The sequence below is a fragment of the Arachis duranensis genome, chromosome 8 (genome assembly GCF_000817695.3).
Source record: "Arachis duranensis cultivar V14167 chromosome 8, aradu.V14167.gnm2.J7QH, whole genome shotgun sequence".
In the NCBI taxonomy this organism is placed as follows: domain Eukaryota; kingdom Viridiplantae; phylum Streptophyta; class Magnoliopsida; order Fabales; family Fabaceae; genus Arachis; species Arachis duranensis.
Window position 1 is genome coordinate 39,021,924 of NC_029779.3, and position 72,089 is coordinate 39,094,012.

Consider the following 72,089-nt stretch of genomic DNA (forward strand, 5'->3'; position numbering starts at 1 on the left):
AGACAAAAAGAAAATATGAAAGAAAAATTATTTAAAAGTGAAAAATTACAATTTATTCTCTAAAATAAAAGTTTAAAATTTGGACAATTTACTAAAATAAATAAAATAGCTTATAATATTACCAGAATACACATTTTGTAAAACGGATACCAAAACCGTAACCGGGATCCACGGTTTACAAATTAACGTAAATCGCTACACTCCTATAGCGGTTTATGTTGATATGTAAAATGGCTAGAAACTGCGACAAAAATCTTGCGGTTTCTGTGTGTATATATTTTTTGTTCTTAGTTGAACATTTTTTCAATCTGGATCTTCAACTTTAGCATAATTTTCACTAGCTTCATTTTTTGTTCTTAGTTGAACATTTTTTCAATTTGGATCTTCAACTTTAGCATAATTTTCACCAGTTTCAGCTTCAGTGCTCTCTACCCATAGTTGACATCTCATCAGTGGAAAGCCCTGATGCTCAACGACAAGGTGTGGTTTGTACTTTTTTATATAAATAAGATAAAATGGTTATTTCTTTAAATATGAAATGGAATTACACATCATTTTAGTCATGATGCCTGCGAACTAGAGATTGAAATCATCTTTTTATATCTACTCATTGATATATGCGAAATGAGACGCCTACAAAATAAAACAGCGGCCATTTTTCTGCTGTGGCAGACGAAATGACTTCTATTAGAATATTAGGACGAATAAGGAATAATCATATTGAATCTTCCTACTTAAACAATAATAAGCTTGAATGTTTCACAAAAGAGAGAAAGAATTGTTAAGAACAGGTTTAGATTTCGTTTTTTATTTTTATTTTTTAAAAATAATTTTTATTTTCAATTTTTACATTAAATTTTTTTAAAAAAATACCTTATTTCTAAATGTTGAAAATAATAAAAATATATTTAGCTGGTCTATTTTTAAAATATATTTTTTAATATTTTAAATTATAAAATTATATTTTTATTAAATATACGTTTTTATTTATTTAATTTTTTATTAAGTTAACAATTTATTTTTATATAATATCAAACATGAAATACATTTGTTGAATTTATAGTCAATTTAGTTTTAAAATTTATAGTCCTAAAATTTAAAATTGAACAAGTATATTTGTTAAATTTTTTTATTTAGTACTGAATACGTACTACCTGAATTAAAAGAGTTATGGTGAATAATATATTAACTTACTAGTCTTATTTTTTAATAGTTAATCTATAAATGTAATTAATTATTTTAAGATTGTAATTTATTTCATATTTAATATTATATAAAAATAAATTATTCTTAAACTTGAAGGAAGAATAAGGATTTGATCAAATGGCAGAGAACTTAGCCAATAAACTTAGCAATGCAGTGGGACTAATGCCAGGGTATAGTGATGCATGGTGATGCAGAACAAGAAGATGGAAATGTAGAAGCGAAAAGGGTCGCGGTTTATGCATATTCTCAACTCATACACAAATCACAACACCCCTACCGCGGATTATGTGTATTTGGGTTTTGAACGTAATTTGCAAGACCCCTGTAGCAGTTCACATTCATTTGTAAATCGTGGTCTCCTGTCGCGGATTACATAGTTTATGAAAAAAAATACATTTTGGTATTTATTTTGCAAAATGTGTAATCTAGTAAAATTGAAAGACACTTATTTATTTTGGTAAATTACCCTTAAAATTTAGAGGATTCAAATTCATTATGCATAACATGACAAAGTAAATATATGTATAAACTTAACCAAAATTCTGAAGACCGGATCGATCATCAAACCTCTTTAGCTACTGATTTATTGATTCATTGGTTCAATCAGTTCAATTATGGTTCAATTAGAATATGATAAAGTATATTTTTTGTCCTTGAAATTTAGCAAAAATTTTAAAAATTCTCCTAAGTTTTATTTTGTTTCAATTTTGTCCCAAAAGTTTTTTATTTGCATCAAATATACTCTCGACGGCTAAATTTTTAAAAAATTTAAGACCAACCTAACAATAATGCATGAAAATTATGTTGATTTGCTTGTGTTGAGGGTTGTTCTTATAAAATTGTTGTTGAATTGGTCTTAAATTTTTTGAAAAATTAGCTGTCATGGATATATTTGTTGCAAATCGAAAACTTCTTGGACAAAATTAAAATAAAATAAAATTTAGCAATATTTTTAAAATTTTTGTCAAAATTTAGAGATAAAAAGTATACTTTACCCATTAGAATAATTATTTTATAATAAAATAATAAATAAAATATAAATAAACATACTAAAATATAATTATAATTTAATATAATCCTTAAAATATCATCCAACTTTAAATATAATATATGAAAGATTAATAATTTACAAACACAACACAATTAAGTCCAAACAAAAATTAATAAGAAGGAACTAAAGTACAAAACAACACAATTTCAACAGCATAGCACCATGCAAAAAAATTAAAAAAAAAAACATAAAACACAGCATAATTAAGCACAAACACAACACAAACCCTAATTCTATAAATTTGTAACGAGGACAAACACAGCACAAACATAACATAATATATGAAAGATTAATCATTTATAAATTTATAATGAGGATGAAGTGATGAATTAAAGCACAAACACAACACAAATACAGCATAATTAAGCACAAACAAAAATTAATGAGGATGAACTAAAGCACAAACATAGCACAATTAAGCATAATTAAACCCAATAAAAACACAAAACATCACAATTTCAACAGCACAACACTAGGTAAAAAGGAAAAACATAAAATACAGAACAGCAACGTAGTAGAACAGCCAAAGCTAATCAATAATCAATTAATCATTTAATAAAAACACAAAATATTCAATAATCAATATGATTTCTAAACACAGCATAAAAAAAGAACAAACACTAGTAGTGACGACCACACCATTGGTGAATGAGAAAACGGGTTTGAGACTTGGAGCAACCCGACTAGACGAGAATGGAAGCTCCTGAGCGCGATTGGACGGCAGAGAAAGCGTGGATGAGAAAACAAAGACGACGGACGCCGAGTTCGAGAAAACAGTTGTATAAGTGACAACAAACAGAAGTTGGGGACTTGGAGCACGAGGGAAGCTAGATGAATGGAGGGATAGACGATGGACTTTGAGTGTGACAGACGACAACATTGTGCCATTGCTTACGATAGTGGTGATGACTAGAATTTTTTGGCTCTGAGTTTCTGTGATTTCTTTCTCAATGAAAGAAATAAAGGGAGAAAGGGTGGGAGAAGAAACAAAGGAATTTGGAATCTGACCCTTTTGTGTAAACCAACCAAGTTCCAGTTCGGTCTAACCGACTAGTTCTTGATCGGTTCAACGGTTCTCTAGTGGTTTCTAAAATGGAGATTTCTCAACATGGACCGAACCTTAAAGTCTCCCAGTTTTCGGCAGGACCAGTTCGACCGACCAGTCTGGTTCGATTTTTTAGAACCATAAAATTAACCATTTGAGTTAGTCTAATAGTTGGCAGATTAAGGAATGTTGTGGGAAACAAAAAAAAAGATGTGCATTATTTGTCTTAACCAAGAATTTCTAGATTTTACTGTCAGCTTGAAATTAAGTTTGTTGGAGTTAATACTTAAATTGATCCTTAAAATTCTTTTCGAGCTTTAAGTTGATCTTTGAGATAGTGTTTGTTTCTAGCAATTGAAACGGAAACTGGAAGACTTAGAATCAGTATTGTGTTTGGTGGTCAAAGACTCGAAATGAGATTTTAGTTCCAGGACCTAAAATTTCAGTCCCTTCAGTACTTCTAGAAAGTGTGGATATAAGGGATTAAAATTTTTTAGGATAGCGACTAAAACTTTAACAATATTTTCTTCAATAACTTGAATGGGGTTAGGGTCAAGGTAGGATTGTATTTGGTCAAGTGGACTAAAATCTGAATCCTTGATTAACCTAAACTTTCCACCTAACTTAAGACAATCCATGTAATCAAAATACAAAATCTAACTACCTATTAACTATGTTTTGCCACATATTCATGCATCCCAAATTTAAATACAACTCATATGCATTGCTATCGCCACTTACTTCGGGGTATTTTGTCCCCTTTTTATTGTTTTCTTTTTCTCTTTTTTTTTCTTCTTTTTATTTTTATTTATTTATTATTTTTTCTTTTTTCTTTTTCTTATTTTTCTCAATGCATATGATTAAGGTATTGAATGTAAGAATATGTGCTCAACTATCTTTTTCACATTTTCACAAGAATATACAACACCCAATTTCCAAACCAAATGTTTTCAAACCCAATTTTTCCACACTTAAATCATGAGCACTCTCACTAGTTTAAACTAACCAAGGATTCAAATTAAGGTCATTCAGTGTTTTTTGTTTAGAGTTAATGATGTGCTAAAGTAAAGAACAAATGGGGTAAAATAGGCTCAACATTGGTTTGCAAAGGATAATGAAAATGATAAGGCCATATGGGTATGTGAGCTATAGTGAAACAAAGGCCTTGATCACATAAGTGTATGCATACATCAAACAATGGAAATATAGAATTAAGCAAGACAAAGATCACAATTTTAGAGAGAACAACACACACCAAAATAAAATATTGGTTAATAAAATGCAACCAATCAAATAGGCTCAAAAGCTTACCATTTTTAGTGACTCACAGGTAGTCACCTCGCAAATAGAAGGGAGCTACCAGGCTAAGGATCCCACCATGAAGAAATATCTAGACAAGCCCAGAGAATAGCCCAGAAAATTCATGGGATGAGATTCGACATATACCTCAGAAAAAAAATGCCCGAGTTGATGCACTCTCGAAACTAGCTAGCACCAAATCCGGGGGCAACAATAGAAGCCTCATCCAAAAAATACTACAAAATCCATCAACCTCGGAAGAAAAGAAAGTCTTAAGCATCTCAGACTAGGACCAAGGGTGGATGAATCCCATAATCAGCTACCTCAAGTCTAAAACTCTCCCCACAGATAAAAAAGGAGGCAAAAAGGCTAGTACGAGAAGCATAGTATTACACCATAGTGCACGACGTCCTATATAGGAAAGGAATCTCTACACCCCTCCTAAAATGCGTCCCGACCTCCGCTACGAGGGAAGTTCTAGAGGAAGTCCACGGTGGCATGTGCGGTAACCACCTCAGGGCTCGAGCTCTTTCCAAAAAGGTACTCCGAGCTGGTTTTTACTGGCCGACCTTACAAAAAGAAGCAATAGAGTTTGTCAAAACATGGCCCCCATGCCAGAAGCACGCCAATTTTCATATCGCACCACCAGAGGAACTCATCTGCGTTACTTCACCCTGGCCATTCGCAAAGTAGGGGCTCGACCTCCTCGGACCATTCCCCCAGGGATCAGGACAAGTCAAGTTCCTCATTGTAGGAATAGACTATTTCACAAAATGGATTGAGGCAGAACCATTAGCTACTGCCACCGCCCAAAGAAGTTGGAAGTTCCTATACAAAAGTATCGTCACAAGATTTGGAGTCCCATGCTCCATCACCACAGATAATGGCACGCAATTCACCGATACGGGCTTCAGAAACCTGGTAGCTGATTTGAAAATCAGGCACCAGTTCACCTCTGTAGAACACCCACAAGCCAACAGACAGGCGAAAGCCGCCAACAAAGTCATATTGGCCCGGCTAAAACGGAGACTGTCGGATGCTAAAGGAGGTTGGGCCGAAGAGTTCCCGCAAGTCCTATGGACATACCGGATAACACCACACTCCACCACTGAGGAATCACCTTTCTGACTTACTTACGGAATGAAGGCAATGATTCCCATAGAAGTAGAAGAAGGATCTCCCAGAGTGATCATCTACAATGAAGATACCAACTCCCAAGCTCAAAGGAAAGAGCTCGACATACTTCCAGAAGTTCGAGAAAGAGTTCGGATTAGAGAGGAAGCGCTAAAGCGTTGAATGACTTTAAGGTATAATCAGAAGGTAATCCAGCGAAGCTTCGCCACCAATGATCTCATCTTAATCCGAAATGATATCGAAGCAGGTCGGTCAGGAGAAGGGAAGCTAGCAGCCAACTGGAAAAGGCCATACCGAGTTACAAAAGTACTAGGGAAAGGTTACAATAGGGTGGCCGACCTTGAAGGGCGAGAGCTACCAAGATCATGGCATGCCTGTAACCTAAGAAGGTACTATAGCTAGAAAATGGTAAAGATCTTAGGTCAAGGTGTACAATTTTTCCTAAAAGGTTTTTTAATGAGGCGTCAGGCCGAGATCTGAAATATTGCCCAACCTAGAAGGATAAGCATTCACATGTACACACTTTTTTATTTATATTTTTATCTTATTATTATTTGAATAAAAATTATCGATTCCCTAAAAAGTTTCCTACCAAGACGTATTACTTTACACTTATAAAACGCAAAATTCATCGCCCAATTAAGAGAGGTCGGCAAGGTGAATCGATAGAAGCTCAAGTTAATGCAAGAAGTTATAAAAAGTAAGCCCAAATAACGAAGGCATATAGGTCGACGTCAGCTAAGAAGGGCCGCAACCCAAAGAGACAAATACAACCTCGAAAAAGGGAACAAAGTAAAGGTCCAAAAGGTTGAAAAGCCTAGGGTCGAAGTGCCTAGCTAAAAGGGGTACGAAACTCCTGAAAAGCTACTCAAAAAAGCAAAAGCATAATTTCAAAACAAGGCTAAAAAAGTCGTCCAAACAAACTAAAAAGGTTTATACCTATAAAGTTATTGGAACTCGACTAAGAAGCCCGGACGGCAAGCCGCGAGAAAGACGTAACCAAAACAAAGGTTATCAACACGATCAGAAAAGGCGTGATCCAAAGGAGGTCGAATCCCGTAAAAAACGAATACTATCTCGAAAGGTGTCAAGTCAGGGAATCCCAAAAACATCTATATCCTAAGGCATAAGAGCTTATAAAAGGATCACATCACAAAACATGCAAGGGCTAAAATTCGAAGGCATCTCAAAAGTTATTTCAGCATATCAAGCAAAACACAAAGGTTAAAAATATTAAAGGCTCGAGGGCTGCCCAAAGGCAACCCAAGAGTTAAGGAGTGTTTTTTATTAAAGGCAAAAAGTTGCTAAGAAGCAACTAAAACAAAGTGTCAGAAAGTCACCCATAAAGACATACAAAGCAAAAAGTTTAAAAGGTCCACAGACCGGACCATATCAACACATAATCAAAACAGAGGTATAAAAAGAACATCATAAAGGATCCAGATTTGCTCCAGAAGCTACATCTTTAGGAGAAGGAGGCATGGTCGAGATCGAGGTGGCATTGATAACTCCATCTGGCTCATTCAGTATCTCCAGATTAGGCTCAGGCACAGGAGGAACCACCTCGGCAGAAGGAGCAACAGTAGTAGAAGTTGAGGAAGCCTTAGCTGGCAGCACAAGAGGAGGACCCTCATCATCATCTGAGGCAGGGACAATCTTGCCATCCTCCACCACATTGTCCATACTGAATAAAGAGAGGTCGACCTCAGGAGCAAGAACCCGAACCTGGGCCTTCAAATTCTCAAACATGTTGGTCATACTGCTCACCATATGGCCTTGAAGCTCGGCATAATCATCCTGGGCAGATTGAAGCCTCTCCCTAGTCTCCAAGAACTCGCCATATGTGTAGGTATAGCTCTCCTTGTACTTTTTAGCCGTCTCCTCGGCCAGATTTGCAGCCGCCTCTGTAGCAGTAGTCCGAGTCTTCTCCCTCTCTACATCAATCTCCAATTTAGCAACCTTGGCATCCAGCTCATCCTTCAGACATTTCACCCTGTCGTACTCAGCCTTGGCCTCCTTCATAAAGGCCTTGGTAGCATGGACTGGGAAATCCCGGACAACCTGAGATAAGGCCGCACCAAGATTGGCCTTCCGAATACTATTGCTCGATATAAAATCAAGATGGTGGAGGATTGACATGTCGTCCAGAGGAACCTTTCCATGAGGAGCAATCAAATCTGTGACAAAGGCTACAACATCGAACTCTTTATCGTTCAGATTATAAGTCCCAACAATCTATTGCTTCTTAGGAGGGGGACTAGCAGAAGTAGGGGAGGAGGCAGCACCAGAGGTCGTCTGAGATGGGTCAAATGAAACTTTCTGAACTCGTGGGATCGGGATAATCTTCCTTGGACCTTGAGACTCAGTTGTCGGCTTCTTCGGAGGCAACTGTTCCGAAGAACCCTCCCCCGAAGTCTTCCTTGACAAGTTCTGGGTGGTCACCGCCTTTTTTGCCTTATGAAACATTTTCATTGAATCGGAAGAACTCACCATTTCTAAAAGAGAAGCCAGGAAAACAATTACACAGTAGAAAAAAATACAAAGACCACGAATAGTGAAAGAAAACCACTTCCAGAAAAAAAGAGATCGGATACTACCTAGTTTCGAACGAAAGAGGGAAGGATCTCCTAGAAACCTCTTAGTATCCAGGTGAGGAGGCTCCCCCCAGTGCTCCTCTAAAATACCCACAAAGGCCTGTTCTACTTCATCTAAACTCTCTCAAATATACTTAAGAACTACGTTATCTTTCTGCCACCATAAGGGAAAGGTCGGCTCGTCATTCTCAACCAGAAAGAAAGGGCAAACACCCTCAACAGCTCGGACTTTAAAATAGAAGTTCTTAAAGTCACGAAAAGAGTCATCAAACATGGAAAAAACCTTTCTCCCCTGGGTAGCTCGAAAGGAGATCCAAGAAACCTTCTTCTTGGTCATTCCCGGTTTGGTCAGTACAAACATGTAAAGAAAAAGGGACTAGGAAGGATAGACGCCTAGTTCTTGACACAACAACTGAAAGATCTTTACAAAGGCCCAAGAGTTCGGATGAAGCTGTGAAGGGGCCACATTACAGTTCCACAAGAGTTCGGTTTCAAAGGCAGTAAAAGGGAGGGTAATACCTAATTGGCTAAAGAAATAGTCATATGCATAAAAGAAAGGATGCTTACGCTCACAAATCCTATGAAATCTCCTAAGCTTCTCACAGTATTTCGGGCCGGCTACGGTAACACACATCAGGACTATGGAATCTAACCAATCGGCCATACCAGCAGGGACCTTTGTGGACATCTCGACAATGTTCTTACAAGAAGACATAAAGCAACTACACCTACAGCAAGAAAATAAAAGGGTCATTACTAAATAACTCGGCCAAAAACAAAAAAGGAAGAAAACAACCGACAAGTAATAAGTATGGCAAAAAAGGGCTCCCCAGAATTCCCCAAAAGGAAAAATCAAGCACCAAAATCTCAGGGGCACCCTTTGGAGGCAACAGAGCAGAATGCAGAAAAAGAAATGACGCAAAAGCCAAAGCCCTAACCCTCTCAAACAAAAGAAAACACAAGGAGGCAAACAAAAACCCAGACACTAACTTTTCTTCACAAAAAACAGCAAAACAAAAAGATTGCAACTTTGAAGAAACAAAGGCATACAGTAATCACCAAGAAAGCTTCGACCTTTTCAAAATAAGGCTCAACAAGATCAAAACTTTGTGCAAAAAGGAAGCATGCAGCAGTAAAGCACAAAGAATGACGACATGTAAAACATGTAAAAACGAGAAAGGATATGAAGCAAGGCACTAACCTGCAACGGAGAACAAGAAATAGCGACGGATGCGTAGCGAAAGCACGAATGGTCCAAATGAAAGCTTCAAAACTTCAAAGAAAGAAGAAAAGCTTGGGGCAACATTTGGGCAAGAAGGTGTTCTTTTAAGAAGAATGAAAACGAAACAAACGAAGAAAGAACTGAAAAATCCAAATCTCTTTGATTTCAAATGAAGGAGGGAACAAAACGACAAAAAGGAATTAAAACCCTATTAAAAGGCTTTAAAAGCACTCACGAAAACCCAAAAGTGATGCACTAGGGAATGATGCCGCATTTAAAGAAAAAAATGCCTTGCGTTCTGAAGACACTAAAGAAATGCGAAAATTTCGCCCGAAGAAGGAGCAAGACCAGGATGCTTGAACACGACTTCCTCAAAGGGGTTGAAGTTTAAAAACACGACCTCAAGGGAAAGATTGAAACTCAAGCAGGGGTGCTGTTCATACCCTAGACTAAGCTATTCAGTCCGGGTTGGACGAAGACAAAACGACCGACCTCTTATAAGGTTGGCTCGTCACCGACCTCTTCCTAAAGAGCTCGGATAAACCGCCATAGAGGCCCAAAGCAGGGGATTACAGCCCACCTGAAAGCAGCTGGCCAAAAGATAAGTGATCTCACCCACAAAAGATAAGATAAGATAACTAACTTATCTCAAGGAAGGTCATTTCACACTACTATAAATACACTGGAGCACCCAAGTATAACATATACTCTAATTCTACAAAAAAACCTGCTCAAAACTCGTGCTAACTTAAGTTTCGGAGTCTCTTACAGGTACCACCATCCTCCGGTGATCAAGGACCAACAGCACGTCAAGGTCCGACAAATCGAACACAGCAGCTCCGATCACGCCAGAAGATCTCGTCCGAGATCGACCTCATCATTTCAGGTAACACTAGGAACAAAAAGATACTGATGTCATATATTATTTTAGTTCTAAAATATCTCTAATATATTTTAGAAAAGTTAAATTGATCAAAGAATATTGATAAAAAAAATTATCAATTAAATTTAAACTAGATCATCATAATAATATCTTTAAAAAGTACATTTTATCTTATATAAATAAAAAATAATATAATTAAATAATATTTTTATTTTTGTCATTTTTTATTTTAGATAGGACTTTGCCCCGTTAAAACAAAACGAATTGTAATTCACAAATTTTGCGAATTTCAATCATAGAAAATTTTAAAAATTATTTTACGAAAAATTAAGTTCTTACAATGATAGTTAGGGATGAGAGTTCGAGTAATGGTGATAAATGATTCAGTATTGATAGGAAAAAAAATGTCAGACAATCTATTAGGAATTACACAACTGATTTGTATTTGGTCTAAACTAATTTGACCTAACAAAAAATAAGTCTAGATATAAGCTATTTAAAAAGTCTAAATTTTTAATAGGGCCAGACTTAGATTTATAAAATAGCCTTAGCTTGAATTTAAAATAACATTATAAGAACTTAAACTTATATATTAGACTACTTATTTCTTTAATTATATATATTTTTTAATAATATTTAATATCTTTAATTTTATTTGATTATTTATTTATTTTATTTTTTTTAATTATTAGACTTTTTAATAAATTTTAAGTCAAACTAGACTAATCAATATGTAAGATTAGTATTCAATAAATAGTCTATAATACATTACATGTCAAGTCCATACCAACATATCTTATTGTAAGTCTAGCCTATCGATGAAGTCTAGTTTGGCCAGGCCTATTTCCATCTTTATGTATTGAAGAGGTTGTGATGAACGACTAGAGATTGGATAGATTAGAATATGAGAAGTAGTTTAAGATTTTTGAATAATCTTTTATGGTTTGTTTAGTTTTGTCAACTAATATTCATCTTTGATACATACAGAATTAATTTTATTAAGTTATCGATAAATTTATTAGCGTTCTGAACATTCATAAATAGAAATAATAATTTTTTCAAAAAAATAGAAATAAAAATAAAATAAATTAGACTTCAAAGATTTTTTTTAAAAAATATTAGATAAAGAAAAAAAGAGACTTTACTAGTAGAAAACTAATTCGTACGTATTCATTAGTAAATTTGAAATACTAGGTGTGTTTAGTTTGCATTTTTATTTTTATTTTTATTTTTATTTTTATTTTTATTTTTATTTTTTAAATTTTGTGAAAAAATAAAAATAATAATTTTTTTTGACAAAATTTAAAAAACAAAAAATATTAAAAATAAAAACAATGAAAACTTGAAAAGTTGAAAACGCAAACTAAATCTACTCTAAATTATAGAAGCTACTCCGTAGTTAGCTAATCGTTCACAGAGGACCATCAATTGGCCTGGCAATTGAATTCCCACTGGATACTGGATAGCCCGGTGGTCAATTATTATGGATAGAATTAAAAAAAAAACTGCAGGATCATTCAGTTCACATACTGACAACCTCAGGGGCCACTTAACGTGAGTGCCAGAGGAGTTGGGCTCCATGCCTACATTTTTTCGCTAGGAAATGAGTGTGCTGAAGTGATGGTATGTCTTTGGTATATTAAACACGCCATATGCATTAATTCATCATCGTGGTGTTGGTGAATTTCGATGGGGCTTCCTCTTTGTGTTGACTATAATTTTCACCGCTTTGATTCTACATGTTACCTTATTTGAAGGGTATAGTAGTAATAAAAGAGTGAAAGAACTTGTTTGTAGTAGTTAATGCATATGGGGAAGGGATGAGATACATATGCATGTGACTCCCTAGTGGTAGTTGCGCTGTAATGTAGCACTTTTATGTCACTTTTTCTTTTCCTTTTTCCTTTTGTTTAATGGGCCAAAAATTGCAATAAAATATTTTATTTACTTCGTCGTGATAAATTATTTTTTACATTTTTTAATTCGATAAATTATGAATTAATTGGCTATAAATTTAAATTTTATTTAAAAATGTATTATTTATTAACATACGCAAAATAAAATACGAATTTCAATACAATAATAAATAGATGTTTCTCTTCTCTTCAATTATATTCATATATATCAAATTAGCAATGCTTATTTATTTCAGTACAATTTTTAATAAACTCAGAAATTCTCATATTTCTTGCTAAAAGCCTTTTAAGGTTGAATTTTCTTATTTAATTTAATATTTTTAAATTTTTGAACCACTAACTTTTTAGTCGAACTAGGATAGTTTTGATAGTCTGAATTAGATTTTAAATGTCTAACAAAAAATAGTTGTCAATGTAATTAGCTATACAACAGTTACACTAATTTTATAAACAAAATTTTGATTAGTACATGCTAACTAAAATTAATTTTTTATATTTATTAAAATAGATTTCACATGTCAGTTAAAAAATTGTAATAAATATAATTAGAGTTGAAAGTGACTTAAGCCCATTTATGAATAAGCTTAAATTCAAGTTATTGACAGTTCAATAAGCTGGCTCATGAACTTATGATATATATATATAACACTTATTGTAATTATTTACATTAATAAATATTTTGTATTTCATAGACACATATGTACATATATGAATAAACTACTATTTCTACATACGAAAGTTAAAATCTAAAAACTCCAAATTACTCTTATCATCATCACATTACACACACACACACACACTCTCTCTCTCTCTTTAACATGCATATTGTTACAACAGAGGTATCATCAACAACAGTAGCAGAATACATCAAATAGAGAAGAACCAGAAACCAATTGAGTCAACACAATCTCATTATTGTAAAAGAAACAGATCCATGACCATAAATTCATTCTGCAAGGTGCAAGTCCACCATTTCGTCTATGCTCCTTTGGACATTCTCCAACAACAACAGCACCATTAACAATGATGAAGTGATAACAAAAAATGAGAGAAGAGATGAAGAATCTGAAGGATACCATTACAAAACTAGGCGTTGAAGTCATCGGTGATGGTTTTCAGCAAACTCTCCGCCCTCTAATTTTTCGGCGACAACAACCACCAATGGATGAAATTCTCCTCTAATCTTCTTGCGAAGCCACGGAATCCAACCTCGTCGAAGACCGTGTCCTCGTGCTCTGCAACGTTTGGCTCGTCGTGGCTAATGGAGGTCGTGCAACGGTGTTGATGGTTGGTGAATTGAAGTCGCTATGGCTGATGGAGATCGCGCGACAGTGCTTCAAGGAGTTGAGCAAGTTCAAGGTTTTTGGAGGTAGAGATAGAGTTTGTTTATTAGCGAAGCAGATTGGGAATGGGAGGACGTTAGAGGCCTTGGAAGATGGAGGGGAAGGTGTACTACTGGAGGTGATTGTGGGTCTCTTGGCCGCTGAGGTAGCATTGGGGGAGACCGGCTACGGAAATCTAATGTAAAAAGGAGTGGAAATGAGAAAAATGGGGAATAAGAAAAAAAAAAAGAGAATGCAAAGAGAAAGAGGGGGGAATGATGGTTGTAGTGGTGAAGAGAATGATAGTTTAGGAATTTTAAGTGATTTTTAGTGTTTAGATAATTTTACTGTGTAAAATCGATGTTTCATGGATACAAATGGTAATTTCCTTTCTCTATGAGTAGATATGTTAGCATTTTCAACTTTTGTAAGTGAAAAAGGTAGTTTACTCTAAGTAGGGGGGCAATGACTTCCCCCAACTATCAAGTTTTTCTTATAAGTTATACATAAATTTTATTTTAGCCCTCTTAAAATTTTTATTCTATTCTTTGTTAATTATAAAGTTTTTTTTGCCCCTCTCTAAAAGTTAATCTAGCTTCGCCCCTGCTCTAAGTTTTATATTTAATTATGATAGGCTATATTTGTTTATAAGTACGAGACACTCAAATAGAAACATATAAATATAAAATTATGTTTGACATATGTATTCAGAAACTGAATTAATGTATTTTGTATTTTTTCCTGACAAAAAAGATACTGAGACACTAATAAAAAACACGATTTAATTTTTTTATTATTCTTATTAATTTTTTATCATTATATTTTTCTTCTTAAAGATTTTGTATAAAAATATGATAAATTAAATTTTTATAATTTATTTTTTTATATTTAATTTATTATTAAACAAAATATAAAAATATTAATTTTTGTGTCTCTATAATTTATGTCTTATTCTCAATATTCTATATTATTCTATTTTCATAACCAAACACATAATATAAATTATAATTAATAAACATAAATTTTTATTTATATATAATATAAATTATGTTCTTTGTTAATTATCTCGTAAATTCAAATCCGCTAATAAATTTTTGAAAAGTTAAACTTCAGCTTTATAAATAAATAAATAAATTAGATTAGGAGTGAAACTCAATTTTTATAAGGTGAATTTAAATTTTGCTTAGTTGGGTTAAATTTGGCTCACTTTGAGCCTATATACCAAATATCATAACCATAAAATCCACTCCGGAAGTAGTTGACCTCAACATGTTATATACTAGGGAAATAGATCATCTCCATTCTTTTTAATAATTGAAGGAGTAAGATATGATTTCTCATCATTAGTTTTATAAGTGGGATTAAAAATAAATAAAAAAAAATAAAAATTAAAAATTACACTTTATATTCTTAATTTTTTTTAACAATTAAAAAATCCATTCTCCATATATTAGTGCTTCATTTTAAACTCATCACTCATCACTGATCAGTCATCACTGATCACTGATCACTCATCAGAATGCATGTCACCATAATTAATTTCTCTCAGAAACTCTTCAAATCCTATTATACGGAAAGCAGTAAAGATATTTTAAAGTGATATTATGCTAATTTATTGTGCTGATTCCTTTATAATTTCTCGCATTGCCTCCATTGTATGATTATCTGTTTTGGTAATTCCGCTACAGGTTATCGATTATCTCCATTGTATAGTAATTTATTATGCTGCCAAGGATAATTGACACAAGTGGTAAAGAATAAACTAATAAAATCCTAAAAGAATATGAGCAAGATTTTTATTATGGATATAAGACTATCTTGAAACGTTGTAGTTTATAATTATTATTTAGGTATTCAAAAAGTAAAAAAAAAACTGCTAACCTTGTTTATTAAAAAAATGATGCAATTTATTGTGCTAATTTGAAGAAATTAAAGAATTACTGCTTTTGAGTATACAACTGAACATACTCGCACCCAAAATATTATTGATTTTCTTTTAGTAATCGTCAGAATACTGACCACAACCGTCATGCATATTAGTTGAATCTTTTTTAACATTAAATAAATCATACACTTAGTTTAATAGCACTTTTAACGTATAGAACACCAATTGAATCATTATCCAAATCTTTCACATGTAATGAAGCTCACATGCACCACAGGAATATTCAAAAATCAAAACTAGCTTGACCCATGTCATGTTGCTTCCTTCAAAGCCATATAAGTTATTCACGTGCATGGTCCCCCACCCATCTCTATCTGGAATCCATTCCACCTTTACTATTAAAATATTCGTGATTATATTATATTTTTTATATTTATATTACATCACTTAAGCCCAAAAATACAAAAGAAACAAACTATAACATCAATAATCACACTTTGGCTTCATTATAATCGTTGTTTAATAAGAATCATCAAAAGAAAACGAGACACTTATTACGGGTCACGTCCATCATCATTACTAACAAGTCTTCAACGGGTTTCCGCACAAACAATCGTTGTTACTAAACGACGACGCTTCAAGGTGATCAAACGGTGAACCCATAGGAATAGTTCCGCACAAGTGGTTATGGCTAAGATCCAAATGCCCAATGTACTTAGCCGAAGATAACGAAGCAGGTACCCGACCCTTCAAGTTATTATAAGACAAATCCAAAACCATGAAATACGATTTTGAACCGAAAACGTCGGGTATGGTACCCTCGAACCCGTTTCGGCTCAAGTTCAAAATACCCATACCCGGGTTGCTTAACAAACTCGAAGGTATTTGACCAGAGAAAGAGTTGCTATCCAAATTCAAAATTGAAAGAACCGGCATTTGTCCTAAACCGGATGGAATTGAACCGGATAGTCGGTTTCCGGACAAGTCCAAGTCAGCGAGGCGGTAAATTGATGCAATCGAACTGGGAATTGGACCAGTGAGTTGGTTTCGGCTCATTAACGCCCGGCTCATCATGGCGAGTTTTCCAATGTCATTGGGAATTTGGCCGGTGAGCTGGTTGTTGCTAAGGTCGAGATGCTTGAGAGAAGCGAGGTTGACGATTGACGCCGGAATCTTGCCGGAGATTGTGTTGTCGGCGAGGTTGAGGACTGTTAGACGCTGCAATTTTCCGATATCGGCGGGAATCTCGCCGGAGATTCTGTTTCCGATGAGGTCGAGAATGCGGAGGTTGGAGAGGGAGGTGATGCAGGGAGGGATCTCGCCGGAGATGGCCTTCCAGTCAGCAACGACGAGGGTGGTGAGGTGGTCCAGCTTGCAGATCTCCGGCGAGATTTTTCCGGTCATGTAGCCGGAGCGACCGGCCTTCTCGAAGATCGGGTCCTCAGACTCGCCGCGGAGGTTGATGTCCGAGACGCGGCCGGCGGTGGCGTCGCAGCTCACGCCGTACCAGTTCAGGCAGCAGTTATCGCCGGACCATGTTTTGAAGATGCCGAGATAGGGCTCGCTCAGGGCTGCCTTGAATGCTAGAAGCGACGCCTTGTCTGACGGTGAGCATCCGTTGACGGTTATGATTGCGGGGGCGAGAATGACGGTTGCTATCAAGAGAAGTGGATGAGCCATTGTTAGAGGGTAACTCTCTCTAGTAAGTGACAATGTAGAGTGCGGGAGAGAGAATATTTTGTTGTTGGTATGGGTAATGTTTATATATGTGTTGAGTGTCGAAAATGCCCCTTGCATGACGGTGTTATTACATATAGTTGGTTATAGACTTATGGTAGCTGAGTGAGTTATTTATTATTCACTTCACTGTTTCTAGCTTTCTGCACACAGCACATGCTATTGCCGGTTCATTAACTTGTTACTCCTGCTCTCCTACTAGAATGGGCATGTGGCTTTGAACCTCATTCATGCTAGAATTTAAACATTCCAAATTAAATGCAAATTGTGCCAACTCAATTGATTTTCATTTCCGAATTTTTTTAATTCTACAAAACCAGCATAATTAATTATTTTTAACCAGTAATTAATTAATAATATTTAAAAATATTAGTTAAAAAGTATAATATTAAATTATTAAACTAAAAATATTAAATTATTCACTAAATTAAAGTATTATCTCTTAAACTTATTATATCTGTATTATATTATTATTTGTTTCAAGTAATTTTATACGAGATAATAATTAAATTAGTCTTTCAGTTTTTACCTGATGATCAAAATTGATTTTTAATTTTTAAATTGATTAAACTATCTAGTTTTTAAATTAGTTTATTTGTCATTTACTTATTTATTAGTCATTAAGTTAAAAAAAACTGATGTAAAATGTTAACTGTCACATAACATGCCATACAAATTAGACAAGCTAATGGCATGTGAAAAATATTTCAAGCAATTTGTTCATTTATTAATTCATAAAATAAGAATCAATTTTGTATTCTTTTGTTAAAACATAAATTGACTATGTGATTATTGCATGTTAATTCATAATTTTAGTTAAAAAAAATCACTTATAATCAGGCCCTTAAATTTTAAACAAATTAAATAGATAAAATATCTCACAAGTGATCTTTATAATTTTGACAAAGTTTTAATTTTTTTCTATTTTGTTTTAATAGTAAATAAGTAAATAATATTTTTATTATGAAAGATTCTAACATTGACATTTTTACTTATGAAAAACGAAAATTAAAGTTATATATATATAAAATTGGTTTTACAAACAAAATTATTCAAATTTTAAGAAATTAATTAAAAATTTTAAATTATCTTCTAATATAACCGGCTCATTCTTAAATGCTCCTTGCTAAGTATGGAGTGCTGCACACCTTGTGAATTCGTTAAATCTAAACTCTTCATTTGTTATATTTTATTTGAATGGTCTAGATTTAAAAAGGTAACCTGTCAGGTTAATCATTTTTTACAAGTTTTAGAATTTTTTTTATAAGTGTCAGATATTGGGCTAAAATTCAAAATAAAAAAATAGTATATAAATATTAAAAACAATATGTCTGTAAAAAAAATTATTGGACTTTAAAATTAAAATAAATAATATATAAAAATAAGTTAAAAATTCATGTACTAAATCTAACAAACATATAATAATTTTATTTTGTGCGAAACAAAAATTCATATAATTTTTTATTAACAATTTTTTATTGAAATATGTTATTTTACTATATTTATAATATATTATTTGGGATAATTATATTATTTTAGTTAATATATATTATTTAAAAAATATTTAAAATTTATTATTTTGTATTAAGAATATTATTAAAAATATATTGTTAGTTTTTCTTAAAATAATATTTTTTTTCTTTGATTCAAATACTATGACAATAAAATTTTTTTACGTAACTATGTCTATTCAATAAATATTATATTCATTTATTTCTATATAGTACGTAAAATAAATAATTAATGTTTAAAAAAGTTAATAAAAAAAGAAGTATTCTTTTTTTTATCAACTTTTAGGTGAATATAGAGACTATGTCATTTGAATTATAACCCGTTGACAAAGAAAGAAATACTCTTAATTATATTTAAATAGAATAATTATTTATTAGGCTCATTCTTATACAAATACAAATTTTTCTTAGTTTTATATCTGTAACATTTTATACCAATTAGCTTCAAAATTTAATTATTTTTTGAATAAATTAATAAAAAATAATACAAATAATTGTTTAAATAAAATTATATTTTAATTTTTCATTCTATTACGTGCAAGTTGAGGATAATTTGAAATAAAAGATAATGGACTTGTTATAACTGTCATGTATTTTGTGCTTTGACTGCGTCATCATCTGAGAATTATAGCGCCTTCATGGAGACCAGTTCTTCAGAATCAGTTTGGAGTGAGCGTCTTCCTTTTCTATGGCAGCAATTTTTTCGGCTTTGAAGGTCCATTTATGGTAGAAGTGGAATGTAGTGGGTTCAAGAGCGTTAAAATCTGTGGCTAGACAGAACAATAATAAAAACACTTGCTAGTAAATAAAATAGTGAAAATGCTTGAAGACATCACATCAACAATAATAGAATAACGGAGGAATTCGATTAAATTTTTCTGAGTATTTTTTTGGTGTAAAGATAGTCCTCTGTTAAACGAGCGAATTAGTTTTTTTTGTTAGTGTCGGTTTGTTTGTTCGCCCAATAACAAAAAAAATAATAATAATAAATAAATTTAATTTATCTAATCACTTTTAATAGTAGGTTAACTTTTAAAGAGTGCTGCACTCCCTACTTTACCTGGAGTGCACTAACTTTCGCCAATATAACCTAACTCTAACCTCTAATTTTAATCCAAACCACTCCCTCAATTTCAAATCTTATCGCCACTCTCATCTCCAACTACCACTACCTCCGCCATCACCACCTTTACTGCTCTTGAACACCACCCTAACACGCATTCGATTCCACTACCATTATTCATTATCATCATCATCGAAGATGTAGAGCACACATCGTAGAACTCACTAAATCCAGTGACATTATCATTGGCTTGAACACTCATATTTTATAAAAGGCAATAGCTTTTCAAAGACTTGGATAAACTAAAACCGGAGGAACACATATGCTTATGTATAATAACAACACCATCTTTTATACTCACAACACCAAAGTTCAAAGAACCCATGTACAGCAACATAGCCAAAATATACAACAAGGGTGCAAACAAAAGCAACCCTCTCCTTCCGAAAATTGCCCATACGAAAATAAAGGTCAATTTTTTCATGGAATTAGTGTCCTCGATTGATGAACCTCTGCCGCATCTATTGCCGTTGATCTAGCCATGACGGGAGTGCGAGGACGACGGCGGCAAGCTGCTGGAACATACTCCTCCACCCAAGCGGCTGTACCCATCGACGACAGAAGCAAGAGGCAACTCAAAAAATTGGTGACAGCGGAGGAGGGGCAACAAATCGGTGGTGAATAGGTGAAATCGGAGAAATGAAGGAGTTAGCTAGGAGTGACGGAGAAGCAAAAGCAGTAGAGGTGGTGATGGCCGTGGTGGTGATATTGATGCCAACAGTGATGGTGGTAGTTGAGGATGAGAATTGAGATAGAGTTTGTAATTGAAAGAGTGATGCTGTGAAGTAAAATTAAAAGTTAGAATTAGGTTATATTAAAAATTAATTTAAATATTTTATTTAAATTTTTAAAATTTGAATAATTTTGTCAATAAAAATTTATTTTGTATGGATATAATTTTAATTTTTGTTTTTCATGAATAAAAATATTAGTGTATGAATTTTTTATGGTTAAAAATTATTATTTATTCAATAACAAATTATATGTTATTAATGTTCTAAAACTGATTCGAGATGACGGGTGGAATTGGTAAAATAAAAAACTGTTAGCAAAACCAGTACTGAATTGGAAAATCAGTAGTACTGGCTAATTTTAAAAAATTTTCATCAAATTTCATCCAAAACTATACGTTGGTCTTAACAGGCAGAAGGAAAAAAAAAAGCGGAGGGGGGCAGATTAGAAAACCAAAGGCAGAAGAAGAAACGGCTCTATCTCTAATCTATAACTGTTTGTTCTCCTATTGAATCTAGTGTTTTGGTCAGCTTTCATTGAGTTTTTTATTGGTGTTTCAACTAGAGATTTGTCCCAAGAATAGCCCGTCCCAATTGATATTGTTGTTTTCGTCTTTGTTTGAAAGAGGTGGTTTTATGAGGGTGATGTGAAGAAGCATGTGATATAAGTTGGAAGGAGTTTCAAAAGGAAAAGAAAAAGAAACACCACAAACAATGCATTATTGGCATTGAAATGGACACTCCCATATGCACTTTTAAGTTTTAAGGAAGGTTATGAGAATCGAACCTTTTAATTATTGATTTATTGGTTCAATCAGTTTAATTGAAAAAAAATTATTCTAAAGTAAAATAATAAATAAATTATAAATAAATATTTTAAAATATATATAGTTTAATATAAATTTTAAAATATATTTTAAATTTAAAACACTATATAAAATGTTATCTTAATCAACATGGTCTTAAATTTTAAAGAATATCAGTACAATTAACCACTAAAAAAAATAAACAATTATCATATCACGCCAAACAACTTAAGGAACAATTACACAAACACATATCTAGTTTTGGATTAATATAACTTCTTAACAAGTTGGAAATTATGAAAGAATGACCATAAGAAGTACAAGACATGAATCATCATCATACAAATATTTTCATTCTTTTTGTTCTAGGATGAAAGTGCAATTTGAGACCTCTCAAGATTAATCCGAGCCTCTTTTTCTTAAACAAGAGATTCTGTTGCCGTCTTGGGTTTATAAAGAGAATAAAAAGTATAAGTTTGAGATTGAAAAATGTTCCTTACAATTTGCATAAAACAATTCACTCTTGAATAATTAACTGAAACAAGCATTGATACCAACCTATAACATACCAGTCAAAGAACTTAAAACAACAAGATCTTAACTAACCTTAACTAACCTTTTAACAAGATCTTAACTATCCCTATTAAGGTATAGCAATCTACTATTATAGCATGAAGTTGAGCTGCAATTTCTTGCAATAATTTACCCCAACATGATACCAAGAATAAATTATAGTATATTCGTATCTGTATTACTAGGTCCACCATTTATCCTCGTTGGATAAAAAGTAAAGTTCAAAGTGGCATATATAAATGGAGCTCTAAAGCGTTGTACCTTTCTGGTGTTCCTATTTTATTGAACCTAGATTTGGTAAATCTTTCTGGAATTGCATGACTGAAGCAATTTTCTCAGCCGAGGTAATGAGAAAATTATTTACTTTTATTTCTTTGATCACAAGCCTTTTTTGAATTCCAATAGTTTTTAGTTTACCTGCAGTGGAGTTTTGAGTTTTCTAGTTTCAGACGTTGGCAATGTGCAGTGTATGCCAGTATCTATATTATTTTTTCCGGAGCACAATTCACACACTTCTAATGATAGAACTTTTATTTCTAGGTGAATGCATTTTTATTTCTTAATATTTTAAGTTTTCTGTTTTGTTTGGACAACTTTGAGAACTATAAAGTAAGTTCTGCTTCTCTTGTTATATATAGATGCATTTCATATTTGGTATTTTAGACAAAATACAAATATAGTTTATATTTGTATGTTGAAGTGACAAATCAGTGAGGGTAGTTAACTACTGTAATTGATTTTGAAGAAGACTACAAATTTGATTATGACTTGAATTTAAAGATGAGATCCTAATAGGTCCTAATCCAATTTAAATTGTTGCAAAATTATTATGAAAAGTCGAGCATTATGTCACATTCATAAGTTTATTTTATTTCATAATTTTGGTAGTTCTCCATTCGCTACTGCTGCCACGCATCTCTCTTATTCTACTATTCTTGTGATGCTACTTTGCTACTTTCCAGCCAAGATGATGCAAATAACTATCTTTTTTATATTATTGTCACAGAGAGATATTGGTGGAAAAAAAAAAAAGAGAAAAAGAGGTAAAGAAGAGTGTGAAACTATTTCTGTTACTTGATTCTATTAGGAATCATTTAGTTGTTAGTGGTGTCTGCACATTGTATGATAGAATCTATATTAGTTACTGTATAAATATGACTTCAGCTTGTAGTTTTAAGCTTAGTTTAGATAAACAATTTAATTAATTTTTTTTTGAAAAAATAATTTAAATAATAAATATTTATATTAAAATAAATTATTTTATATTTTATTTTTTAATTCTAAAAGTACTTATTTTAAAAAAAATGTAATAAAAAGTTTTTTATTATGAGAGAAGTTATTTTTTTTAAATTTCTCTATAAACACTTAAATAACTTCTTAGAAAATTACAATTTGATTTTGAAAATTGCACCAGACATTAATTCTATTACTTCTCATAAGTCAAAAGTTCAAAAAAGTAATTTTGAAACTTTTCAAACGGACCCTTAGTTAGCTTTCTAGTTTTACAAAATATATGATTTTCTTAGTTAAGCTCGAAGTGTCATTTTAGTTCTTCAATAATGCTCTGCATTCAAGTAATTTCATTAACCAAGTCAAACCAAGTTGTTATAACTTCATCTACAATCATGCGCTACTGACTTTTAATCATAAACAACTTCCCACTTTTAACAACTATTCCTTCTTCTTTTAAATTTGTGCACGTAGGTTCTTTTTCTTGGTTATCTTTCTCTTTTGTTATCGTCATTACCAACATCACCACCACCGCCACCTCACCCTCATTTTCTCATTTGAATTTCTTCTTCTTCTTTCTTTTTCTTCTCTTCCTCCATCATTGTCATCATCATGATCATCAACGTTATCGTTATCATCATCATGATTCAGTCTTATTTGTATGATTGTTTTCGAATTGAGTTAATTGTGTCGCAATTGTTAGGTAATTTCGGTTTATTTCTGAGTTAATTGTATCGTAATTAATTATATTATTTCGGTAATTTCGGTTTACTTTTGAGTTGATTGTGTCGCAATTCGTTACGTAATTTCAGTTAATTTTTGAGTGAATTAAGGTGTATTTGGATTCGTCCTGCATAATTCAAAATTCTTTCTTCTCTTTTTTTTTTATCTTCCACTGCTCCTTCTTTTTCATCTTTTTCATCTTCATCTTCACCTTATTTTCTTTTCTTAATTTTTTTATTTACTCTCTTGAGAGAAATAAAATCAAGAAAAAAAAAAGAAAACATAATAATAACATTGTTTGATCTAAAATTAATTTTAGATAAAAGTTGACTAAAGACTGAATTTTTAAGAACAAGTAACATTTTTCATACCGACTTTCCTAATAAAAATAACTAGTAGCTTTTGACTATTGTCATGCATGCAATGTTTGTTTGTTTGTTTTTTTTTTTAGCCATGCATGAAATATTTACTATTTTTCTTCACTTAAATACTATACGTAAACATAAATAATGCTAGAGTATTTTTGTTTCCGTAAAATATGTTATATATTTTTAAACATACATAAAACAGGTATTCTGAGTAAAACATATTTTTTGTTTGAAAAGCATTTTATGCATCACGTATTAGAATTGTTAATATATCAATAGCTTTTTTTTTTCAAGAACTAAATTCGTTTAATGTAGCTATAATCGTTTTTGGGGAAAAAAAAATAACGACGGTGAAAAAAATTTCATCACTCAAATTTTCGGTGGTTGTTAACTAATCTGATCACAAATATAGCTATAATAATTTAATCTTATTTAACACCAAGACAACCATTATTTACTAAAATTGACTTATTGTGAATAATAAGATATGGCAATCACATGAGTTTATTGTAAAGAGATAAAACTTTTTTTAACAATTCATAAGTTTTTTTTATTTATAAAAGATTCAAATATGTAATTTACATTCACCAGTAAGCATACAAATGAGACTTGTTAATACTAACATATTTTTTATCTAAAAAATATAATTCATTTGTTTTGTGATTTCATATCAAATCCTTTTTTATAAAATAAATTTTTGCTCCAACTGATTAAATTATTCTTTTTCGTCACTACCTGTTACCTTACCAAGTTACCGGTTCATATCTACTACTACTACGAGATCCTAAATTATTACATAATATGAAGCATAAAAAAATTGAATACATTAAATCAACACTCTATAATCTATTCAACCATCAATTACATCGGTAATGAAAAAATTAATATCAAATCCCACATGAAACTATAATTATAGGTCTATGCTATGTAATGTACTTATTGGATTATGCTATGACCGAAATTTAGATATATTTTGAACAAACAAATTTTAAATTATAATATAAATATTTAGAATTATATTTATTAGTATAAATTAAATAGTGTATAATTTCAAATTATAAGTTAGTATATGTAAATTATGTTAATTAGTTCAATAGTAATTTTACGGATAGTAACTCATTAAAACTAAATTTCACAAACATATATTTTAATTATCTCTAAACCTTATACCAGATCAAACTGAAATTTTTTCACACATAAAAGTAGAAATATAATAAAAACATAATCCATATATTAAGGATGGGTAATCGTTCATAACAAAATATGAGATATTGCTAACTACTATACTGTCAGATAAGAGAAGCATAAACAACAACACACTCGAATAAAAGAAATTGCTAAATAGTAATGTTTATTAAAATGTAAACATTTTCAGGAAGATCCTCGTCTCGTAATCAGCTAGGCAGTGCACACACAAAACACCGAACATATCTTGGTCATCACTCATAGTACTGCAGGTAGGGCAATTGGTGGACTGACAAGCCACGGACTGTCCAGGATTTGAAGGTTCCTCATCCACCCACCGCTCCTCAAATAATTCTGTGAAAACCTTTTTTCACCTTTCGACCTCCCCAAAAGCATGTATAACTTAAAAAAATTAAACACCCCTTCTTTTGTTATTTTCGTCTTCGTTAATACATAGTAGCAGCATGGCATATAAGTAACCGGCTTCAACATTGCCCTCCGTCGTAGCCCTAGTCAGCAGATCTATTCTAAACACTGTACCTTATTGATGAACCAACTTAGCTAGCAAACACCATCACAAACACTAGGATTTTATTCTACAACTTTGGACTTCACTCTTGTTTTTCATACAATTTTCTTTCATTTTCTTTATTGAACTCAAGAACAATGCATACAATCATAAGCATTGGTGCAGTGGCCTAAGAAACTAAGCTAGTAAGCAAAAGACAACTAAAGGAACTAAATGCAAATGCCTAAGCTAAAGGTAAATTCAAAGAAACTAAATGCAAATGACTTAAAGATTGAAGGAACATTGATTAACAGCAATACAAGTGCTCTTTCAATTGCCATCTTTAAAAGCAGCCAAGAAACAGTACAACCTCTTGTTTTTTCTTTGTCATCACCTCCTTTAGCTCTTGCATCTTTTTTTTTCCATCCTGGGTGATGATGCATCTTTCCTCTAAAGGCTTGATTGCTTTTCCTGCAAAAATAGTGAAAGTTGCTTACTTCCCAAGCACTTGAGTGGTTAGCATTCGTGTGTGCTTGTAAGCTTCTGAACTTACTTTGGTGTGTGAACACCAAACTTAGTTCTTCACTTACTTCCTTGTGCAGTGAGTTGCATGCAGAGTGTCATCATGTGCATTTAATCTCTTTTTTTTCGAAAACATATATTGGACTAGAGTCGAGAGCCAAATTGCTTCTGTGATTGCTTGGAATTAGTGATGTCTTATGATAATTGAAGGATTACAGTGTGTTCATGTGAACTTCATGGTGAAACACCAAACTTAGTATCACATATTCATCCTTGAATTATTGTCTTATGAGATCGTCACTCTTGGTGTGAAATACCAAACTTAATTCCTTGCAATGCACAGAGGGTTACTTGACTCCTTATTAAACAAAGAAAAGAATCACAAAGGAGGGTTACCTTTGGTTGGGTTGTCTCCCAACAAGCGCTCTTTTAACGTCACTAGCTTGACGGTTAGTCTCTGTCAGGGAGGGCTGTAATGTCTCAGGTCTTCTCCTCTCACAGTGAATCTGTCTCCGCTTGCTTCTTTGAGAATCTCTACATGCTCCAAGGAGATGATTCTATTGATTGTGTACACTTGAGGTAGCTGAGATGAAATTATAGGAAAATGATGTGAGATTAGTAGTTGGTGGATTGATATCATTCTGTCCCCTAGAGAGAAGTCCTCTGTAGGGATCTTCTTGTTTTTTCATTCCCTTGGTACCTTCTTTCCAATTCTCCTCTCTCCTTCAGGTGGTGCTTTGGTGATACTTGTGTCAGGAGGGTCCTTGTTGATTATCCCTTTTGACTCTTGACTCTTGAGGTTTCAGCTCTTCCTTGGGCTTCTTCGATTGTTGTATCACTTGAGCTTCTTGTTTTTCCTCTAAAGATATCTTCAGAAGCTCTGCTTGTGATTCACTGCTTGTTTCCTTCAGAATTACTTCCTTGTGATCTTCCTTTAGGTCTTTGTTCTCTTGTTCTGACTCATGTGAAGGTTTAAAAACATGGAAGGTGAGTTGTTCATCATGTATTCTCAATATCAACTCCCCTTGCTCAACATCTATGAGTGCTCTGGCTGTGGCTAATAATGGTCTTCCCAGGATAATTGGATGAAGATAACTTTCTTCCATTTCCAGAACAACAAAATTTGTAGGGAGGAAGTACCTCCCTACCTTCACCAGCACGTTTTTGACTACTCCTAGTGCTTGTTTTTGGGTCTTGTCAGCCAGTTGAAGGGTTATGTTTGTGAATTTCAACTCATTAATTTGTAGCTTCCTCATGAGAGACAGAGGCATTATATTTATGCTTGTTCCCAAATCACAAAACCCTCTATCAATCATTGTATCTCCTATAGCACAAGGGATGTGGAAACTCCCTGGATCCTTCTTCTTTGTAGGTAAGTCCTTCTGGATGAGGGCACTGCTCTCTTTATTCATCACTACTGTTTGCCCACCCTTTAAGGTACTCTTCTTGATTAGCAACTCCTTCAAACACTTAATATATGAACACATCTGCTGGAGGGCTTCAATGAAGGGAATGTTGATATGAAGAGACTTAAATATATCTAGGAACCTAGAATATGTCTTCTCTTTCTCACCACCCCTGAGTCTCTGAGGGAATGGTGCTTTTGGCACATAAGGTCTCAGGGTTTCCTTCTCTATTGGCTCCTTCCTTTGTGCAGAGTCAATTTCTTGTCCTATCTCTTCCAGTTTCTTCTTGGAACTCCTTGGGTATGCTCTGATGGTCTGCTAATTTCTTCCTCCAAAGTCTCTTCACTTCTTAGAGTGACTGCCTTGCACTCTTCCTATCTCCCATTCTTTGTTTCTCCTCTTAGATTCTTCTCAATGTCACTTGAAAAACTGTTAGCGGATTTAGGGATTTGTTGAGAAAGATATCCTACTTAGGATTCAAGCTTCTTGATGGCATCTCCCTAGTTCTTCATATTAGACCTTACTTCATCCTTGAATGCTTTGTTGTCTTAAAACTCCTTATAAAGATTTTCAAGAAAGGTTTCAATTCGGGAGATTCTATCCTCAGATCGTGATGGTAGGTTGGAATTTGGAGGTTGAGGATGGCTATTTTGTGCTTGATATGGAGGCAGTAAAGAGTTGTTGTGTGGGGGTTGGTATGGTCTTTGGTTGGAATGTTGGTAGGTGGAGTTGTTGTAATGGTTGGAGTTTTGAGGTCTATGGTCTTGAGTTTGGTTTTGTTGGTTTCTCCATCCAAAATTTGGGTGGTTCTTCTAACCAGGGTTGTAGGTTTTGGAGTATGGATCATAGGGTTCTCTTGATGAGTTTCTAACATAATTGGCTTGTTCCCAATCACCTCCTTCCTCTGAATTCACCCCTTCTTGAGCTGGTGGTTGAGTATTGACTGCTGCAACTTGGTTCCTCTCCATTTACTTGGTCAGGTCTGCCAATTGCTTGGTAATCAACTTGTTTTGAGTTAGCAATTCATCCATATGACTCAACTCTATCACCCCTCTATTGGTGCTTCTATCTGAGGCATAGAAGTACTCATTATTAGCCACTATTTCAATGATATCAATGGCCTCTTCTATGGTCTTTTTGGTATTAAGAGAGCCTTCTGAAGAGTGGTCTAGGGCCTTCTTTGCTTCCCTGGAAATACCTTCATAGAAAATGTGCAGCTGCACCCATTCGTTGAACATCAGGTGGACATCTCCTTGTTAGCTCCTTGTATCTTTCCCAGGCTTCATACAAAGTTTCTCCATCCAGCTACCTGAAGGTTTGCACCTCCATTCTCAACTTGATTATCCTTTGTAGAGGGTAAAAATTTGTTAGAAACTTGTTGACAACATCCTCCCAAATGGTAAGGCTCTCCTTAGAAAATGACTCAAGTCACTTAGATGCTTTGTCCCTAAGAGAGAAGGGGAACAAAAGTAATCTATAGGTGTCAGGATGAACACCATTGGCCTTCACAGTGTCACATATTCTCAAGAATGTGGTTAGATGTTGATTGGGGTCTTATTGGGCACTTCCTCCAAATGAGCAGTTGTTTTGAACAAGGGTAATGAGTTGTGATTTTAGCTTAAAGTCGTTGGTGTGAATGGTTGGTTTTAAGATGCTACTTCCACAATTTCCTGGGTTTGGGTTAATGAAAGAGTCTAGAACTCTTTTCTCCTACCCAACATGGTTAATAGCACCTTTCCCAACATGATTGTGTACTTCCTCCTCCATAGTAACGTCTAGATCTTCTTTCAACTCTTCCTCACCAGCTATTCCTTTACCTCTTGCTTCCCTCCTTAGTCTAAGAAAAGTCCTCTCAGGTTCACTATCAAAAGAGGTTGAAGTTATTCCTCTTCTACCTGTCATACATGCAGCAAACAAACAAGCAAAGTCAAGTGAAGGAATCACTCTTGTTAAGAATTGTGGTTAGAGTGGTTGGTGCAATTTATCAAACAGCTAGTGGATTAGTGTTAAAATGTAAGTAAACAAGGAAAATAAACTAAATTGCTGAGAATAAAGATAAATAAACTGAAATAAAGACTGATCAAGAAAAGAAAAGAAAAGTGTTCAATCTAATTATCCTCCGATTTAATCATTGTCAATGCAAAATCAATCCCCGGCAATGGCGCCATAAACTTGATGCACGAAAATCTGCATCTCTACAAATTTCCTTCGGCAAGTATACCGAATTATTGTCAAGTAAAAACTCACAATAGAGTGAGGTTGAATTCCACAAGGATTGATTGGTTGAACAACTTTAATCAAAGGAATATTCTAGTTGAACTGAGTAAATTTGGGTTGAGTTTTGTAGAAATTTAAATGGCAGGAAACGTAAATAGCACGGAATGTAAATGACAGAAAGTAAATAGCAAAATGTAAAGTGCAGAAAGTAAATTGCAGAAACTTAAATGAGAATGGGGATAATGAACATAAATGTAAACAACAGAATGTAGAGAATGGGGAGACAAAAGTAGGGAAGCTCATTGGGCTCAGGAGATATTGTATTCTCCGGATCAAGTTCATTCTCATCTCTTCCTCAATCCATGCAACTCCTTGATCTCTTGACAATCTTAGGTGATTGAATCCCAATTCCTTGGCAATTCAATCTCTCTAAGCTTGAACAATTGCCCAATTCCTTGATCTAATTGCTCATGGGAAGAGATGAAGTGCGATCACTAATTATACTACATGTTTTTCTAGATCAAAGTATTGGGAGGATTATATGTCACTATATCCATCCAACCCCCAATCCAGTCCAGCATGAGAAAGCGTTTCTAGCATGATTTCCTCATTCCTCTTCCAAGGTTTAGAGGAAATCCAAGTATGAGCAATTTCTCTTCCGAGACAATTGCTCAATTGGATGAAGAGCGAAAGCTTTCAAGCAAATCAAAGAGAATGAAAAGAAGAATAAGAACTATAATTGATCCATTGAATTACAACAGAGCTCCCTAACCCAATGAAGTGGGGTTTAGTTGCTCATAGCTCTGGAAATGGAAATTGGAAATGTAAGGTACATTCACAAGTAAAATTGAATTACAAAGAAAAGTAAATCTGGGTGTTTACAATCCTGGATCCCCAGGTCCCAACCTCCTCTTTTCTTAGTTCAAAACTACCCCTATATATACTACTTCTCTGCTCTTCAATCAAGTATGCACGTCTCTGGATGTGGGCCTTTGAGCTCAGTTGAAGCAGTTACAATCTCAGTGGGCTTTGCTAAGCTTGTTGGAGGAGTTTGAATTGGGCATCATTCACGTTAGTCAGGTCGTTAGTGTGGTTAACGTTAAGTGTAAATTCCTGGTTCGAAGACGTTAGTGACACTAACTTGGTCACTAACGTCCCCAACCCCTTTGAGTTACGTTAACCCCACCGTTTAGTGGCACTAACGTAGCCTTTCTTAACCCTTGGTCACGTTAATGGTGCTAACTTCACCATTAACGTCCAAAGCACCCTTTCTTCCACATTAATGGCCCACGTTAGTGGCATTAACGTGGGCAAACCTTGGCTCGAACACGTTAGTGGTGTTAACTTCACCACTAACGTTGCAGACTCCCCTTTATCCACGTTAGTGGCACTAACGTGGGCTTCTTTGGCCATTCCTCACGTTAGTGGTGTTAACTTCACCACTAACGTCCTGAGCTCTTCCTTCTTCCACGTTAGTGCCCACGTTAGTGGCACTAACGGGGCCACTAACGTGGGCTTAATTGGCCTTCGAATACGTTAGTGGTGCTAACTTCACCACTAACCTTGCAAGCTGTCTCTTCTTCCACGTTAATGGCCACGTTAGTGGCACTAATGTGGCTCTACTATGCTTCTTCTTACCTGAAATCAATCAAACAAAGTGCATCAAATTCTTTCTCTTAATCATGAGATGATGCATCATTCATTCTATCATTCAATCCTTGCATTATTCTCATGAAATTGTCTAGAATTCACAATGTTTGCTTGAATCAAGGTATGAATGCATATTCACCCAAATACTTGCTTATTGGCTAAGAAAATGCATGAAACTATCCTAAATCATACAAAAAGTGGCTTGTGAAACTAGCCAAAATGCCCTAGCATTAATTGGAGGGGATCCACACACCACTACTATGACCCTTAGCTTCAGAACAACAAACAATATGATGCCCAAGTTGAGACCAAAAGAAACTAACTCTATCAAAGACAACATGAGTCTCTAACAAAATAAAATAACAAGAAAGCTTGAATTTTCTAATAAGTTCTTTGCAATGCACACGAACCATTTTATTTGAAACTCCCCTAATATTTCACACTAAAAAATTTAAAGCACTGTCCATACTGCAGCTCCATACTGCAGCTACTACTTAGTTCATTTTGCTGAGCAGGGATAGGTTGACCAACTTCTGATGACTGTTGAGCCACTGAAGAAGCTTGCAACGAGGAGGTTGTTCCTTGTTTCATCACCGTTCCAACCTTACGTTCATGTACTCCAACATTTGAATGCACAAGACCAACTTTTAGTTTGATGGTAAATAGGTCAAGTCTAGCATTTCCTTTGCCACGGGAAAGCCTTTTTCTGGCCTTGTTGGGAACTTCTCACCTTTTGAAGATGGGCCAACGTTAAAGGAGTGAACTTTCTTTTTTCTTTTTCTATTAACAACTTAGACCCACTCACCTTCATTCACATGAACATTAATTACAAGAGAATCATCAACATGCAACATATTAGCCACAATATCCTCCTTCTTCTGATTTTTTGCTTCCTCATTATTGGTGTTTCCAAATTCAAAAATACTCTGATTCATTATTGGTGTTTCCCTTTATGTCTTGTACAACCTTCATTCACATGGCCAAAACAATTACAATTTTTCCAAATGAGATCTAAATTCTCATATTCAACATCGAATCTTACTTCATCACAATGATTTCAGTTATCATTAACAGACCCAAATCAATTTGTACACACACTCTTGCAAACTTTCCACGTTCTGCTTCCTTGGTACCAAGATCGATCTTTATTGGCTTCCCAATTACTGAAGCTATCTTGCACATGGCCTTATCCTAGTAATACAAGATGTTTAATACAACAACTCGTACCCACACCCACACCGGTGTGGAACCAAAAGTTTTCTCATTTGGTTGAAAGGACGCCATCCAAGGCTTAACCGCAAGGGCCTCCTATCAAAACCTTATCACGATCCTCTGTCAATCGCACTTTACAGGAAAATAGCCAAACCCGACATCCTTAATATCGCAACCCCTTTATATCTTCCAAATGCTCTTCAACCGATGCACTAGAGCAGTATAGCTAAAGTGTTTACCAAGCACTTTGATGACGATGGATCCTAGATAAGGCAAAACCTTACAACCTTCTTTCGTGAAAGTGATGGTGGGTGGTGAATTGTCACCTTACTTTCCAGACACTATCGCAAGTAAATCTCCATCAAGAGAATCATCAACAACCAAATGCTTTGGCTATGATGCAACAAAAATTTTGTCTCTAAAATACACTTTGAAACCCTTAGCCCCCTCTGAAACACTACATGCACCTTTTTCCGTGCTCTCCTCTTTATTGCTGCCGTCGACTTGGCCCTCGTGTACCCCACTCTCACCGCTCTGCCCTCCCCTGCTTGCACTACTCATATCGTCGCTCATTTCTACTATTGGTTTCTTGGTAATAAAAATGGTTAAGTATGCTTTTGGTCCCTAAATAGGCAAAAAAAATTTCTTCTCCAACCTTTTTTTGCATACAAAATCGTCCATAAGGTTTAACTTGATTTTAAAATCGTCCTTTTTATTTAAATTTTAAATTTTATTACTAAATTATCCATAACAAAAAGATTATAAAAATAAAAAAGGAAAAGGGAACAGACTGAGAGAGGGAGAGAGGGAGACAGGGAATCACGCTGAGGGGGCAGGGGAAGAAGAAGAAGAAGGGAAGGGAAGGGAAGGGAAGGTGGTGACGACGACAACGCCAGCAGATCGGCGAGGAGGACGGCTGCCGCGTCGCCATTCTACTCCTCCTCCTCGCTAGTTCGTCACTCGCTGTTGCTCTTCGCATGTCGCCGCTGCACCTCGTCCTTTTTCTTGGGAACTGAACTGCAGCGGTTCGGCGACGGTGCGAGAAGCTCAGTGATAGCGTAGTGGCCCCCCTTCTCCTTCTCCTTCTCCGATCTATTCTGTCTCTCCCCTTTCTCGGTTATTGCGCTCTCTCGTCCCTCTCACGGTGCTCGACGGCGACTACTCCACCCAGCTGCTCCGTCTTAGGGTTCCAATTCTGCTTCTGTTTCTGATTTTATTAATCACATTATTTTTTTATTCTGATTTTGTTATTATGATTTTGTTAATTGTTAATCATATTGTTTTCAATTCTGATTCTGTTTTTAATTTTGTTAATCTATTGTTCTTCTATTTTTTTTGTTTCTTATGCTTCTGCTTCTACTTCTATTTTTGATGTTTCTGATTCTGCTTCTATTTTTGTTTCTATTTTTTTATGTTTATTATATTGTTTCTGCTTCATTGTTGTTATTGTTGAAGAAGAAGAAAAAGAAAAAGAAAAGATATTGCTGTGATGAAAAAGAAGAATAGAAACTAAGTATTTTGTTAAAGAAGGAGAAGGGTATTTTGGTTCGAAGGATGATTTAAAATCAAGTTAAACTTTAGGGATAATTTTGTATGCAAAAAAAGATTAGGAACGAAAAAAATTTCAATCTATACTTTAAGAATCAAAATCGTACTTAACCCTAATGAAAAATTATGTAATAGTGTAAAGATCAATTATATAATTTTAAATGAGTAATTTTTATTAAGTATATATTTTTTAAATGTTTTAACGGCAGGTTAACGATTGATTAGGAAAGATAATGTAAATAGGGGAAGATTTTATGTACTACTTTTATATAATTTTTTATTTTTATATTGAAAGTGATTAATAAGAAGTGATAAAATAATAAAACATTTGTATTTCACACTACAAAATAAAGATAGAAAAAACAATCCACACAAAAAATATATAAATATTAATTTCTGACGAAAATATTAGCAGTAAATATGCATTAAGCCCGTTAACGTAATTTTTTTTTTTTTCGTGATTCCATTAACGGCAAATGACTACGCATATTACCCACTTTACACCCCAACAATAGCGAAGAAAACAAACCTCTTTCTCTCCTTTCCTTTGCGCCATCTTTGGGGTATCACTGCACTTAACCGACTGAGAGAGTATATATTAGGTTCCCTGCTACCTTTCTTCTTTCTTTTTTTCTTCTCTCTTCTATCTTGGTATTCTCTCGCTACCGGTGAGAGATTTTCCATGACTGCGCCAAAATTTCCCCACACTTTCCCGAGAAATACTGCCTCTCTTCGCCATACTCTACCCTGGTTCTGAGTTCTTCCCGCAGATTTCGATAAGCCCCGATAAAGAGTTTGTTAGGGTTTTGAGAACATCGCAATTTTGGTTCATATATATAGGGAGAGAAAGAGAGACTAAGACTCACTCTCTTCGTTAGGGTTTTCTTTTTGTTCGGGGATTGGAGATGGGGAGCGTTGATCGGGATGGGGATCGTGCTTTCAAGGCGAATTTCACCGCCGATGGTGCGGCGAAGCTGAAGGAGAGTGTGAAGGAGAAGCTTAAGGAGTTCATGGGGGAGTACACTGATGACACTCTAGTGGTACGACCTAATTCGACACCATTTCTGAATAATGTGGTGTGCGTTTTCCAGATATTTTGTATTTGGAAGCGAAGTCCGAGTGTAATTTCAAATGTTCTACATTTGGTAACTGATGTGTTGGATGCTTTGGTTTTCTCTTTGATGAGTCAAGTGCGTCAGTTTCTGAATATTCTGACGTGGAATGAGTTCAGTTGGATGAATTGGAGAAGAGTTTCTATTGAAATTCCCAGTAAAATGTGCATATAAGGTTTAGAATTCTATGAATTTAGTAGTAGAAATATAAATTTTAATTAGAGGCCACTTCTGGTAATAGAATCGAAGGCTATCTGTCCTCTGATTGAATGCCTGTTGCAGGTTCTAATGCATACTAATTTCTTTTGTGCTGCGCTAGTTTTTGACTTTGTTATTATTGGGTGGAACTGTGTTGCACATGCTGCATATGTAGGCTTCTTCTGATATGTGGCAGGTGTATTCATATGCACATATAGCATGACTCTGCAATTATACACGGTAAATATGCAGTGTTGAAACATGATGCTAGAGTTCTAGTTTGAAAATTATTGACAACTTTGTGAAAGTTTACCTTTGGCATGGATAGAAGACTTATGATGAATAAGAAGGTTTAGTATATGAGCAATGTTTATTTTAGGGAATCATTTCTGAAAAAAGGTTCTCGAGAGTCAAGGCTTGCACCTGGTGCAATTTGGGGAATGGGAACTGTTGATGTACTGAGCCTAACCGTACAAGCAGAGAGGCTGTCTTGAGCATTTGAATCTGTGTCCTATAGTTTATAAGTAACAACTTTAAACAATCACCTCCTTCTGTGCTAATACTTCAAATTTCAGAGGAATATTCAACTTAAGCACTAGTTTGTTTGTAAGTTTTTCCTTCTAGAATGTACTGAAATGCCTGCATGCAAGGATAGGCTGTGGGTTTATCTAGTGTCCAAATCTTGGTGATAGTACTTGATTTTTGTTTAGTTTTCCTGATTAGTGATCATCACCTTCCAGATTGAAGATTGTAGTGGTCATTACCTTGCATGGATAGTCAGGGTCAACCTGATTTAGAACCATTATTTGGATGTTTGTTTGTGTTCTTGTCAGTTTTCCATATTATAAGAAGGCTGGATAGTTGTTTGGAGATGACATGAAACTGTGTAATTAGATAACGTTTATAATGTAAGCTGGACAGTGAATGTTTTGCAATGTAAATATAAACTACATCTCAACTCAAACATAGATGTTACTAGACAGTGAATGTTTTGCAATGTAATACCAACAAGAGCAAATAATAGTTTTAATAGAGGTGAGAATGTTAAGCTGGATGTGTGAACATGTAGGGGAAGATAAGATTAGAAACATAAGTAGTTGAGATCAAGGTATAGTAGCACCAGATGATAGATGAGGAGACGAGTGAAACTTACCTAAGGTGGTTTTCTTCATGTCAGTTTAAGACAAATGGAGCCACCACTTAGAAAAACATATGAAAAATGGAAATTGGAAGACAGTTAGATTAAATATGGTAGAGGAAGACCAGGATATTTTATTTTATATTTTTGGGGGAATCCATTAAAAATAATTTATTTCAAATGGATTTTGGTATTGGTTTTTATTAGACCATCATGTAGTGGGATAAGACATAATTTTTGTTATTGTATAGAGGCTGACTTGCTGAATTATAATGTGTAATTCAGATTGAATGTCTTCAACTGTTTCTTCCATATATTTATTTTTGGGCAATGTTTTGGTTATATGTAATCCACATATGATTGTTACTATTATAATTATTAGTAGTAGTTGAATGATAAGAATGGTTTCCTTTATTTATTTACTTATTCTCTTTAAATTTTATTATATAAGTAGTATAATGTTGTAATTGGAGTTATTAACTAGTGAGTAAAGACAAATGAATATGAAGTTATAAATATTTCATCAAAGTCATTTGATTTTATTGAGTAAACTAAAGTTCTTATGCAATGGCAGGAATATGTTATCGTGTTATTGAGGAATGGAAGGAAGAAAGATGAAGCAAGGAATGAGTTAAATGTTTTTTTGGGGGATGACAGTGATTCTTTTGTATCTTGGTAATTTGAGTTCCGTCTCCAATTTGATTGATAAGTTTTAAGATTATTTCATTTAAACCAGTATGGTATTTACACCCCATTATTCTTTGTATATGTATTCATTATGGTAACAGGTTGTGGGATCATCTAGAGTTGCATTTAGGCTCATATGTACAACCAAAAGAATTGCTGAATGAGGCTTCTAAGAAAAAGCTCACATCAGAGGTCCAATCTGAAGAGTTGGAAAGAGGGAAGTCTGATAAGTTATCTAGAAGTCGGCATAACAAAGATTGGAAAGGATTGGTCAGGGGTGAAGCAGAACCACCTCCCATTCGCAGCTGTGTTGTTGACACTACCCATGTGGAGGATAAATCACAATCTAGGATACATCGTGGTGAAAGGTCACTGTCTCCTAAATCTCCAGTTCAGAAGAAAAGGGGCCGAGCTGATGAACCTCAGTGGACAAAGGTTTGAGCTGCTATAGTAATTTTCATGATTGCTTGATATGTTTGCAAATTGCATATATAAATTGCATTCAATTTTGAGCCCTGAATTTTTATCTGCATTCTTGTATCATGGATTCTTATGCCTCTTTCCATTACCTAGTAAGTGTAAAGAAATCCCTATGCAGATAAAATTACTAGTAGTGTATGCTATTTTCTTGTTACCATTATTTTTTCCCCAACGTCTTGGTATTATATTTTGATGTATTGATATAGTCTCGTAATGGTTGCCTTACTACCATCGTGATTAAAACTCCACTCTGAATGACGTGTTGTAATTTACACATCATGCAAAGATGAAGAATAAATGTAAGATATTAAATTAGGGAGATATTTAGGCACACTAAATAGGAGGATTGTATCATCTCTCTTCTTGTAAACAAGAGTATCTCTTGATCCTTTGCTTTCAAACGTCTGACAAAGTAACCTTGACAGAGAGATGCAGGATCCCAAATGAATATTGCTGCTCCTCGTCGGCTGCTTCAGTTTGCTGTGCGAGATGCTGTTGCCACTTCTAGGCCTTCCAGTTTGGGCTCATCAGTAGAACCATCATTGAAACGACTTCGTTCTGTTGTTTCGACATCAATTGGCGAGACATCATTGGTGGAACGTCCCCAGCGGATACAGTCTGCATCCAAGGTTGCAAATCCAATGGCACCAGTACTTAAAGCTGTGGCAGATGCTGCAGAAGACGTGATAAAATACAGATCCTCTCGTAGTGTATTCGATCGACTAGGTCGTGGGATGGATCCATCAGATGACAACAATCCACCAGAAGATAATTATCAAAATCAGGAACATGACCAATCACTATTTCTTCGAACTTCTGATTACGTTGGACAGTCAAATGAGACTATGGTGGAACGTGAAACTGGTTTTCCTTATGATTCAACTTCGGATAATGAAGGGTTTGATGATGTGAATGTTATGGGTCATAAGGTGACTGGAGCTTCTCGGAACAGGGGCAATGATTCATTAATGTTGCAGTATAGTGTTGCCAAAAATGCGGAAGATGGCTTGCGCCTAAAATGCAATAGAGAGCAGGAGCAAGTTTCTGGTGCACCTAACACTTCACATAAGATTGTGAATATATCTGTTAATGTAAATACGTGGAAGCCACCGCACTATCATGAACCAAGGGAGGTTAAAGAAATAGATGGTTATAATACCATGGACAGTAAAATAGGAGCTCCCAGAACTGGCTTGCGACTAGTGAAGGAAAATGCTAGCACTCTGAAAACTAGTAATGGAAATGTGGGTTGCTCACACATACATGCATAGACTTCTCTGTTAATCAATTAACATTATGCTTAAAGCTTTCAATTTGAGATCATTTTCATTGATATTATGTGATTTAACAGGTAAATGCTGCTCCTGATGTTCAGAAAGAATCCAACAAGGCACAATTTTCTTCAGGTATGTTCTAAACTTTGATGGAACAATTCTTTCTTCCAAGTGGAATGAAATAATTTTGCTTGAAGGCTACTGTAGTGTGATACAATTGCTTTATATGATATGATACATAAAAACAATTTTAATAAATTGTAAATGTAATATAACGGTGGAACATGATGCATCAAATAAAACATTATATTTATATATCCGACTGAAACATTTATAATATAACAACGAAGACATATGCCTTATCCTACTAGGTGGAGTCAGAGTCAGCTACATAGTTCAAATGATGCCATACTGCAATATAACACATCAAATGATCCAAATCTTTATAATGAAATCTTCCTTTGCTTTGCTTTTGTACTAGGAAACTCTTGTACCAATCTCGTATTACTGTTCTCATCCTAATGAAATTCTTTTTATTCCAAAAAATGACCCAAATCTATATATAATTTATGATACTCTTAAGAAAACATTTGTAATAATTATAATTTTTTAAGATTTTAGATATGACAATTGGTCTCATCCCCATGTAAATAGAATGAAAACCTCATCTTGTAGTTCAAAATATTGGTTACAAAGAAAAGAACTCTTAAGGTGGTAATATTTGGTGCATATATTTATATATGTATACATTATGTATATGTGACCCAAACAAAGTATTTATGCATTAAAGAGTATGATTGATTGCATATTGTGTTTGTAGGTTTGAGTGCTTCTGGTCGTCCTTCAGAAGATGCTGATTCCAGAACCATTTTCATTAGCAATGTAATAACTCTGAACTCTTATTTTCTTGGTGGAGGAGAGGAAGCTTTTGGTTGGATTTATTTTTGTTTCTGAAATTTCCTTTTGTTGATTATCACAGGTTCATTTTGCTGCCACCAAAGATGGTTTGTCCCGTCATTTTAATAAATTCGGGGAGGTGTTAAAAGTGGTTATACTTACTGATGCAGCAACAGGGCAGCCAAAAGGGTAAGATGTTTCAAGTTTGTTTGGCACATTTGGATATCAAATGTTCAGTATAACTACACTTTGTACTTTACATTGATTCCCCATTACTTGAGCAGGGCTGCTTATGTTGAGTTCATGCGTAAAGAAGCGGCAGAGAGTGCATTATCTCTCGATGGCACTTCTTACTTGTCCCGGATTCTCAAGGTATTGAAACAGCTTGATAATGTATTCATCTGATTCATAGGGCTTTCCCCCCTCGTGAAATTTACTTTGCTCCAGGCATTTTTCTCCTTTTAATTCCTTTCCATTTTAGAGATGAAAAATGCTATAGCAACTATTAATATACTTGGGTACATGTACTTAGATTTTAGACAATGAACTTGGTTAGTTTTGTAACTTAGTATCTCGTCCTGGTCATTTTTAGTTATTACCTTGGGTTTGATACTTGCATTGTTAGATAATACTAAACGTGTTTGGATGAAGTAACTTTGTGGCCTAATGTGGAAGTACGCATCAATTAATGTATGCAAATGTTGTAGCTTTTAAGCTTAAGACAATGTTGCTTAATTACTGTGTTTGTTACTACCCATTTGCAGGTGGTTAAGAAAAGTGCTGCACCCCAAGAACCATCTTTAACCATGACATGGCCACGTGTTGTTAGGGGATCTCCATTTCCTGCTGCTAGGTTTTCCAGACTTCCTTTTGCAAGAGGCGTTCCTGGTGCATTTAGAGCTCGGCCTCCGGCTAAACTGGGTGCTCGGAGCTTGCAGTGGAAGCGAGATGCTGGTGGTCAATCTGACAATGGTACATCTAGTAGTGGCAATACATCTCAACCTGCGAGTCGGGGTCTCACCTATGTCAGAACAGAGTCGAAGCCGCAAAGCAACTTGGGTACTACTACTTAATTTGATTCTTAAGATGGCGAGATATTGGTTGCACCGGAGTGTCTTAAATATCTAGTCAAAAACAATAAAAAAAATTGATAGAAAAAAAATTAAAAGGTAATGGGACCGCTGGCTTAATTTTTGGAAGTTTGTTACATGGAGGATATTTTGATATCTAGATCCCCAAGTAGGTGGAGATGAAGTTAAATAATGTCTCTATTTTCGTCTGGCTGTTGAAGCGGCATAAGTGGTGGGCATTGATTTTTAATTGGAATGAAGATATGAGGAATTGAGGATGTCACGAATTGTATTAGATTTGTCCGTACAGTTGGAGTGTCTTCGTAGGTTGGACCCCGTCATGATCCTCTTTTTGTTTGGTGACAATCTATTCAACTGCTTATTTTTGAAGGGATATTGATGAAAAAGGAAAAGAAGAAAAGAAAAGGAAAAAAATTAAAAAGGAAAACGGAAGTGTGGGAAAAAGATTAAAAACAAAAGTTGAGAATTTCATTGATGTGCTCCATTCTACTTCATTGTTTATATAGTTAAATATTTTGTTCGTGCTGTAATCTAAAGTTATGTACTTCTGCCGGTGATACTTTTTTAAGTAAATATACTTTTTTTTAAACAAATAAAATAAATTAAATCTTTAGTATTTTCTTTTGGTGCTAATGTAAATATTCTAATATTTTCTATCTTAAAGTTGACATTTAGCTTTAGAAAAGATTTTTTCATCAATTTCTGAATTGAACGAAAACAATTAAAATTTTGAATTCAATCTTATTTTTGCATCAAATAATCTAGAATCTCTTTTCATTCGGATATTTCAACTTCATCAAATAATCCTGAACCTCTTGATCCGGATATTTCAACTTCATTGAATGGTAGGAAGTTAAAGTTGAGCTGAAAGTAAGTTACTAAAATGATATTACAAAAACAACTTACTAATGAATAAAATTTTTTAAAAGAATGAAAAACGCAATAAAAATAATGTGTTAAATATATATCTTCAAGAAGAAATTTAGAGATTGAAATCTGATGAATTTTATAAGTATGATTTAAGAAATGAGACTATAATCTTTAGACTTTGGTAATTTTAAGTAATTGTTTTTTTGCATTTTTTAATCAAATATATAAGTTGTTCACCGCTTATAAAAAAACATTTTTGTTATTTTTGTCATTTTTAATTCTTCTTGAAATATATTTGTCTTTTTCTATTGTTTTAAGATTATTTTTGTCTGCGATATAAATTTTTAAATATTATTTTAGTAGTTTGTCCTTAATGTGAAATAAGTATAAATAAAAATAGCACGAGTAAATAGATTTGTTTTCTTTAATAACTAAATTTGTAATAGTTGCATTCCTTGTTGAGTATTTTTTTTAGCAGAGAATTCTAAAATACCAAAAACTAGGAAGTATAAATTGAAAAATGCATTTTTTTTTGTTGGAAAAATTATAAAAATGTGGATGATGATATGTACATGGATGTGATGGATACTATTTGTTCATACTCTGACAATATAGTCAGGACAAAAATGAATAAAGTCCAATCAACATTCTATAAATATTGTTCTAAACTACACTATCGAGGTCGGACAGGGCGATATGGGCCTAGCCTTATTTACCTAAATAAGTAACAAACTCCTACAACCTCTCCTACTCATCTAGAAAGGAGATCTCAACAACTTCTCTAACAAAAGGGAATAACCAACCCACCATCAAAGGTGGAACTACTCTAAAGGTAGTTATTAACTCTACATCTACACTTATAAACACCATGATATTCTCAGGTATTCCTCGAACTCCAATCTACTAAAAATATGCCTAAAACCTTTGCTAACTTATGTATTGAAGTTTCTTGCAGGTACCACCCTCCATCTTCACCAAGACATTGAACGACGGCACCTCGGGACTCGAAGATGTCGCATACACCCTATAGGAGTTTGGGCTTTGTGTTCAGCCCCAAATCATAGTTTCAAGTAACCCTCTAAACATTGGCGTCATTGCTAAGGACCTGGTAATCGACGTTGTACAATGGCGGATGACATTCCAGAAGATGGACATACAGCTTCCGACTCAGAAGCTATGAGGAAGAACAACCTAACGACGATCGCGCACTTGTCATACCTCCCCGGCTCGACATGGGGAAGGGTGTTGCTAGAGATACACACCCTGTAAGTCAAGGAGGACGAAGAATAAGCTCAGAAGTCCATCAATCAGGGGGATCGGGAGAAAGAGATCCTACTGAGCTCATGAGACTGGTTCACGGCCATCAAGGTCAGTTAGAACAGCTTGAGAATGAGTTAGAACGACAACGCGAATCGGAACGAGCTCAATAAAGGGAGATACAATGATAAAGAGAACTGGAGGAGAAACTTGAGAGGCTAGAAACCGACATTAAAGGTAGGAGAGCCCGAGCTAATCGAGAAGAAATGCCTTTAGGTGGCGAGGATCCATTCATAGAAGAAATCATGCAAGCTCAAGTTTTCAGAAATTTTAATAGCTCGGACATGGATCTCTATGATGGAACGACCGAGACATCATTTAAATAATTTCAAAAGTTGCATGTACTTGGCGGATGAGTTGGATGTAACTCTCTGTAAAGCTTTCCCGATTACGTTAACCAAGGCGACAATGAAGTAGTTCGACAGTTTACCGCCCAAGTCAGTCACCTGCTTCGACGATTTGGTAAGAAGTTTTCTTACCCGATTCTCCATTCAGAAAGACAAGATCAAGCATGCTCTAAGTCTCTTGGAAAAGGAAAAAGAGACAAACAAAAAAGAAGAGTACAACTCGGAAAGCCCTCGAAGATACCATTCTTGTACCCTACTACGAGTCTCCCTCGTCGACATATATAGAAAAATATGTCACACTAAAAAGATACCCCTCCTAGACACATTAAAGGCAAGAAAGGTAGAAATTGGTCAGAATATTTTGAATACCACAAAATAGATGGCAATTCCAGCAACGATTGCTATGATTTAAAAAATGTTATTGAACAATTGGCCAGAGAAAGCCGTTTGGATAGGTATCTTGCTGTGGATGATCATAGCAAAAGAAAAAGAGATGACGACCAGGACAAGCGAGACCAACCCCCAAGAACTCCTGAAAGGCATGTCCACATGATCGTTGGAGGATTCACTGGAGTGGAGATAACAAAATCTTTCTGGAAGAGGCACTTAACAGAAGTGTACTAGGTCGGCAAAGATGTTGAAATACCCAACCTACCCACAATTGTTTTCACCAAAGAAGACGCACCAGGAGTGATGCCCGGGCACGATGATCCAGTAGTAATCAGAATGATCCTTGTTAACGCAAACCTCCACAGAACCTTAATAGATCAAGGGAGCTCAACAGCAGATATCATATTCAAACCAGCTTTTGATAAGATAGGTCTTGAGGGAAAAGACTTGAGAGCATATCCATATACCCTTTTTGTTTGGGAAACATTAAACCGATTTACGGAAATAGTTTCAACTTTTCATCTTTGCATAAAATTTTCTACACTCGAAGGAATAGCAACCGTAAGGGGAGATAAAAAACTGGCAAGATGTTATAACGAAAGCCTGAACTTGCGAGGAAGTGCCAAAGAAAAAGAAGTCAATACCATAGAACTCGGAGGAGTCCAAGTTCGGGAGGAATTGAGACCCTAACCAGATGGAAAGATTGAAGAAGTCCAGATCGGGGATGAGATCAGAAAGACAACAAACATAGGGCCAATCTGGGAGAGTAGCTAAACCAAGAACTCATTAAACTCCTACGAAAAAAATTATGATCTCTTTGCCTAGAAAGCCTCTGACATGCTTGGAATTCATCTCGATCTCATGAGTCACAAGTTCGCCGTTTACCTGGGCTCATGACCTGTACAATAGAAGTGGTGAAAACTCAACCCCGAAAGAGCCGAAGTTGTAGAAGAACAAGTATATGCGCTGTTAAAAACTGGGTTCATAAGGGAAGTAAAATACCCATTATGGCTCGGTAATGTGGTACTCGTGAAGAAACAGAATGGAAAATGGAGGATGTCCGTCGACTATACTGATCTTAACAAAGATTGTCCAAAGACCCTTATCCCCTACCCAGTATTGATGCTCTAGTAAATTTAGCTTCGGGCTACAAATATATGTCCTTTATGGATGCATACTCGGAATACAATCAAATCTCGATGTACAAGATGGAACAGGAGAAAATATCTTTAATCACTCCTAGGAAAATTACTGCTACGTAATAATGCTTTTCGGGTTAAAAATGATGGAGCTACATATCAACGGTTAATAAACAAAGTGTTCTTATCTCACCTCGAAAGTTGAGGATGACATGCTTGTCAAGACCAAGGAGGAAGCCATTCTATTGCCTGATCTTGTAGAATTGTTTAACACGATAACGCAGTACGGGATGAGATTAAATACCACAAAATGTACCTTTGCAGTAGAGGCTGAGAAGTTCCTGTGGTTTATGCTTACTCAAAGAAACATTGAAGCCAACCCAGACAAATGCAGGGCCATCATGGAGATAAAAAGTCCAATCTGTCTCAAGAAAATTCGGCAGCTAATTGGCAGACTGACAATTGTCTAGATTCTTGGCAGGATCGGCCTTGAAATCCCTACCCTTATTTGCAATCCTCAGAAAGGGACATCAATTCTAGTAGAATCAAGAATGTGAATACTTCAAAAACTTCTTGAGCCAGCCACGTATCCTTACCTGACCTGAAAAAAGGGAAGAGCTCGTGTTGTACCTAGTCGTCGCAGACAAGGCTATAGCCTCAGCCCTCGTCCGAGAAGATAAGGAGGGGCAACGACCTGTCCACTTCAAAAGCAAAGCATTACAGGGGGTAAAAATGAACTATCAAAAAATATAATAATTTGCTTACACTCTTGTTTTAGCTTCCAGAAGACTGCGACCTTATTTCAAGCCCACACCATTAAATTCTGAACTAATCAACTCATGAAGTATATCCTCCAAAAGATGGATACTGCAGGACGGATGTCACAATAGGTTATGAAATTGTCTGAGTTCGATCTAAAGTATGAAACTCGGACAGCATCAAATCGCAGTACCTGACCGACTTCCTACCTGAATATATAGGAGAGGAGGGCTACAAGAGAGCTCTACAACTTGGAATCTATATGTGGACGACTCATCAAATAAAGCTGGGAGTGAGGCAGGAATTATTCTTGAGAATGAAGAAGGAACTCGGGTAGAGCTTTCACTAAAATTTGAGTTTTTAGCCTCTAACAACCAAGCTGAATACAAAGCCATGCTCGCGGACTTGAGGCTAGCCAAAGAGGTCAGAGCATCAAAAGTCACAGTGTTTAATGACTCCCAAGTGACAACCTTGCAGATATGGTAATTACCAAGCCAAAGATCTTGACATGAAGAGGTACTTAGAGAGAACACTAGAATAGCTACCCCAATTCTAAGAAGTAGAGCTTAGGTATATAACTCAAAAACTCAATTTTCAAGCTGATGCACTCTCCAAACTGGCTAGTACCAAGTCAGGGGGCAATAACAGAAGCCTGATCCAGGAAACGCTTCCACACACCATTAGTGACCAAAGAAGTCGACAAGTCAGACGCGCTGACGATCTCTAATTTAAACTTAGGTTCGATGACTCCCAACATCAAGTATCTCAAATTCGATGTCCCCCTAAATAAGAAAGGGAGGCAAGGAGACTTACAAGGAAAGTGTAGAAATACACTTTGGTGTACAACGTCTTCTATAGAAAAGGAGTATCTACACCCCCTACTAAAGTGTGTTCCAATTTCTAAGACGAAAAAAGCCTTAGAAGAAATTCATAGTGGTATATATAGAAATCATCTAGGGGTAAGGCCACTAGCTAAGAAGGTGTTACAAGATGATTTTTATTGGCCAACCTTACAGAAGGAAGCGGCCGAATTTGTTAAGAAATGCTCACCCTGTCAAATGCATGCCAACTTCCATGTGGCCCCACCAACTTATAAGCATCACTTCACCATGACCCTTTACAAAATGGGGTTTAAACTTGCCCGGGCTATTTTTTCAAGCACTCGGGCATGTAAAATACCTCAGAATAGGGATTGACTACTTCACTAAGTTGATTGAAGCAGAACCTCTGGCATCCATCACAGCCTAAAGAAGTCAAAAGTTTCTCTACAAGAACATTGTCACCCGATTTGGGGTCCTATAATCCATTATTATAGACAATGGCACTCAGTTCACTGATTCGACCTTCAGAAGCTTGGTGGTAAGCCTTAAGATCAAGCATCATTTCACATCAGTAGAACACCCATAAGCCAATGGACAAGCAGAAGCTGCAAACAAAGTCATATTAGCAGGACTCAAAAGAAGGCTATAAGATGCGAAAGGAGCATGAGCAGAAGAACTACCCCAAGTCATTTGGGCATATTGGAAAACTTCTCATTCTACAAAGGGAGAATCTCTGTTTTGACTTGCTTATTGCATAGAAGCCATGATTCCATAGAAGTCAATGGATAAAGCCTAGGGTTAAGATTCTACAATGAAGTAGGAAACATCCAAGCTAAAAAAGAAGAGCTTGACCTCCTTTCAGAAATCCGAAAACAAGCTCAGATAAGGGAGGAAGCGTTGAAACAGAGGATGTCCATAAGGTACAACAAGAAAGTCATAAAAAAAACTTAGTAAAAAAATGACCTTGGTCTGATCAGAAGTGACATCAGGGTGCAAAGGTCGGGTGAAGGAAAGTTAGTTGCAAATTGGAAAGAACCTTACAAGATCATTGAAGTCTTGGAAAAAGATTACAACGAAGTGTCTGGCCTACTAGGGAACGAGCTTCCTAGGTCATGGCATGCATGTAACATGAAGAGGTACTACATCTAGAAAGCGAATTTTGCTCCCTGATATACTCTTTTTTCCGACTTCATAGTTTTTTCCCGAGAAGAGTTTTTCTGAAGGGAGTTTTAACGAGGCATCATAGTAAGTGTTAGGAGTTAAAATATAAAAACTCTTAGTAGAAATAATATTTGTAAAACATTTCTATTAAGGATATTCATTATTTTCTACTTTCTATGTTGTTTATTCTACTATACGCACCAATTTAACCTTGATAAAGTATGAAAATCATTGCCCAACCTAGATGGTCGGAAAGATGAAGCAATAAGGTCTAAATTAGTGTAAGAAGTTATGTAAGTAGATCATGGTCTGACCTCATCAAACCACTTGTACAAAAATAAGTTGGAAAAAGAGGCAAGCTTAAAGCAAATTACAAAAATAACTTGATAAAAACATAACCGACCTCTCAAAGTCGGAATAAACATAATTGAGTATTGATATTAAGAGAATAAATCATTACTCAACCTTATAACAACTTGTTAAAAAAATTGAGAAAAAAGGGTGATTTAAATAAGTGTCTGACCTCCCTAAGTCAACACAGCAAGAACAAGTCATCCGATCTCATAGAACAACTCGACCAAACAAGTTGAAAAGAGAGTGCATCATAACTTGTAAAAATTTTTCATAGCAACGAAAACTACCAATCACACGTAGTCGGAACAACTAAAATTTTGAAACTTTACTAACTTTTAGAAATAGTTCGGGACAATCGAGTTATGAAAAAAAAGTTTAGTAAAGAAGATAACATCTTCAATTACTAAAATGCTTGTTATAAAGTGATAATTGAATTCATGAAAAAAAGGAACAAAACTACTATTATGCAAAGCCAAAAACCATAAGCACTTATAAAACCATAAAATAAGTGTGAAAAGTTAAGAGTTAAAGCATTCAAAAGTCCAAACCAGGAAAAACCAGTATCCAACTATTACAAAAAATAAAGTGTTTAAAGACCCACAAACTGATCCATCAAATATAAGGATAAAAGTCCAAGAACTAAACTAAGAAGGAGGAGGATCTTGCTCTTCAGTAATCATGCCATCTACCTCATCAACTCGGATCAGAGAGGTAAGAAGGTTCTTAGTAGTTCGGATTGGGAGGTCTAGGAGAGTCTCATCAACTTGAGCACATGAAGTCTTCGGGTCCTCAATAGGGATGGTCTCATCCTCAGGAGAAACAATCTTTTCTTCAACCATGACTTTGTCGGGTTCAATAGGAGCAAGGTCCATTTCGGGCGCATGAACTCAAAATTGAGTCTTCAAATTATCTACCATCTCGTCCATTCCCTGGGCCACAGACTCCTCCAGATACCCATATTCTTCAAGTCTCTCTAGTTCCTCCTTCAAGCTCAATTTCTCCCCAAAGACATGATGATAGCTCTCCTCAGCCTTCTTTGCAAACCCTCTACCATAGCCCAAGCCACTTCAAAATGTTTCATCTTTTCACAAAGTTTGGAAAGGTCAAAGGGAAGAACCCCCATCTTGGCCTCTAGTTCCAACTTGATCTCCGTCAGAGAAGCCACCTCAGAACGAAGGTCGGCCGACTTCCTTTGGGTAGACCAAGAGGAATTTCATTAAGCTACTTCAAAAAGGTTGTGCACACCCCCCACTGTCCGAATTCCTCCTCGGGGTAGCACCTCCAAATGTCTCTTCAAAGAAACATGAGCCATGCTTATGGCACTATGAGGAAGAATATATTCCTCATAGAAATCAATGGCGTCGAAACCCTAGTCGTAAGCACTACCAAACTCGAAAGATGGGCTTTTACGTTTTTGGGAATTCGGTTCAGTGAGAGGAGGTATAGGGGGCACGGTCCTAGAAGGAGGCTATGTAATTGGAGGAGGAAAGAGGAATGGCTTTGGCCAATTGAGATGAAGATGAGTCTGACTTATAAGGAGAAGAAAAATATCATGATTTCTCAATTTTCTTTAGCTATACCATCCAAACTGCTATATTTTTCTTGGCAACCCGAAGCCTTTGCAAGGTACCAAGCCCATTAGTCATTCTTGCTACAAAAACAAAGCAAATAAAGAAACTAAGGTTACAAAAGCCGGCAAAGAAAAGAGAAATGTCTACGAAAAGCAAAAAGATAACTACCTAGTTCAGTACAAACATAGCTCGGCTTGCCTATAAAAAACTTCTTGGTGTTGAGGTGAGGAGATCGGCTCCAACAATCCTAAAACAAGGCTACTACACACTCTTCTACCTTATCCAGATCCTCAAGGTTGTATTTTACGACGCTAGAGACCTCTTCCTAGTATAAACAAAAAACAGGTTTATCTCTCTCATTAAGGAAGAAAGGTCAGACACCCTCTGCACGTCGAACCTTAAAAAAATAATTCTTGAAATCATGAAAAGAATCATCAAAAATAGAAAAAATCTTCCTGTCCTGAATAACTCGAAAGAAAATTCGGTATTGTTTTTTGGAGCTAAAAGGCTTGGTGAGTTGAAAGAGGTAAAAGAAAATCTTGGAGCTGAGATATAGCAACCCCACAGATACGAAGAATTTTGGATTCAAAATTGGTGAAGGAAAATGTCAACCCCAGCCTAGTAAATAAACAATCATACAAGAATAGAAAGTGTTTCTCCAAGTTACTAAGTCGGGGGAAGCAAATTTTATCTTCAGGGTCAGGAGCCACTAACTCATACTTCTTCTCATCCTCTTAGGTTCTACAAATTCTATGCTATAAATAAAACTTTTCTACATACTCTGTCAACTATGGAGATGGCAAAAAGTACAATGACTTCTACCCAATCTAAGCCAGGAGGTAATTTAGACGGCATACTGAGAACTATTGAATGAGACATAAAGGGTTATACATACAAAACAACAAAATAAAGCTATGCCACTACAAAAACTCATAAGCAACAAATCGGGTACAGCAACAAAAGTTAGACCATCCTCAATAGCTGGAAATTTAATCTACTTTACCAGAATATGAAATGAAGCCATTATTCAAAAAGAAAATGGCGCCATTTGGAGGCAAGGTAAAACTCAAAATTCAACACAAACCACAACAAATGGATAACCTACAGAAATAATAAATGAGGAATCTACCACCACAAGAATAGTCAGAAGCAAGCAACTCTGATAGCGAGAATATTACGACGACTTCTATATACTTAATATTTAATAGGAGCGAACTCAACAAGAACTCCATAAGCTTCTTCATCCTTCGAAAAAGAGAAATCTATAGGGAGTGAGAACATTGTCCTCGCATATTCTTAGTAGAGGGTTTAAGAATAAGCATTTCTCTCTACTATCCCATCTTCAATTCCATAAGTAGAGTTTAGGATGTCTCTAAAAGACATATGTCCAACTTCAGGCATAAGAGTAGTGAACATAGGTTCTGCCAATCCACGAATGAACCGGCAAACTTTCATCTCTTCTGAATTCACCAGGTAAGGATAACTCTTAGAAAGTCTAGTAAACTCCTTAGCATACTCGATCATTGACATATTCTCTTACCTTAATCTTTCAAAGACAACTATGTAACACCCCACCACACAGAGTTTTATGCTTAAGTCGTAAAACAGAGGTGGTGTGGTATTACGACCTCTAAAATTAAATATATAAGCGTATAATAGTCAAAAGAATGTATTATGCTAGGAGCCTTGAAGAATAGGTAAAGCAAAATCGCAAAATTAAAAGCGCAATGCTCAAGATTAAGGATTACTTGCATACAAAGAAAGCTATGGTTCACACACACACACACACACACACACACACACAGACACACATATATATATATAAAAAAGACAAGAGTAGAGAGTCAAGAGTACAAAATATCGAGCTTTGAACTTAGCCTGCGAAACTAAAGCTAGTCAGATAATAGTCATAAATATACATATAAGGAACCATAACCCAAAATACATAAAAGTAATCCTAGTTCTGCATAAACCTCTATGAGGTGCAACATTAAAGCATATATATACATAGGGAGAGACTATACATATAGATATAACAAAATGGAACAAAATATCAAATCCCCAAAGCTCACTTTGCTGTAGAGAACTCCAGACGCCTAGCGAGGTGCCTCTCGACTTGCATCTGAAAAACACAAATATCCGTATGGAATGAGAATCGGAGGTTCTCAGCATGGTAAATGTGTCACGCACATAAGATATAAGGTCCTGAAAAAGCCAAAGGCAATCCTAGAACGCCGACACTCAGATTATAAAGCTTAAAGAACTAAAATAGAAACCATAAGTCAATGTGGTTTTCTAAGAGTTTCTATCTCAACTAAAACTTAAACCTTACCCTCAATCCTCCTCATTTCCTCCAATCCTCCAACACCAGAGAACCGCACAGACAACCAAGCAGATAATAGCAAACACAGGTAGATTACAAGTATTGCAGGTAGCAAATATAACAATCAACATGGTAAGTTTTTAGGTATTCCCAAATAATGCACAAACAAGTAATTCAAATAATATTCATATAATGCATGCCTACCCTATGGCTGATGAGTCTCATTTGTCAGTTATCAAGCCAACCCGACAAGTCTGGGTGCTAAACCCTGGACTGTCTCTCGACGCGCATCCCCAACAGTCTATGCATAGCTTTTCCTCAGTCATATATATAAATTTTGCTCATTGGGGGATATATTCCCGGGAATTTATACATTCCCGGTCACCCTTACGTCGTAGGGTCAATAGAGTATCGAGTCTTAACCTGGAACACGTGGTGGCAAGCCACGGTACTTTACTCAGGAAAACTTGTATCTCAGATAGCATAATTGCATAAGTCTCATTTCATTCATATGCATTCATAATCATTTCATATTCATTTATTATAGTCATAACATTACTTATATATCATATGTTTGCACTTTCATACATAGTTCATCATAACCCAGAGCAAGTGGGGCAAACCACACCCTTGCATCTACCCACGAAGCCTCTATACTAACCAACCTGGAGCAAGTGGGACGAAACCTCAACCCTTGCGTCTACCTAAGAGGTACGTTCTTATATGCCCAGGAGGAACAAAGGAGGGGATCCTAACCTCCCACCATCTCGTTGGGGGCGATTTTACAATACCAGGAGGAACAAAGAAGGAGATCCTCACCTTCCACCATCTCTTGGGATCCCACTTTCAAGAAAGAGTGCTCAAATGCAACATTTATTCATTTCTTTAGCCAGTTTCATAGTTTAAGTAGTATATATATATATATATGTGTGTGTGTGTGTGTGTGTGTGCACCCTATCTCCCCAAACCTAATTAATCACTTCTCAAGCTTTTTTCATCTCCAAGTTACCACTTTTTCCTAGCTTCATCTCATTACTAGGCATACTATTGGGATCTAGGGCTAAAAGAATGAAAATAGAGGTTTAGAGGTTCGAAATTTAGCTTTAAAACACAAAACCTAGGTTTGCTGAAACTAGGGCCGCCACGCGTATGCGTGGGCGTGCGTTTTGCCATGCTTGCGTACGCGAGATGCCTAACCCGAAAAGGTTGGTCGCGTCGCATGCAGGTGGTCACGTACGCACCCCCTTCAGAAATCACTGCTCGCGTATGGTTAATTTTTTATTTAATTTGTCTTTTCTAATAGGATTAATAATTTATATTATAAAAAATTACAATAGTAAATAATGCACAAAAATTACAATGACAAATTTTACAAAGTCAAAAAAAAGATAAGATTCCATAATTTTTTTAATACTCTCAATGTGCTTTTATTTAGTACTGTTTTAGACGATAAATTTTCATTATTTATGACTATATTGTTAGTTATAGTTAATTTTTATTTACTTTATCCTTTTTGACGGAATCAATCATTCATATTATAACAAAATTACAATAATAAACATTATAAAAATTACAATTACAAATTTTATATATTTTCAAGCAAAATATAAAAAAATTTCATAAAGTACAATAAAAAATAAAAGAAAAGAACTCATATAAACATGAAACAATAATAATTTTATAAAAAAATACAATTATATATACGAAATATCTGAGTATTAAAGAGATTACAACATAAAAAAATAACATATATCATACGAAAATAAAGGACAAATGTGAAGGTAAATTATTTTTTGTGCTCTTTTTTAGAAAAAAAAATATATAAAGGACAAAATTAGTAGAAAAAGAAATAATTTTTTTTTAACTAATTGTCTAACAATAATAAAATAAATGCTGCAGATAAAACTTCAAGCTTCACATAGACGTGGTTTTAAGATGTGCATTTAGAGAGAGGGAAAAAATAACCAATACAAAAAGGAAATGTTTCAAAAAACCTTAAACACCCTAAACCAAACTCAGCCTTAAACGAGAAAGACGCAATGCAGCCTATAAATTATGCATGTCACTTCACTTCCATTTGCATTTTCCTAACAGTGCTTCGCTGCACATTATATTCCAACTTTATTCTACTCTTCACTCGGGTTTTCTTTTTTGCTAGTGACAATCTTTATTCTTTGGAATTCATCTACCATTATTTACTTTCTTTCAGTCCACCTTCTATGTGTTAATATTATAACGCCACAAATAAATTGCCATGGATTAGTGCTTATAAGAGTTGAAATCACACATTTCAGTAATTAAATCTGATATTTACAGTTCTAATTATGTAATATACTCAATTTAGGTGCTAAACGCATTCCAATTTTAAAATAATTGAAATTGAAAACAAAATCAAAATTATTATAAATATTACAGTTTTAATTCTAAAATTCAAATGAAACCATATATCCCTTTTCCCAAGGCACTTGGTGCAATGTCACCCAGGAGGAAAATCCATTATGCAATACACATCTCATCATCTCAATAATGATGACAGGGAAACCTCATCACAATGCATAATGTATAACCCCATCAATACATACTTTGATTTATAATGTTGAAGACTACACCCTTGTAAAAGCATGTATGTCCATATATCATTTAACATATGCCTTTATTACAACAAAGAATGCACCACCGCCTTTTTATCAGGTACTTCACTGAAATTACACAAAAAATAACTTTTAGCAACATTTGTGTTATGACAATATTATTACAACCACAACGAGAAACTATGAACCAAAATTAAACAAAGGGTTTGGGTGAGAAACCCCAATCTTGACATTGAAGAAAAGAGAAGACAGGTTGCACGAAATAATACTGAAAATGAAAATTCTACACCCTTAAATTCTCCTAAATACAACCTTTCTGAAGCTACTATGTAATATACACATACCAGTCCCAGGAAATTATCAAACCCAACAGTAAAAACTGTAAAACATTTAATATGACAACTAGAAACACAATGCAATTTTCCCAAGCTACATGTGACTCACCATAGGCCTGCTCTTAACCATAATTTGGGAATCAAATAATATTAGAATAGCAATCATGTGAAGGCCTAGAATCCCAACGGTTGTATGATAACTGATTCACTGCTTTGAACCAAGACATACATGAACTTTCAAGAAAATTCAGTCATTCAGTGCAATTACTATTGCAACTTCTACATGGCCAACAGTCAGATTGAGTCTTGTTTCGGTTTAAAACAAACTTTTCATGCAACAGAACTCTCTCTCATTAATCTGCAGCAAGCTTGAATACCTGAATTTTTTACCCTCTTTTTTTCTCTATTTTTTTATTATGAACAAGATATGTATCAGATTATATAATGGAATTAAGACTCCATTAAGCTTGTAACTTCTTTGGTTACTTTGGACTACTAAAACCTACTATTCTATTTTGTTAAAACACAACTAAGCTTTGCCCACTAGAAGAGGTCAGCTATATTTATCAAATGATGCCACAATACCCTATCATGTACCGTATTACATGATTAAATCCTAGATGTGTTTTGATAATTTTCCTTATGATTTTCGTAGATCTATCTCCCACTAGCTATTGGATTACGCTTCTATCTAAGCCGCTTTCCTTAATGAGGCTTCTATAAACCTTTTCTAGAGATGTCCAAATCATCTAGTGAGAGACTACTATCTTTTTCATGAAAGGAATGCATTCATAGCATCCTGTCTTGTTATGTGTGTCCCCTTGTCTGACACAATATCCTCATTTCTGCAATATTTAGCATAGCAGAAGAAGCTAGCATTCATGTAATGCAATCAACTTAGCAGGCTACCAATGCAGCCATGATACTTTCTCAATCCATAAATAATACCAATATTGATATAGTGTTAAGTATCTAAGGAAAATGAAAAACCACACTCAAAAGCTAGTTAAGGGAGAGCCACTCTCCTTAAATACAACATCCACCCCATAATACCGAAGTTCCTAAAAATACACCGCCCTTGGAGAGCCGACATCCTCAGCGGCTTCATGCTATTGGCTATCAACATCGATACCATTGTTAAGTATCTAAGGAAAGTAGAAAACCACACCTTAAAAGCTAGTTGTCAAGAGGAAGGACCACTCTCCTTAAATACAAACTCAAGCATCTCATGCTATCCGATGTGGGACTATGGGCACCCCATAATACCCAAGTTCCTAACACATGGTGTATGATGAAAATGGCAACAGAACCACAACACACTAAAAGGAAACAAGTTTTCAGGGATTTATCTATTCTTGGAGTGTTTGCTTGTGGTAAGGGCATCAAAGAGAAAAAATGTGCATAATACCTGATATTATCAGAATATAAGCAAGAATCATACTTAGCTGCATATACTTTAGCTACCAAACAAACATCATGATAAATCTAAAATAAAGTTCAAGCACTCAACACGATTTCTAATCAGGAAAACTCGGGTTAACCACAGTACCTACCATAGAACAAAAGTTGTTCGACTTGCAACACTAAAAAACCTTTGACATTGAAGCATGCCATTTTTATGCAAGTATCCTGCAGACATAATAGAGCAGAAGCAGAGGCAATTAAAACAACAAAAGGAGAATAATATATATACCTGACAACATTTCTATCCACACTGCTAAGTGTTCATAACATTTGAGCAAGGTATTTGAGAGTCATCAAGGAGTTTGGAAATAAACAATGAAAGAATAATGAAAGGAAGTGATATGTCTGCAAGTGTGTCTTCTGTTTGAGGTAGAAATTCCTTAAGATAACAAGATTACTACAGAACATCTTTAGATTACATTGTGAAATCAATTAGTCGTCTAATTGAGAAAACAATGAGCAACAGTTTCTTTATTCCATTATATTTACAGATGTGTTTACTGTTTACTTGTTTAAATTGGGCTATTACCATAGTGAACTTAAGCACGTACTACTACTAGTACAGTACCACATGATTAAATGTGTTTTAAGACATTTATATCACAATTATTACACACCACTTCAATATCACACTATAATTTATAATCCCTCCTCTTATAATCCCTCTCTTCTCCTCCCCTGATCCTAAACCATCATATTTTATATTGAAACCCAATCATACATTTTCGCTTCTAGTATTATGTCATTGTATTTTAGCTCTCATGTTTGGTTGAAAATATTATAAGAAAATAAATAACATTGTAAAAGAAAATGGAAACTGGCATTGTGCTTTTTGTGGAGCAAGGGGTGGCTGATCTTTGAGTTATCAAGCAACCTAGGGTCATTGTCAATGACAAATGATAACCAGAATGGTAGGGTAGGGATTTCACTACCAGAATAGTCATCAGCACAAAGGCAGAATAATGGTAGTAAGAGATAGTAATGCCAGATGATTGCCAGAGGAATGAGACGTTACCACTGGAATTACTGATCGTATGAAGATATGTTACCAGCAGTATGATTGTACAATGCATAATTACTTATTGGGGGTGAGAGATCTAGCTTTATCATTTGCACTCTCATCATTTGAAAATAATACAATATACATAAGAGTTTCATCAAAGATGAAATCCTAAAAGAGCATACTAGAAAATTGGAAAGCATTTGCTGGAATTCTGGAAAGAGAATCATGGAAAAGCAATAGCACAAAGATGCAATGAAGAATTATTATGGAGTTAAAGACACAATCATAATAATTTATTGATGATGGGTTCTTTTGGAGTTTGGTAGCAGGTGTTAACTGGACAAATACTCAAAGGTATTAACCTCATTGTAAGCCTTCTAGTACCAAGAAATTATATTTCAAGGAAATAAACTGATGGGCATTCGCCTATTACAAATGTTAAAATTAGTAGAGATAGGAAAGAATAGGAGATAAGCAGGACCGTAAAATGGGAATAACATTGAAGCATGTGTGCAGTTTTGGGGTGGCTTCCATATGTTGGTAGTTCTCATAGTAATGAATAAAATGCATGTGGGTGTTGTTATTTAAAGTGAGGAGTTGAATATCTTGTAATGAAGGAAGTTTGGGAGGGAGCAGGTCTCAATAAGAGCTTATTGTAGTATGGTGTTTCTACTTTTTCTTCAAATAACAAAAATCATCCTCCTCAGAACTAGAATCTATCATAAAGAAAGGAAACAAGTTGAGACCTTATTCCCTTAAATAACATGACTAAACTAGGAACATAAACTTTATCGAAATATTTGCCACAATGAACCAAAGACACTAACAAAAATTAGTATGGATCCACATACAAAAGTTTTAAGCAAAAGGAACCAGAAGTTAGTAACTTACCCTAAAACATATGAGCACCACCTTCATTGTAAATGCATGCTAGCTAGGAAATCTGACAGCCTGATATCATCATGTATTTAGTTAGTAAATGAACAAAAACATAACAGAAAGGAATCTAAAGTCAGAAAGAAGAAGGCCATAAACTATAGAACAATAAAGGAGCACAAAAGCAACCTGATATCTTTGGCAATCACTGTATCGCCATCTGCAGCTCCAAGATGTCGCAGAACTACCTCCTCAAGACGGCCATCTCTATATGCATGCTGTAATTGAGACATAAAACGCAATTAGGCTGCTGCCAATTTTTAAAAGATGCCTTATACTCACCAATCAAGCATCAATTTTAACATGGTTGTAAAAGCAGTACCTTTTCAACTATTTTGAGTTCAAAAAATTTGCATTCATGTACCAATTTCATGTAATAACGTCCAAAGATCAAATAATGTTTCAAATATACTGTAGACTGAAATGAGAGTTCTTTTTGTTTTTGAGAAACTAAAACGAGTCTAGTTTACTCAAAATAAGAGTGTATTTATATTCATGTATCACCTTGTAGAAACAACTGGTTCCGAAAGGACAGTTCCCATCGCCAAAGTCAAAATGTTTGCAATCTATGGACCTGCAAATCACAACCAAAAACATAGAAATATTAGAAAAGCTATGGTTGTCCACTCAGCTTACTTTTGTTTTTCTTTTTTTTTTTATTTCTTGATAGTGAAGATATAGAGGTAAGTACTATGGCCATCTTCAGCAGGTTCTATGCATGAATTCCAAGTCATGATTATCTCATGTTACAATTGAAATAGAAAAGCAAAACAAGATATTAGAAACTTTGGCAAGTGATTAGGAAATTACTTGAGCTTTGCCTTGTAGCTGTCAACGATTTCCATTTTTTCTTCATGTGTAGAATACCAAATGACACTTGGAATGACAAAGTAAGATAGCTTGCGACAGATAGGACATGCCCTCAATGTACTATTGACATCCATCCCCAATGTTGGGTTGCTACTACGCCAATTTCTAATACATGATATGCAGAACGGATGGTCACATTCAGATAACAGCCCAAACTTTCGTTCTGCTGCAGTAGGCTTTGAAAGAACACGCTCAAGGCACACACTGCATTCAATTTCTTGACTACGTTTCAATGCCTCAAGATGCTTTTGCTTATTTTCACAACTCTTCATATGTTCTGCTCTTTCCTCAGGTCGAAAAGGATGCAAGCAGTGTTTTCCACAAGTACTACACAAATCTCCATGGATATGAGGACAAGTTTCCCCTCGTGGACAATTGCCAGCCGCAGCAAATGAACAGATTGGAATCTCAGCAGGTGAAGTAATTCTAGATTGACTAACATCATCGTCCCCTACAAATTCATGATACTGCTGCTGTTCTTGATTCCAAGCAGGTATGCTGGGAATAAAGGAAGGACTTCTGGAAGGAGAAAACTCAGGAGCTGCAGCAATACCATTTGATGTAATTCCAGTATTACCAAATACAACATCATCTGAAACCAGGGGCCGTTGTTCAGTTATTGAGGAAGAAGCCGTCGAGGATTGTGGTCGAGAAACTTTGACATGATCATATCTGCAACGACTACCATAAGCACAGACTCCTTTCTGATAAAATGTGCATATCTGTCACAATAAGAAAACAAGCACAAATGATCAGACAAAAATAAATCAACAACCATGAACTGGAGGATCATTGTATCACAAAAGGAGAGCTTGTATCACCAAATTCGGAGGATCATTCCAGTCATGAGAATATTCACAATGCTCCCCTTTCAGACATGCTCCATGAGCAAAGAATTTACAAAGAACCCTAGAGGATTTCAAAAGATAGGAAGTTACACAAATTATAAGAGTCACCAAGTTGCATAGGCATAAAAAAGACATAACAAATTAACAAGAAACAAAGCCCGTAAATACCAAGGTAACGAAAATCATCATGATCACTAATCACACCTTGATTGAAACAAACACAAAGCTAAACTAACACCTCCGAACAAATTTACTTTTATTGATTCTCTACTGAATGACAGGCTAAAAACATCATAACCTGTTTAGTCCCCACTTAATGAATTGAATCCAACAAAAGTCAAAATAAAAAAAAAACTCCATGATTGTACCTTGTACTCTTATTTCCTTAATTCTGATGATTGGGATAAGAGGGAGAGACAGAAAATGGTACAAAATTTTCTGTCTCCGGTACAGAAAATTTTTTATATTTTTGTCGCAACAACCAAAAGAGTTTATGTATCTATTATGAACTGACCCCATATAAACAAAACTTTTACCCATCAAGAAAAATAGATTATAACAACAATCATTCAATCAATAACAATAACCAAAGCAAAACAATCGAATCAACAAACTTCAGATGAAAATTCATAATCAATTGACCATATAGAGACAGTGATAATCGATATCCCACCTCCTAGACATGGCGGAGACAGAAAAATAAAAAAATAAATATATGCTAGAAAATTGAGCGAGACGAAACGTTGAGGAACAAAACCCTAAACCTCGAAGGTGATTACTACGGATTGAGAAAAGAGGTGGACAGAAGAATAAGGGGCGGGGCAAAAAGTAAGGAGGGAAAGCACGTGGGGTTTTGCAGCCACTCAAAAAATGAATTAATCGATTAATTAAAGGGGTGGTGTTGTGTTGGATGGGTGGTGGGAACAATAAAGATATAGGAATAGAAATATGAGCAGAGATTGGAGGCTTGAAGCTAGGATTTGGATGGATGGTAAATACTGCATAGATAGAAAGAGAGACTATGTTTTGTTTTAGCTTCGAAATGGTACCAGCAACCTACCAAGGTCATGTTCTTTCTTTATTTCCTATCTTGTCTTTGTAAGTATGTCAGTTTGATTTGTCATATGATCACGTGGCCTTACGTGGTAGGTTGCTCCAAGTAATCATGTTCAAGGATTTCAGGTGTAAGTACCTTTTGATTGATGGTGAATGCTACGGTGCTTAAAAGATGTTGCCTATTTACTAAAAAAGGTTAAAAAATAATATTTAATTTAAAAAATATAACAATAAATAATTTTTAAAAAATTAAAACTTACTACAAAAGATAAGTTAGGCAAAATTTAGGCACCAATTCATAGGCACCATAGAATTGGCCTTGATTAAAAATGACAAAAATATTTTTTGTTTTGGAAAATAAACTAGTTTATCGCACAAAAAAGTGGTTAATATTGTAAAATAAATAAATAAATAAGAGAAAATAATTATAAAATAAAGAGGTATAAATAAAAAATTTTAGTGTTAATATCTACTAATGTTATTATCTCAATATAATATAGATGATATATATATATGGAACAACATAGAGAGAGAGGAGTGTTTTGTTGTTGTTGCTGTATGTTATTAACTGAGGTTTAACCTCTTATTTATATACGTACAAAATGTTACATTTTCAAATTTTATTAAATTCATTCTATCTTGAGAATACGGAATTACCCATCATAAATGAACATTCACATAACTATTCTTATCACAATACTCTTTTTGGATGTCTATTTAGAATTATATCTCATTAAAATCTTACTAAAGAAAAATTGAATGAAAAAAAAAATTTAGTAAAAGAAAAAGAGTACAATATCCTTTGTGACAAGACTTGTTGTCTTTTGGAAGTTCTATTTTCGTTTGATTACTATTTTGAAAAAAAAGGTCCCTTTGTTTTGACTTTCTGTGAACTTTAAGAAGTGGTTGGTTTACTTTGATTTTTGTGTTGCCTCTGAAGGTGTCGCTGTAATGTTGTAATGTTTGCATGAGAGGGCACCTTTTGGTTTGAACATGTTTCTTTTTTAAAAAGGGTTGTCTTTAATTTTTTTGGGGTTTTGCCCGACCTTTTTGATCCTGCTCGGGTTGTTTGTAGTAACGATCTCTTTTACTGTTGTATTTGTAGGTGTAGCTTTATGTCTCGTAAGGTTCTAACGAAAATGTCCATTAAGGTTCCTCCTGGCCTCCGTAACTGAGTAGATACTGTAGTTCTTTCTTGTGTAACCGTAGTGGATAGGGAGTTCTGTGACGAGTTCTGTAAGTATCATAGAATATGTGTTAATAGGGAGGATGAGAAGAATTACGAGCTAGTCATTCCTGACTCTGAAGAAAGGGTTTGCTTCCCTCCTTTGGATAGCTTGGAGCGCCCTTTTTTCTATGCTTATGATTGTTTTTTCGTCAGACTGGGTATCACTCTTCTTTGTACCGATTTTGAGATGGAGATCCTCTGGTCTTATAACGTAACCCCTTCCCAACTTCACCCTAATTCTTGGGCATTTTTGAAGATTTTCCAACTCCTTTGTCGGGAGTTGGATGTCCAACCTTCTGTTAGTCTTTTCTTTTATTTGTTCGTCTTGACCAAGCCTGGGTCACAGAAGGGGAAGGCTTCTTGGGTCTCCTTCTGTGCTGTTCATGGTAAGAAGGTCTTTTCTTTTTTTGATGGGTCCTTTCATGACTTTAAGAACTATTACTTTAAAGTTCGGGTAGTGGAGGATGTCCAACCTTTTTTCTTAGATGAGAGCGATGAACCTTTCTTTTCCCTTTTTTGGCAAGAGAACCTTGTAGTGACAAAATACACTATAGATAGCTTAGATGAGGTCGAACAAGTTTTTGTTGGTGTTTTGGAAGAGTGCTGGGATCGAGCTCCTCATTTAGACACGAAGAGATTCTTAGGGGACCCCAGTCTTTTTCGGTCCGAGTTAGGTAGTTTCTGACCTCTGGCTTTTCTGATTATGTTGATGTTATATGTTTGTGATCATAACTCATGTCTTTGTGCCCTTTTTCTCTTTTCAGACATGGCTTCGAAATCTTCCTCTATGAAATTGTTGCGTAACACAAAAAGAGTCGATTGCCCGCCCGCAATCTTCAGAGCCAAGAGACTAGGGACTCCTCTTCCCGACCTCCTCCTAAGAAATCGAGTTCTGGTTCGGCCTTTCAGAGGAAAGTCATTCTGACTCTCCATGTTCGTTTAGTCTCTCCTGATCCGCCGTTAGAGAGTTCGAGCATGCCATCGTCCCCGTCTCCATTCGAGCCAACCCCTAAGAGGCAGAAGACCACTGGGGAGTTGGGTATTAATCACAAGAACTTCGACGGCTTTGCTTGGAGCGAGAAGCACATCCTATCTAGCAGTCAGATATCAATGGATGATGTGTCTATTCTGAACCACCTCCTGCATATGACACGTAACTGCATTCGTATGGTAGGGGTGAATACTGCTTTGGCAAAAGAGCTGAAAAGGTCTCTTCTTCACGCTTCTCAGGCCTTTTTTAGCTCTGCCCGAGCTAATGTGGAGAGGTTGAATGGGTTGAAGGCCGAGTTGGAGGAAAAAAATGCTAAGTTGGAGTCGGACTTGGAGATGGCTCGTTCTCAAGCGGCCAAGGTGGATGCGTGTAAGAACCGGCATAACCATTTTAATAAAATAATAATTTTTAAGTGTCCAGCGTAGATTCAAAATTTAAAAGTTTTAATTTGAATTTTAAAGGTGAAATTTGATTTCAATGAATTTTTCTGAGTTGGAAAATGTATCTTTTGCGAAAATTTTTTGTAAAAATTCGTACCAGAGCCTAAGCCGGCAGTACTGCCTCTAGTCTGTTTGGTATTGCATATTTTAGTAAAATAAGATTTTGAAAATTTAATTTATTACTTTGAAAGGACAAAAATAATTTAGAATCGAAAATCGGATACAAATCTTAAAGGTTTTGGTTCAAAGTGGACCAAATGGACCTAACACGCTAACTGGTTAGATCAGACCCAAGTTTGGCCCAAGACCCAACATATACAAGTAAGTTAATGAGCAACTCAGCTCATTTTCACCCTCCACAAAGAGAGCCACGCGGGATTAAGGTCACTATTCATCATCACCTTCCGAGAGCCATAACTTGAGTTACAAAGCTCCGATTGACGAGCCGTTTGCAGCCACGCGAAACTCTTGTCGAGCTCTTCGTTTCTAGCTAGATAATTTTGGTAAGAAATCAAAACTCAAACTCCAATTTCCTGCCCTAGATTTTGTGCGTTTTTGTCATAATTTTTTAGTAAATTTTGTGGTTTTGGTTGTTTAGGTGATCTCTAGTAGCGGATAATTGTTGAGCTTTGTCCCAATCACCGTTGGATAAGGTAAAGAACCTCTCTATCTTTGTAATTTGAAGTAATGTGAGCTTTAGTTATTAATGCATGGTTATGTACACACATTAAACTTTAATTTTTCAAACTTAATTAATAAAAAATTCAACATTTTTTCATTAAAAAACTGAGTCACCTAAATTTTAATGAACATTCAACTCATTCCTAGTCCTTATCACAATAGGAGAGACATACAAACGCTTATATCTCTCCCACTATATATAAAAACAATGATCTATAGAAATGGTCAATATCTACATTTAAAAAAAAATCATCGATCAATTAAAGGTAAGAAATAGGTAAGCTATAATTTTGAAAATTGAACGAAACCAGCAGACTCAACTGGTCGAACCAAGTAACGTAGGTCAAGTTGGTTTCCTTCTTAAACAAAACAATTCGTTCCAAAATAGGTGGCAAACCAAAAAATAGGTCAAAAATTCATGAGTTGAACTAAGTCGTAAATCAACTGGTTTTCCAATTAATTCAAATAAAAAAAAAAAGAGAAAACATCCAGCTAAGTATGAACTGAACCTAATACTCTTCCTCATCTTTAGCTGCTTCTCCCATCGAGTTTGCCGCCGTTTTGGCTATTGCAATCATCTGTCATCTCATCACGCTTCCAAGCATCGTTGTCGTCTCCTCCTACATTCCACCTTCTAACTGTCATTTTTGGACAAACATTTCTGATCCCTCTCTTGCCCATTTATTGTGGTTTTTTTTAGTTATTGTTGTGTGTGTAGACTTTTAATAGTTAATTAGTTATTGAAGTTACCTATGGTTGGATTTAGCTGCTGCTTGTTGTAAATTCACTAAATTATAATAGTTAACGTTGTGATGATTAATTGAATTAATTGTTAATTGGGTTGATAGTTTATTTAATTTTATTGTTGTACAACTTATTTGTATACTTACATGGGATTATGTGACTTTAGTTGGTATTTTTGAAATTTACATTAGAATATATTTATGCTTTTGTGTGTTTAGTTATAATTTTATATATTACTATAATTTAGTTGATCTATAATTACATACAATCCCCTTTCATTATACCCCAAGTTTGATTTCACAGGAACCGTTTAGCAATGAAATAAATAACACTTCATTATTTTAAAACAAAAAATACCGAGTTGTAAATGTTACAACACTTCCAAAACGAGACCATAAATCATGAAAAAGGGAACTGTCAGGTAGATAGTAGAACTTAGAAGCAACTTATGAGAAGTCAAGATAATCCCCATCAATTTAAACTTACAAGCATTTGTAGAATAGCTTACTTAACGTAAGAATTACAAGCCAAAACTCGACGGGCAATTTGTGCCAAGACCAAGCAAAATCCTCAAGCCAAAACACCTTCAAATAACATGATATTATAAATATACAAAATGTCAAACCAATCTGAATACCAGTTATAGACACCCGCAATAGCATCACCAAACTAAAGTAAGGATCATGAAGTTACTGCCCAATGTTTTTCAAAATAAAACACCGCAAAGGCAACACTACTTCAAGAAAACAAGGTTAAAAGTATGGGCTTTTTATATAACTAATAAATTTCATCATCACTGTCTTCCTCATCTTCTTCAATATTAGAATGCATCATCATTGAAAATAATGCTGCCTCCATTGGATCCAATGCATCATTTCTAAAATCATCCGGGCCAAAGTCATCGACACCAGAAGCCAATGCTTCAGCCAAGGAAGTCATCCGAATGAAATCCACGTCATCATCTTCCTCGGAATCAAAAGGGCAAGGACCTGGTCCAGTGACCAGCATGTCTGAGATAGCCATCATTTCATAGGGATCCATCTCATCAAACATGTCATTGTCCCTCATGATGGAATATAATTCTCCACCTGATAAATCAACATCGCCAAGCATATCCAATACATCATACATATCAAGATTGTTCGGTCTTCGTCTAGGTGGTGGTCTCTTATGAATCCATGTGTATGAACCAGGTTTCACAGTGTGCTGAAAATAACAGATATTGAACACATTAAAGGAGTAATCAAAGGGAACATAGATACAAGAAAGATGAACACAACCAAACTCAAGCCTCAAAAGTCATAAATGTCATTATTTCAAATGAGGGGAATCACAAACAGAATCAACTTCAAGTAATCCTTTATTTCTGAAGACCAAATTGAACCACTGGAATGACAGTAGCAACCTACAAATCCTGACCTGGCTTGTCTCCAAAACACTGCTAACTATTTTTCCATGGCTCATCATCCCCACCAAATGAAGTATCATTTTAGGTGTCCTAACATATTACAGGTACTAGTAAAATTGTAAAAATAACTATATAGCTAAAAAAAAAAAAGAGAGAGAGAGAGAGAGAGAGAGAGAGAGAGAGAGAGAGAGAGAGAGAACAACTTATATATAACAAAATTTGTGTATATGTCTTGATTCGGTTAAGGAAAATATACTGTAAAAGCAACCGTCATTGTCTTTATAAAATATTCGTTTTCTGATTTTAATCCCTATAAAAAATACGTTTTGGTTTTGTTCCTAAAAAAATTGTTACATCAGGTACAAACTAAAATGTTGACAAGGCAAGATGTGCCACATCAGCATTTAATCTGCCATGTCAACACTTATTAGTGAAAATTAATGGTGGAGACTAAAATAGACAACTTTTAAATTCTACCAGATTAGAACCAAGAGAAATTTTATAAGAAACAAAACCAAAAAATAGATATAGGGGGTACAACCACTCTTCTTCAATACAACATTAAACATCCCATATTACTCAATGTGTGACTTTGGATACCCCATAATGCCCAAGTCCCTAACAAATAACAATACACTGGCCTCAGAGAGCCAACGTCAATAGCGGTTATCGTCTATCAATTTTGGTGTTTACTTTAATTCAGCCTATTGGTAACCCTTTCCATACCACCGACAACCAGGCTCTGATACTATTGTTAAGTGCCTAAGAAAAGTGGAAAACCAAACCTTAGAAGCTAGCTATTAAGGGCGAAGAACGACTCTTTTTTAAATACATCATCAAGCATCCTATATTACTCGACTTGGGACTGAGCACCCCGTAATATCGAAGTCCCTAACAGCACCATTTTTCTTTTTACTATTGTAAACCAAACCATACAGTTTTTAGCACTCATAGCTGAAACAAATTCCAAAATGAACTTTCTTGACCTATATCATCCTCTCACCACATTATACACAATTTTCCCCATGAACGGAATCTTCTCTTAAGAATAAGATGCTATGTACTTTAAAGAAATCTAACATTCTCTGACATTTACTGTAAAAGAAGCATTGGTAAAACATTGAGTTCTGATTTAAACACAAAGGAAGAGAAATTTGAATCAGCCTGCACTCAGACCTAAAAAAGGAGGCAAAGAAAACAAGTTTCCAAGACTAATTCAAAGAATAAAGATTTCAAATAGTTGATTTCGCGAATACATGTTGATAACTAAATTTTCATCATATCCATGCACAGTTTTTTATGGCAGATGGCGGCTCATGGTAGAAGGGTAAACAACTGCCATGAGGTTATAACTAATGGCTTTGCAGCAAATGGTGGAGAAATAATATATAAAATATAAATAAAACTACTAAAAAGATAAAGAAAAGTTTATATCTTAGTGATACTTTATCAATAATAATATGAAACTATTTATCCATATTATAATAATCAATATTAAAGATTAAAACTAATATCAAGTTGACATAACTAATAATAATATTAATCTTAACTATGCAGCAGCAGAAGCAAATTGAGGGTTTAGAATAGACGATAGAGAATAAAAAAATTTGACGGGTGATAATAGGGAAAAAGAAAAGGATTACAATGGAACAACAAAAACTTGGGGGTTTAGAATATAAAGAAAAAATGATGCAGCTTAGAGAAGCACCATCGTTGTCAATGTCCCATGCCTCTGTGCCGTTGCGTTCTATTACTTTGTCATTGTGGTCTTCCCCTGCAGAATAGGGCGATGCTGTTGGCGGTAATGCTGTTGCATCGCAAGACTTCATCTTCCTCCAGCAGTAGACAGGGAGAGCGAACGACATAGAGTAGAGAGAGCATGAAGAGGTAGAATACGAGAGCTACAGAAGGCTTTGTCTTATAAATGTTAGGTTTAGGGTTACTAAAATGACCAAAAGACCCTCTAATTTTTTTAAAATATATCCAAAAAAACCTGCCAAACTTGTATAATGCACCTTTGGATGCAGCTATTTACTTAAGGAGTATTGGTTAATTATAATATTTTGATTCTTTCTTTTTTAAAACAAAAAAAAATGGAAATTTGAACCAGCCCACAATCAAAATGTAAACACCCAAGAAAGGAAGAAAAGGAAACAGATTTCCAGGACTAAATCAAAGATAATGAAAACGATGATAGATAAGACAAATAGATAATTTAGTATTTTGTAATACTGATTAGTACTCACTCCAAATATGACCATTAAATAATCAAATTCATATATTTGATGGGAACCAGCCATGGAAATGGGCCTTAGATTAGTTCTGAATTAGTTGGTATACAAATTAACGGGAAAGTGATCAAGAATTCAGATTGAATGAAAGGGGCTTTAGATATTGTCTTCAAATTAATTTGAAATTGATGTTACTTTCTTTTCTAATTTTCTGAACCATTACCATCATTATCACCTAATGCTTTAAGAGAGAAGATGCAACATATGCATGGCAAAATGGATGAATTTAATTGCAACAATCAGACTTAATAATAATGAGGAAGTTGTACGTATGACAAATTTTCATATAAAGAACAAGGAGAAACACATAGTGAGCAATTTACTGCTAAAAGAATAATGGCTTTATCATCACCAAGAGTCATGGTAATCAAACAATCCAAAGGGGAAATACATGAAAGAAAGCAAGAGACAAGATAAACTCGAGTACCTTGTAGAAACAACTGGTCCCAAATGGACAGTTTCCATCTCCAAAGTTAAAATGTTTACAATCAATTAACCTGAAAATAGACAATAATTAATCAGTTAAAATGTCAACAATTCAAAGTGATGGAACAAATATTTCCTAAAATATCACACACACCGGCACACAAAAATAATTATCAGGTGTGTAGCAGAAGGTGAGAAAAAAATTACTTGCAGTTTGCCTTGTAATTATCAATAATTTCCTGTTTCTCTTCCTTTGTAGAATACCAAATACCACTTGGAATGACAAAATATGATAGTTTGCGGCACACAGGGCAGGTTCTCACTGTATTAGTAGTATTATTAAAGTCCATTCCAGAGGTTGGGGCACTACTACGCCAGTTACGGATACAGGATATACAAAAAGCATGGTCGCATTCCGGAAGCAGCCCAAACTTACATTCAGCAGGCTTAGGTTTCGATAGAACACGCTCAAGACAAACATTGCATTCTATTTCTTGACTATCTTTCAAACTCTGTAGGTATTTTTCCTTTTTCTCGCAAGTCCGCAAATGATTGTCTTTTACCCTTCGATCAGTAGGATGCAAGCAATATTTTCTACAGTATAAACATTGATTTCCATGAACACGAGAACATTTATCTCCTAGAGGGCAGTTTGCAGCAGCAAATGTACAAAGAAGATGCTCAGATGGTATCGCACTACTAGTACTTGATTCACTAACATCAACATTCCCTAGATAGTCCTGATGCTTATGTAGTGAACGCCTTGCATGCTTGTCAGACGGAGATATCTTTGTGGCTTTTGGAACCCAACTTGACGATGCTCCTTGAATAGTGTGAGCTGCAGCAGAATCCAAAACAACAGATTGGCATCCATTTGCTGAAGATGATGCTTGAGAAACGTTGACATGCTTATATCTGCATCGACTACCATAAGCACAGAGTCCTTTCTGATGGAATGTGCAAATCTGCTGTCCAGAAACATCTGTATCTTTTCTCTCATGATAAAAATCACATTGCTCCCCTTTCAAACATGCTCCTCGGGCATAAAACTTGCAAATCCTAACACAATTATTAGAGTTTTTTAATTAAAAAAATATATATGAATCAACAAACAAACAAGTAACCAAGAAAGCCCATAAACAACACATAGGAAAATGGTAACAAAATGCAAGCACAGGACATCATCATACAAACCAAAACCCTCGGGGTTAGAAATTCTTAAGCATTTTCACTTCACATAAATCTCATTAGCATTAAAAGATCGTAAACCTAAGTTCAAGATTCACCCTCATATGCTATATACACTATAATAATCCGGGTCCCAGCTTAGTAAATCTTGCAAGACTTTGTTCGAATCAATAAAGAATGGCAAGTACGTTACCCATCCACAATCAATTTCCATGTCGCTAGTCACGATATAATCTATCACTAACCAAACAAGAACGACTCAAAACAAAAACCCTCCTCCTTTCTCTACCCAGTTTCTGCAGCCCCAATTATCACATCACCAACCAAATCACATAAAAAGAATAGGTAACAAAATTTAAGAAATAGAAAGAGAGAAAGCATAAATTGAAAGGCCTGTTTGGTTAATCGATGGATCATGGGATGGGATCAGAAAGACAGGAACCAAAATAGTGTAATCGAACAAACAGGTAAACTAACAACAAACAATAATAATAATAATTTTAGGGATTGAAACTAACCTTGTGGACATGGTTATGGAGGGAGAGAGGAGTCAGGATAATATTGGGGAAATGAAATGAGAGAGAATGAGAGAGAAAAGACAACGTTCGATTTTGGATTTTGATTTTGATTTTCGGGAGAGAAAGGAAAACCTAAAGACAGAAGAGAGGAGGACCCATTTGAAACGGGTTCAGAGGTTTTTGTTTCGTGTTTTTGGCGGTTGGTGGTGCTTTCACAAATTCCAGCTTCCTTCACTATTCTCTGCCAGTTTCGATGATAATTTATATATATTTATACTAATTAACTAAATCAATTCCTAATTTTAATCTCTAATAAATTTAATCATTACATTAGTCCCTAACCTCTGATTTTATTACAAAAATTGTGTTGAAGTCAGATTTTTTGCATTAGAAGTTAACATAGTCGTCTATGTAAAAGGCTGAAATTTTAGTCAACAAACTATAATTTAAATGATATAATTTTTTTAGAAAAATTTAATTTAACTAAAAAAATTATATAATAAATTTAAAAATTAAATTTATAAATAATAAATTT

The 72,089-nt window shown here is 35.0% G+C and overlaps 5 protein-coding genes across 6 annotated transcripts; 1 reads left to right on the top strand and 4 right to left on the bottom strand.

The window, feature by feature from the left end:
- Positions 1–15,948: 15,948 nt before the first annotated feature.
- Positions 15,949–17,306, bottom strand: LOC107462677 (DNA damage-repair/toleration protein DRT100). Its single transcript, XM_016081305.3, has one exon. It carries the CDS (start codon positions 17,235–17,237, stop codon positions 16,137–16,139), a length of 1,101 nt encoding a protein of 366 aa, XP_015936791.1. The 5' UTR covers positions 17,238–17,306; the 3' UTR covers positions 15,949–16,136.
- Positions 17,307–27,326: 10,020 nt separating this feature from the next.
- On the bottom strand, positions 27,327–28,948 carry LOC107462637 (uncharacterized). Its single transcript, XM_016081263.1, has 2 exons — positions 28,798–28,948; positions 27,327–28,072 (listed from the first exon to the last, which is right to left on the bottom strand). Exons 1-2 carry the CDS (start codon positions 28,946–28,948, stop codon positions 27,327–27,329), a joined length of 897 nt encoding a protein of 298 aa, XP_015936749.1.
- Positions 28,949–35,114: 6,166 nt separating this feature from the next.
- On the top strand, positions 35,115–42,100 carry LOC107462669 (uncharacterized). Its single transcript, XM_016081295.3, has 9 exons — positions 35,115–35,647; positions 37,630–37,730; positions 37,844–38,177; positions 38,648–39,466; positions 39,574–39,628; positions 40,317–40,378; positions 40,476–40,582; positions 40,678–40,765; positions 41,158–42,100. The coding sequence occupies exons 1-9, from the start codon at positions 35,513–35,515 to the stop codon at positions 41,464–41,466; spliced, it is 2,010 nt and encodes a 669-aa protein (XP_015936781.1). The 5' UTR covers positions 35,115–35,512; the 3' UTR covers positions 41,467–42,100.
- A 12,815-nt stretch (positions 42,101–54,915) lies between these two features.
- LOC107462670 (putative RING-type E3 ubiquitin transferase C3H69) lies at positions 54,916–61,653 on the bottom strand. 2 transcript variants are annotated; one of them, XR_001586831.3, is made up of 8 exons: positions 61,257–61,653; positions 60,557–60,644; positions 59,676–60,457; positions 59,370–59,439; positions 58,995–59,083; positions 58,821–58,880; positions 57,016–57,091; positions 54,916–55,235 (listed from the first exon to the last, which is right to left on the bottom strand). XR_001586831.3 is itself a non-coding variant. In XM_016081296.3 (7 exons), the coding sequence occupies exons 1-6, from the start codon at positions 61,265–61,267 to the stop codon at positions 58,844–58,846; spliced, it is 1,077 nt and encodes a 358-aa protein (XP_015936782.1). In that variant the 5' UTR covers positions 61,268–61,653; the 3' UTR covers positions 54,916–55,235; positions 58,821–58,843. The 2 variants fall into 2 exon arrangements, 1 of the variants encoding a protein (XP_015936782.1); XM_016081296.3 differs by lacking the exon at positions 57,016–57,091.
- Positions 61,654–66,147: 4,494 nt separating this feature from the next.
- Positions 66,148–71,785, bottom strand: LOC107462664 (E3 ubiquitin-protein ligase makorin). Its single transcript, XM_016081287.3, has 4 exons — positions 71,555–71,785; positions 70,056–70,907; positions 69,850–69,919; positions 66,148–66,929 (listed from the first exon to the last, which is right to left on the bottom strand). The coding sequence occupies exons 1-4, from the start codon at positions 71,563–71,565 to the stop codon at positions 66,501–66,503; spliced, it is 1,362 nt and encodes a 453-aa protein (XP_015936773.1). The 5' UTR covers positions 71,566–71,785; the 3' UTR covers positions 66,148–66,500.
- Positions 71,786–72,089: the final 304 nt, after the last annotated feature.

Coding starts and splice junctions, on each gene's coding strand:
- LOC107462670 (XM_016081296.3), bottom strand. Junction 59,084..59,369: donor GAACCAGTTGTTTCTACAAG/GTGATACATGAA, acceptor TCTCAATTACAG/CATGCATATAGAGATGGCCG. Junction 58,881..58,994: donor GTGATTGCCAAAGATATCAG/GTTGCTTTTGTG, acceptor TGATGATATCAG/GCTGTCAGATTTCCTAGCTA.
- LOC107462664 (XM_016081287.3), bottom strand. Junction 69,920..70,055: donor AATTACAAGGCAAACTGCAA/GTAATTTTTTTC, acceptor GTCTATTTTCAG/GTTAATTGATTGTAAACATT. Junction 66,930..69,849: donor GGACCAGTTGTTTCTACAAG/GTACTCGAGTTT, acceptor TGTTATTTTCAG/CACACTGTGAAACCTGGTTC.
- LOC107462637 (XM_016081263.1), bottom strand. CDS start 28,948: ATGGAGAGGAACCAAGTTGCAGCAGTCAATACTCAACCACCAGCTCAA. Junction 28,073..28,797: donor CTCCAAAACCTACAACCCTG/GTTAGAAGAACC, acceptor CCTTCATTGAAG/CCCTCCAGCAGATGTGTTCA.
- LOC107462669 (XM_016081295.3), top strand. CDS start 35,513: ATGGGGAGCGTTGATCGGGATGGGGATCGTGCTTTCAAGGCGAATTTC. Junction 35,648..37,629: donor ACACTGATGACACTCTAGTG/GTACGACCTAAT, acceptor ATGCAATGGCAG/GAATATGTTATCGTGTTATT. Junction 38,178..38,647: donor ATGAACCTCAGTGGACAAAG/GTTTGAGCTGCT, acceptor TAACCTTGACAG/AGAGATGCAGGATCCCAAAT.
- LOC107462677 (XM_016081305.3), bottom strand. CDS start 17,237: ATGGCTCATCCACTTCTCTTGATAGCAACCGTCATTCTCGCCCCCGCA.